This window comes from Vicia villosa, linkage group LG2, assembly GCF_029867415.1.
Source record: "Vicia villosa cultivar HV-30 ecotype Madison, WI linkage group LG2, Vvil1.0, whole genome shotgun sequence".
In the NCBI taxonomy this organism is placed as follows: Eukaryota; Viridiplantae; Streptophyta; class Magnoliopsida; order Fabales; family Fabaceae; genus Vicia; species Vicia villosa.
In genome coordinates, this window is record NC_081181.1 from 147,259,900 (window position 1) to 147,322,682 (window position 62,783).

The window sequence follows — 62,783 nt, forward strand, 5'->3', positions numbered from 1 at the left end:
ATCATTGCTAAGCTGCAAATCCTAATTTAGGGTGAGAGAGGTTATTTGTTATTCTTGTAAACTTGTAATCTTGTTCTAAGAGAAAGTGAAAGAATAGCAGTTATAACCAATTCTTGTGTTCTTATTCTCTTCCCTAATTCCCTATTATACTTTGTTATTGGTATCGTTTTTCACAACATCTCGCTTAGCGGACTACACGTATTACAAAAATATCAAGAACAGTAAACAGGCCTCCGCTTAGCGGCCAGAGTCACCGCTTAGCGGCCAGAAAAATTTGGTTCGCCCCTGGAAAGCGCGCTTACACGCCGCTCAGCGGCGCTCTCTGCACAAAATTTGCTTATTTGATCCAAAATCGCACAATCGGAGCCTTGCCTTCGACACTTTATTCCTCGAGGCTCCAATAAGCATGAATACCTATAAAAACAAAGGAAAAACTATTAAACGGTATATAAAACATATGAAAACTAAATAATGTGAATATATACACAAAAGTGGGGATTTTATTACAAAATCGGAATGAATATAATCGATAAGTGCCACAATTATATACTCAAAATAACAACATTTTGGCACTTATCAAACTCTCCCCAACTTAAAACTTTGTTTGTCCTCAAACAATGTCAAATAAATCAAAGAATCAAAAGTAATAAACCAAAGAATTGTGAATCAACAAGTTTTGAAAAACCAAAAACAAATGTATGGCTCAATACAAAAACGTATAAACAAAGTAAATACTTACCACTATCCTACAACGACAACATGTAAACGAAACGAATCCTAAGTACAAAAAGCATACAAAACATTCTAACACAATACATGCTATCTCATGAATCACACCTAGCAAAATTTCATCAATGAATGAAGAACACACAAAGGTGAAGGACTTTTAACACTCATCCAACAATCTTGCAAACAAAAGATTAAATTATGCATTCATCCAAAAATCACATTGAAGATACAAAAGCAAGAATCACAAAGACTTTTCAAGGTTGTAATGTGGCTTGGTTAACAAACAAGGGATATGTCCTAAGGCTAATCGAAACAAAAACTTGCCTAAACCTAAGGGAGTGATCAATCCACCAAAGATTCAAACAACAAAACCTCGATTAAACTTCTTCCATAACCACAAGTTTCTCAAACCAATCACAATACTTATTAGCACAATTATTCACTTCTCTTTTCTTTTTCTTTTTCAAAACTTTTTCTCTTTTTCTCTTTCTTTTCTTTTCACATTTTTTTCTTTTTTTTTTCTTTCTTTTCAACCTCATAGCAACAACCACATAAGTAGCAACCATTTCTCTCCCCAACTTGAATTCAACCACATCATCATATGAATACTCCCTACTTCTAAGGCAAGGTAAAAATTCATACAAAAAAATCATGGTTGAGGGTTCAAGAAAACAAAGAATCAATCATCCATGCAAAAATGAGAACTAAACACTCAAAGATAAGCATTTAGCAAAAACAACATGGACATTGACAAAAAGGCTCAAAAGGGTTAACAAATGATCACACACTCACAAGGTGAATTGACTATTTGGTTTTGGTAGTTGTGCTCAAAATGAAACAAAATGCCTTGATCCTTTTCATGCTTTCATAAAATCAACATAAACAAAAGATTAAGCATAATAAAATCTAGTTAAAACAAAGATTATGGCCTCCAGCATATATGAACAATGGAAAGCTTCCTCACATTTATGGTTTGGGAACTAAAGTGATTCAATCAATAAGCAAGTAATGCAAAAGAATGAATGGTATGGTAATTGTACAAATGAAAAGTTTCCTAGACATGTTATGCTATAGAAAGCGATAAATGAGTACCTTGAATGATACAACTTCAAAAACAATATTCTACCATACATCCGCAGGTTGAAACACTCAAGCTTTGGAAAATCACCTCAAAAATCTTCGAATTACCGAACAAAATTTGAATACAAACAACCAAAAAAAGAATTAGAAAAACAAAATTAATATATACTATTAATTAGCCTTGGTGAGAGTGGGAAAAAGGAGTGAACCAAGTGGAATAGGAACCCCACTGGTACAGAGCAGAAAAACAAAATTCTGCTATGCTCGCTTAGCGAGCTCTGCTCCGCTTAGCGGACATAGCAGAAACCAGAAAAATCAGAACAGGATCTGTTGTTCCAATCACTCACCACTTCACCTAAATACCTCATAAGTAAACTATAAACAATATTTACAACTGTTGGGGTGCCTCCCAACAAGCGCTTGTTTTACGTCGTTAGCTCGACGCCTTTATTGTTTCGGTGTTTGGAAAGTAGCTTCCTCTCGTCATGCCATGGTGACGTCTCACCGCACAAGCCTAAAGAAAGTGTCCTAACCAACCAATCAACAAACGTTAAGAGTACAAATATATACAACGATTTTACGAACATAAAAACGAAAGTCTACACCTATATACACAAACAAACACATATATACAAGTATGGAACAAATATAATTATTATCATACAAAAAGAGAAAATTGGTGAATGTTGGATTCACAATTTGAAAAGTGAAGATTTGTTATTAAAGAGCTCATCCGAGATCAACATGTTTCACCAACATTCACCAATAAAAGTATACTTATATGTAACATATACAAGTAAACTTATATGGTGAACATAAACAAGTAAACATGTACAAGTAAATATATATATACAAGTGAAACTATACAATATATACGATATATACAAAGCTCAAAACCACGAAAACTATTGCGATGCAATCACAACCATCCCCGGCAACGGCGCCATTTTGTTGAATACAGTATAGGGCAAGCAACAAAAAGAATTTGGAAATATTGATCCGGGAATTATCGTCCTCAGAGATGGAGAGATGCCATTCAACAGTTTCTACGGTTTCGAGCTTAGGTTTGAATGAGCAAAAAGTAAAAAAAGATATAGACAGGAAAAGAATAAACACATTCCTAGAAGAGAAATAACTTATCAGGAATGTAAATATATTCACTCTTCACAAACATACACTTACCAACCCGCTATACTTAACCTACGATACTCATCTATGTCATCACGTATCTCTCACATAAGTGTCCATCTCTGGAGCACAAACGAGATCATCTCACAACTAAGGTTATCTCTAACGCGAAGTCACGAGAACATCCGTGTTCTCGCGTCGGCGATCTCTCGCGCGCCGCTCAAACACGAAAGCATTACGTACAGATACAAACGGTGAATGCTAGCTCTAAATCTATCTCTAGAGTTCAGAACCAACAGATAATCATCCTAGATAAGGATTCAAGAAGTTTATCTCTAAAGCACCCCAAATCCCCAGCATAGAGCAAAAATCCAGAATAACATCAACACAGATTCGTAAAGCAAGTTAAGCATAACATTATAATCGGTAAATATATATAAGATTCGAGTAACTTTACAAACAAAACCCAACCAAAGAGAAATACACAAAGAAGACGAGAAATGAACCGAAAATCTCCCGGTTTGTCAGCTCCGTTCGATGAGAAATCCACCTCCGATCTTCCAAGTGCATGACCCAGTGTTGTTTTCTAAGCTAATCCTAATCTAAGAATGAAAATGATGGAGTTGGAACTAAAACTTTCCCAAAACCATAACCCTAAAATGGTTCAAATGAAAGAATATAAACATAATTTCTGCTACGGCCGCTTAGCGGCCAAATCTCGCTTAGCGGACTACACGTATTACAAAAATATCAAGAACAGTAAACAGGCCTCCGCTTAGCGGCCAGAGTCACCGCTTAGCGGCCAGAAAAATTTGGTTCGCCCCTGGAAAGCGCGCTTACACGCCGCTCAGCGGCGCTCTCTGCACAAAACTTGCTTATTTGATCCAAAATCGCGCAATCGGAGCCGTGCCTTCGACACTTTATTCCTCGAGGCTCCAATAAGCATGAATACCTATAAAAACAAAGGAAAAACTATTAAACGGTATATAAAACATATGAAAACTAAATAATGTGAATATATACACAAAAGTGGGGATTTTATTACAAAATCGGAATGAATAGAATCGATAAGTGCCACCATTATATACTCAAAATAACAACATTTTGGCACTTATCAAACTCTCCCCAACTTAAAACTTTGTTTGTCCTCAAACAATGTCAAATAAATCAAAGAATCAAAAGTAATAAACCAAAGAATTGTGAATCAACAAGTTTTGAAAAACCAAAAACAAATGTATGGCTCAATACAAAAACGTATAAACAAAGTAAATACTTACCACTATCCTACAACGACAACATGTAAACGAAACGAATCCTAAGTACAAAAAGCATACAAAACATTCTAACACAATACATGCTATCTCATGAATCACACCTAGCAAAATTTCATCAATGAATGAAGAACACACAAAGGTGAAGGACTTTTAACACTCATCCAACAATCTTGCAAACAAAAGATTAAATTATGCATTCATCCAAAAATCACATTGAAGATACAAAAGCAAGAATCACAAGGACTTTTCAAGGTTGTAATGTGGCTTGGTTAACAAACAAGGGATATGTCCTAAGGCTAATCGAAACAAAAACTTGCCTAAACCTAAGGGAGTGATCAATCCACCAAAGATTCAAACAACAAAACCTCGATTAAACTTCTTCCATAACCACAAGTTTCTCAAACCAATCACAATACTTATTAGCACAATTATTCACTTCTCTTTTCTTTTTCTTTTTCAAAACTTTTTCTCTTTTTCTCTTTCTTTTCTTTTCACATTTTTTTCTTTTTTTTTTCTTTCTTTTCAACCTCATAGCAACAACCACATAAGTAGCAACCATTTCTCTCCCCAACTTGAATTCAACCACATCATCATATGAATACTCCCTACTTCTAAGGCAAGGTAAAAATTCATACAAAAAAATCATGGTTGAGGGTTCAAGAAAACAAAGAATCAATCATCCATGCAAAAATGAGAACTAAACACTCAAAGATAAGCATTTAGCAAAAACAACATGGACATTGACAAAAAGGCTCAAAAGGGTTAACAAATGATCACACACTCACAAGGTGAATTGACTATTTGGTTTTGGTAGTTGTGCTCAAAATGAAACAAAATGCCTTGATCCTTTTCATGCTTTCATAAAATCAACATAAACAAAAGATTAAGCATAATAAAATCTAGTTAAAACAAAGATTATGGCCTCCAGCATATATGAACAATGGAAAGCTTCCTCACATTTATGGTTTGGGAACTAAAGTGATTCAATCAATAAGCAAGTAATGCAAAAGAATGAATGGTATGGTAATTGTACAAATGAAAAGTTTCCTAGACATGTTATGCTATAGAAAGCGATAAATGAGTACCTTGAATGATACAACTTCAAAAACAATATTCTACCATACATCCGCAGGTTGAAACACTCAAGCTTTGGAAAATCACCTCAAAAATCTTCGAATTACCGAACAAAATTTGAATACAAACAACCAACAAAAGAATTAGAAAAACAAAATTAATATATACTATTAATTAGCCTTGGTGAGAGTGGGAAAAAGGAGTGAACCAAGTGGAATAGGAACCCCACTGGTACAGAGCAGAAAAACAAAATTCTGCTATGCTCGCTTAGCGAGCTCTGCTCCGCTTAGCGGACATAGCAGAAACCAGAAAAATCAGAACAGGATCTGTTGTTCCAATCACTCACCACTTCACCTAAATACCTCATAAGTAAACTATAAACAATATTTACAACCGTTGGGGTGCCTCCCAACAAGCGCTTGTTTTACGTCGTTAGCTCGACGCCTTTATTGTTTCGGTGTTTGGAAAGTAGCTTCCTCTCGTCATGCCATGGTGACGTCTCACCGCACAAGCCTAAAGAAAGTGTCCTAACCAACCAATCAACAAACGTTAAGAGTACAAATATATACAACGATTTTACGAACATAAAAACGAAAGTCTACACCTATATACACAAACAAACACATATATACAAGTATGGAACAAATATAATTATTATCATACAAAAAGAGAAAATTGGTGAATGTTGGATTCACAATTTGAAAAGTGAAGATTTGTTATTAAAGAGCTCATCCGAGATCAACATGTTTCACCAACATTCACCAATAAAAGTATACTTATATGTAACATATACAAGTAAACTTATATGGTGAACATAAACAAGTAAACATGTACAAGTAAATATATATACAAGTGAAACTATACAATATATACACGATATATACAAAGCTCAAAACCACGAAAACTATTGCGATGCAATCACAACCATCCCCGGCAACGGCGCCATTTTGTTGAATACAGTATAGGGCAAGCAACAAAAAGAATTTGGAAATATTGATCCGGGAATTATCGTCCTCAGAGATGGAGAGATGCCATTCAACAGTTTCTACGGTTTCGAGCTTAGGTTTGAATGAGCAAAAAGTAAAAAAAGATATAGACAGGAAAAGAATAAACACATTCCTAGAAGAGAAATAACTTATCAGGAATGTAAATATATTCACTCTTCACAAACATACACTTACCAACCCGCTATACTTAACCTACGATACTCATCTATGTCATCACGTATCTCTCACATAAGTGTCCATCTCTGGAGCACAAACGAGATCATCTCACAACTAAGGTTATCTCTAACGCGAAGTCACGAGAACATCCGTGTTCTCGCGTCGGCGATCTCTCGCGCGCCGCTCAAACACGAAAGCATTACGTACAGATACAAACGGTGAATGCTAGCTCTAAATCTATCTCTAGAGTTCAGAACCAACAGATAATCATCCTAGATAAGGATTCAAGAAGTTTATCTCTAAAGCACCCCAAATCCCCAGCATAGAGCAAAAATCCAGAATAACATCAACACAGATTCGTAAAGCAAGTTAAGCATAACATTATAATCGGTAAATATATATAAGATTCGAGTAACTATACAAACAAAACCCAACCAAAGAGAAATACACAAAGAAGACGAGAAATGAACCGAAAATCTCCCGGTTTGTCAGCTCCGTTCGATGAGAAATCCACCTCCGATCTTCCAAGTGCATGACCCAGTGTTGTTTTCTAAGCTAATCCTAATCTAAGAATGAAAATGATGGAGTTGGAACTAAAACTTTCCCAAAACCATAACCCTAAAATGGTTCAAATGAAAGAATATAAACATAATTTCTGCTACGGCCGCTTAGCGGCCAAATCTCGCTTAGCGGACTACACGTATTACAAAAATATCAAGAACAGTAAACAGGCCTCCGCTTAGCGGCCAGAGTCACCGCTTAGCGGCCAGAAAAATTTGGTTCGCCCCTGGAAAGCGCGCTTACACGCCGCTCAGCGGCGCTCTCTGCACAAAACTTGCTTATTTGATCCAAAATCGCGCAATCGGAGCCGTGCCTTCGACACTTTATTCCTCGAGGCTCCAATAAGCATGAATACCTATAAAAACAAAGGAAAAACTATTAAACGGTATATAAAACATATGAAAACTAAATAATGTGAATATATACACAAAAGTGGGGATTTTATTACAAAATCGGAATGAATAGAATCGATAAGTGCCACAATTATATACTCAAAATAACAACATTTTGGCACTTATCAATGAACACGAAGTTATTGATCAAAATATTGAATATTAACGGAAACATGAAGTTACTGATCAAAATATTTTGAAATTAACGGAAACGAAGTTACTGAGCAAAATATTAAATATTAACGGGAACATGAAGTTACTGATCAAAATATTGATTATTAACGGGAACGTGAAGTTACAAAAGGCTATTTAGACACAATTTAATTTTGGTGATTTCAATTTTGTTCCTGATTTTTTTTACACACAATTTAATGTAAATTGTTCTTATTTTTTCCACAAAATGTTAATTACTTTTAATATAATTTTTTTCTATTAAAAAATATACATCTGAAACAAATGCGCGTCCGGTACCAGAACCCGTGCGAACGCATGGGTTTGTTACTAGTTCTATATAAGGACTGAAGAAGGTGCTACTAGTGTTGTGAAGCTAGCACTAGTTCTCAATCGTAGTTCATCTGGCCAATTCTATAGCAGGACTGAAGTATCTTCCTTTTGATTAATATTAGACCTTTTGTTAAGAACAAAATGTATCTTCCTTTTGATTAATATTAGACCTTTTGTTAAGAACAAAATCCATTGTTACTTTGTTGTTATTTTTGCATTTGATAACGACAATACTATTGTTGTTGTTGTTGTTTCTGTTGCATCAAGTTGTCTACACAATACTAACAATAATTCTGATATTATTGATGAATAACAAGTTTTCTATATAATAGTTTAAAATATGATATAGTCAAATTGAACAGGGCGATACATTACATAAATATATACATAGTAGTAATATTTTAATATATTATTATGTGTTGTGTTTCATTGTCTATATTTTCATTGTTAGAAGCAACACTACTCACATTTCAAATTAATGTTGTTAAATGTAGGTTAGCAATGCAGGGATTATTGGAACTATAATTAATGACGAAGAGTTATTTAATCTCGCTATCATCAACCGTGAGGTAAGAATTCTTCGAGTATTTGAGAAAAGCCTACATGTTGCAAAAAAATTTAAAGAGTAATTATTTTTTATTTATCATTAGACAATAGCTGTGGAAATTATTCTTTTTTTCGCATTGTTCTTGTCTTAGTATATTATATCGTCAACAAAAAAACATTTTACATATGGTTAAGATGTTGAAAACAAATTTATTGGGTTTGACTATTCTTGAGTTTTTTGTTGTTAGTTGAATTTAACTATTTTGTGAAATGTTTTTCATTGTTTTGGTGTATTATCTAGGGACTGCTATACCTCTCAATGTGCGAATGTGATGAATCTTGGTGTTGAAATTAAATATTTGATCAGTGAGGGCTCATGGATTTTTATACACAATTGTCTGGCTAGTTAGATGCATAATTACAAGTGGAGTAGTTTTTATCTTTCTTTTAGTATAGTGGGTTAGTTTCCTTATAAATGGAGTATTTTGATATCCATGTAATTCTATTTGTTTACTCTATCGTACTTATGTGAATATATTTTAATAATATGATATCCATGTAATCTTATATTGTTTACTCTATAGTACTTATGTGAATATATTTTAGTAATATAATTATTCAGTTCTTTTTTATAAAAAAGTTTAATTAATATTAATTTTTTTTTACATATTTTTAACATTTTGTGGGAGTTACTGACCTTCACAAACTAACCGCCCCATATTATTCCAGCTAATACCACGGGTCACCAGAACTCCCGCAAATAAGTTGTAGAAATCGCATAAGCGATAGTTTTTAAAACTCTTGTAAAATAATTTGCGGAGGTCAAAAATTCCCTCAAATACCAAAAATAACTCCCGCAATTCATGCGCGTTTTTTATAGTCATGACCATTAATACTTTTTTTTATAGATGTGAAAATTAGAATTTAGTTGACCAGAAATATTATTAATTAATACAACACGCTATCAGTTTGAGAGTTTAACGAGTATATAAAAATGTGTAACACATATTCGAGCAGAATATTTTAAAATATTAAATAATATAAAAATGTCACGCAATTTAGATATTAAGAGCAGAATATAAAAATGTCACTTTTCTTTTAGTTTCATTCTAAAAATTTCTACTAGTTTAGAGTCAACTATGATGTTGATTGTTTTGCCACGTTTTATTTTCTTTTCTTGCTTATTGGATTTTGTCGTTTTCTTTTCACAGTCATTAACATTTTATATTGTCGAATGAATTGTTATATGTTTTTCATCCAACAATCAACAGAAATCTTGAAAATTACTATACTTTTCTCAAATGTCACATTTAAATTGTTTGTGTCTTTAAAATATAATTAATTGAATAATTTAAATAGTAAGATTGTTACATCTTTCCGTACTATTACTATAACTAAATATTTTTTAAATTTGTTTAATTATGAGACAAAATAAGTACTTATATAACAAGGGTTTGATTAACTTTAAATTGACCGATGACAAACCATTATTTTATTATTTTTTTATCAGTACTGACAAACCATTGACCAGCCGTCGCCAACTAAGCTAGAAAGAAAGAGAGAAATGTAGGCATGAAGGAAAGGAGTAACTAATGAGAAAAGACTAGGTTTTGTTTTGAATAAATTCTATTATACTTTGCTTAAGAGGCCAAATCTTAATTATCGTGCTAAATGAAAATTAGCATCAAATCTCAAAGACTTTACTAAAAGGAAATCTTTAGATATTCATATTTAAAAAGACTTAAAATTCACGCAATTTAGATATTAAGAGTTGATCATGCTCAAATGTTTTAAATATACAATTTCTTTTATTTTATAATTTAACTATCAAATTTTAATATAAATTATTCAATATTGATTGAGTATCAATATTCTAAATGTTTGAATGCGTGGAATTTTTGTCTCTAAAGAATTGAATCTTTAACTTTTAAATATGCTTGAAAAGGTTTATTTTGCACTTTAAAAAAATATTATTGAAATTCTTTCTTTTAATAGAAAAAAAGTATAATTCTTTCTTCTATTTAATTTAAACTTTTTTATATTATTTTAAAAAATTTAAAAATAATATTATAAATAACACTCATCTATCAATCATTCATAAAGACAAATAGATATACAAAATTCAAAGATGTCAACATCTTAAAATTAATGTGGTGTTGACTTGAAGTTTGAAAAAAAATTTTAAATTATTCAAATACTACTTATTACAATTTATAAAGCTCATAAGAGTATAAGAGTGATATTTAAGAAGAATTTTTCAATGCATCTTAGTTTGTAGATGTATCCTAACCTAACATCTAAACTGTGACCTTCACCGACTTTGTATTTTAAGTGAATGTTATGGTAGATGTTATGCACAAAATATTCTCTTCTCATATCAACAGCTTAATTGTAACTTTTGATCATTTTATTGTTAGTCTTCTTTTTTTAAGTTTTATTTTATTAGAGTTTGATCTAACTCATCCTTACAAAATCGGTTGATAAGATGATGAATGTCCCTCTATATATACTATTTTAATGCTTTTAAAATCTTTCTAATACATCCTCTCATGCCTAGTACTCTTTTGAGCTTGGTGTGTGGATATTAATGGTGGGCGGTCCATGGTCTGATCGATATGCATATTAGAGTTTGACCTAACTCATTCTTATAAAACCGGTGGTAAGGTAAGGAGTGTCCCTTTATATATATACTATTTTAATGCTCTATCTCTAACCAATGTGAAACTTTAGAATCTTTCTAATATATTTCACTATTCTAATATTCGGTTTTATTGATTTCTCTAGTCTAATTTTTTAGATAATTTACTCTTTTATTTTCATTTAAGTCTTATTTTTGATTTTGATGATGTGACAATTGCATTGACGAGGTGAAGGAGAATATGTGGCATAATTGAAATTTCACTTCATTTATAATTATTTTTATTTTAATAATATATATATATATATATATATATATATATATATATATATATATATATATATTATATTTACTAAAAAATAAAAATTTAAATTAAATCATAATAAGTTTTAAATTAATTTATTTTTGTAAAGAATAAATTATTTAAATTATTATATATATAAACCTTTTTTTGAAATTAAATAATTGTATGTTGTACTTGTCAAAAAGTATAAAATGCGTGACACACCTATGTTGGTAGGGGTGGTCAGAGGCCTTTGAGATTTTCGGTGGTTTAAGACTTGCTCACGGTGGTGAGAAATTCTATTTAGTGGTGTTTTTGGCTATGAAGAGAGCAATATCACATAGCTGAGAAGTTCTGTATTCCTAGTGGTATTTCATGTGCATATGAGTTGTTCTTCCTCGTGCTAATGATGTGGTATTTATATAGGCTCATGGACCTAGATTTAAGGGATTCCTACGAAGTGATAACCGCTCCACCTTTACTAGGGGAGCTATTGACTACTTAATTTTTAAGAAGTCACGAGCATGATTTCGCACAGGCAGTTATGGACTAAGTAAATAGCATTGTCCATGTTTCCCCCTAGGGCGAGACCCTGTTACGTGAGGGTTATGCTTTAGGCATCGTATTGTAGGGTGGGCGCCTGGTGAAGGCAACATATTGTAGGCAACGTATTGTAGAGTTATGCTTAAGACACGTGTCACTCCATATATGGGTCCTCACAAAAATATCACTACACTGGCCCTTAAGCATGTGGGCTTGTAAAGGGCAAAATGTTTTAAGCTTATCATTTATTTTAGTTGAACCTTGTAGTTAGGGGCGAGTCCCCCATTTCGAGGCGAGTCCCTCAATTAGAGGCGAATCCCTCAGTTTAGAGGTGAATCCCTTAGTTTAGAAGCAAACCCCTTAGTTAGAGATGAGTTCCTTAGTTTAGAGGCGAGACCCTCAGTTGGGGGTGAGTCATCATCCCCATGCCAAATGACTCTTGAGCAGCTTATGTGTTAGTTGGAGATGTCAAACATCAATCACACAAATGGAAAACACTTGATTTTATTTAGTGTAAGTAATGATGGTTTATCCTTAAGACGCTAAACAATCTTGATCTTCACACATGTAAGGAACGTGCTAAGCACTTTCAAAGCTTCTAGGGGAATCCAAAATGGTTTTTAAACACTTGTAGTTTCAATACCTTTATAAAGGCTTCCCCTATTCCCCCTTTTCATTTCTTTACTCATTTTCTTACATAAATTTCTACAAGATTCTACTAGTTTTTTTGCTCGCACAGTCTTCTACAAGCTTTCTCCAGCTCTTTCCCCATTTGCAACTCTTTCAGCTATTGATTCCTTATATCGTCCCCCTTCATAATAACTATGGTTGAAGATTGTAGACAAAAGTTCTTTAGTAGGGTTTTAGGTTGGCGTAGAATTTTAGTTATGTGGGATCGAGGGCTTTAGTAGTCCTGTTAGCAATGGTGATGTAGTGATTTCTTTTTGTTCTTTTGTGTTCCTAGGAACACAAAGATAACGATTTCCCCCTCTGCTATGTCTAAATAGGTTGAAGATATTGGATCCTTTTATATCACTGAGGAGAAGATCATCTCCTTTCACATGGAGATGGGCGTCTCTTCCTCAAAGGACGAAGAAATGGTTGTCTTGGAAGCCTGTTCAAAAAGGTAACCATGGTTGTCCCTCCCAACTTTCCCTCTCCCCACTTCTACTTTTAGCTCCTTTCATTAAGGACATGGTGGTTCTTTTTCCCTTTTCCCTCTTTTGAGGCGGAAGTCCTGAGAGTCCTCAACCTTCACAGTTAGTCCCTAACAACATGGTCTTAATTTGGGCATTCGAAATGGTATACCAAGGGATGGAAGTTCCCCCTCTACTGGGGTGTTCTTTTAGATGGCCACGTGGAATGTATTTTAGTGCCAAAGACAAAGGGTGAAATGATGTCAATGATCTATAACTGCCTAGCTTTTGAGGTATTGCATTCGTTTCAGTAATATAATTATACAAGATCATTCTCTTTTGAATTTCATTGTTGAAATTGGAAATAACTCTTTAGCTTTCATTTTTCCCATCTAATCCCTATAACACATTGTTCAAGATTATGAACAATTGAATCATTTGAATTTTCTAATTCTTATGCAAAATAAAGTAAATTTCCACTCCCTTGAGTAATAAAAAGAAAATCTATTGACCTGAGGGACCAAATGAGACTCAAATGAAATGAGGGACCAAATTCTTGAAAAAATTAAAATAGATGGACAAATAAAATCGAATTTTAAAATGGGAAATCAAAATTGAAAAATTTTAAAATAAAAGGATCAAAGTTGCAATTAAACTTATTTGTTTATATTTTTGAGTTTTGTCATACATTATCAACATTTTTATTAGAACTTTGATCATGACACGCCTTCAATCCATTTTTTATTGGTGATTTAAATCAAGAAAGTGAAGTAGAAAGAAAAGAGATACTCAAATATGATACGAAGAGAATATTCCAGTTCTATTTGAAGACGGGAATCAATGAAGTGAAGAAGAAAGAAAAAAAATATTCATATCTAATATGAAGTGTGTGTGACGTACGTTTCTGATAGACAATTCAAACCAAATAAGAAGAAAAAGAAGGAGTGTAATTCAAATCTAATACGAAGAAAATATTATGATGTGTTCTGTTAGTTAGAGACTTGAGAATGTCAATTTTTGATAGATTTTTCATTTAAATTTGAGAGTAAAAATATTATGTATTTCATATTAGTCTTATGATGAAAGAACAACATTTCGTGAACTTATAATTTTTGCCTTCAAATTTATAGAAGAAATTGATTCCTTAAACTTTGATTCATACATTTTTTTACTATAAACTTTTTTACTATTGGTTTTGTATCTCTGTAAATTAAGGAAATTTAAGAGAAACAACTCATTTACAAAGGTAAAAAAATCTAAATCAAAGAACTAGAGAAGAAAGGATATTTACATTCACGTGTAATATAAATTAAGTGCTATAATGTTACATGACCAATTCAACCGTAAAGTCTTAAAACCCTACTTGAAAAAGAGAATCATGGAAAATAAGCACATTATTGGAATTGACGTAAAATTTGAAAGCTCGATCATTGTCGCTGGAGTCAATGAAATCTTTGTTTTGGTACATAATATAATTGACATCACGATTAATACTTATGCAGAGGTAAAACTATAACATTGAATCAAGATTTGAGATCGAGGACAAAATAGTTAAGTTTGAGTCCCATAATGACCATCACAGATAAATGTGTCAACCTCCTGGAGGGTCTTTCTTTCTTTTTCAACTCCAACAATGGTTTGTGTTGTTGTTGAAGTGTAAGTTTTGTTGAAGAAATGCAGATCATGTGTAGATAATTCAATGTATAATGATTGAAGATTATGATGAAGTAGGTCAATTTATAATTGTACTAGTACATCTTGAAATTATAGCGATAAAAAAAAAGATATTTGGACTACGGTAAGAGCATCATTATCCATCAAATTTATTTAAGTTCTTTAAGGATTTGTTTGAGAGTTTGGAGTAGGGGTGGCAAACAGGCATATCCTCCCCATTTAAACCCTCCCCATAAAAGCCCACAAAAATACGGGGCGGAGCGGACATAATTGAGGGTGCGGGCTTAAAACCTGAGCCCATCTCGCACTAAAGTGCAGGCGGGACGGGCTCACGGGCACTGCACCTTTTAAGCCTAAAAGTACATAAAATCATGTTAATGCTCGTGCCCACAAAAGCCTGCAAAAAATAGGATGGAGCGGAGTGGGAACATTAGAGGGTGAAGGTCTAAACCCTTGGCCCGCATGCACTAAAGTGTAGGTAAAACGGGCATGTCCAACGGTCCGGACCTGTTTTGCCACTCCTACTTTGGAAGGGAGGGGAGGACTTTGAAAAAAGGGAAGGATTGAGTGAAAAGAATAGAAGAATTTAGGTGTGGATGATTTTATGAGATTTATTTTTATTCAAAACTCAAAACTCCTCTAATTTGAGAAACTAAAAAGTTGTATTGAATGAGGGGTTTGGAGGGCTTAGACAAATTGTTTAAATATAATTTTTATTGTTATAGTATTTCAAAAAATTAAAAATATGTTAACAATAAGCACTGGTTTTTTTTTATAAGAAATGATATTATACCAAAAAAAATCGAGCACAAGGGGTACTCTAACCTTCGACAAAACAAGAGAGATAGTCATATATCCTAGTACAATCCAAAGGAGATGTAAATCAATCGTAGTAACTACAAAAATTATAGGAATTACTACTCAACCCCATCAATTTCCAGGACTTGAAGATAATGGAAGAAAAACACTCCTCAAAGCTAAAAACTCTCTCTTTGAATAAAATAGCATTTCTCATCACCTAAATATCTAAATGGTGGCTAACCAAATTACACTAATAGAATTTCTAAACATTCATCACTTGTTGACATGTCAACAAAAAAGTAGGTAACCCATGGATGTTAACAGCAAGTCCATTACCCATCCACTTCTTCCCAGCCTCCCAAATTTTCTACGAAAACACGGAGGACTCAAAAGATGAGTAATGTCTTCCGCCTCCCGAAAACTAAACACACAACAGGAATCAGTGTTACCATTGAGAATTTCTCTCTTGATAAGCTGTTGTCTTGTCGGTAATCTGCCAAGGATCAACCTCCATCCAAAGACATGGATTTTTGGTGGAACCGTAACCTTCCACAACAAAGTCAGAATATTTTCCGCCTCAACTGACAAATCTGAACTGCTAAAATCCAGCTTGTCACAACATGATTTCACCGGAAAATCTTCATGATCTTCAGCCGACCATACGAACTCATCTTTGCCAATCTACAAAGGTTCAAATTCGTTCAACAAGAGTTGAATTTCCTCCTCTTGGTAAGCTGCTACAATTTTCACATTAATGATATTGCATAACCTCTTCCATTGCCAATAACCATCTTCCCATGATCCCGCATTTGCAACGTTGTCATACTTGTCAACAGTGGCGGAGCCAGAAAAATTATAAAGCCTGGGCAAAAACTTAAAGACCACAAATTCACAAGTTATAATTAGGGAAGGTCCACTTAGTTTCTCAACTCAAATCAAACACATATTATAAAGTCAACAATGCTCAAGAAAATACATTTGAAATATAGTAAATGTTACCTGGTTCATGCCATAGTAGTCAATTGCTGCCATAATAGTCAATTTGTTACTATAATAGTCCACTTACACGAATTAAACATAAAACAATGTAATGGAAGAACATGTGACTTGAACTAGAGTAAGCAAAAGTAGAACAATTGTTGCAACAAAAGATGTTATCTTCAAAGGACAGTTGAAGTAGTCATGTATAAACAATGAAATGACACAACATGTGGCTTGAACTAGAGTAAGCAAAAGTAGAACAATTGCTGCAATAAAAGATGCTATCTTTTGCATAACGAAACATTATCGTTGTTGATATTTTCCTGAACAACATTAAGACAAAGAGTGTTAATCATTTAAGCAATTGCATTGCTATAACCCAATGTGTTAATCATTATTCCCTTGTCAACAAGATTACCAACATCCTGACTTATATCCATCAGAAAATTCAAGAGGATTGTGTAATCTGTTACATAAGTCCAAAACAGATAATGACATTGCTCGAATGCAACTATGTTCCTTAAAAGAGTCGCAGTCCAGTGGCAAACCTCGAATCTAGGTATCGTAAGCACACCCTTTGAGAGTGAAACAGATACTTCGTCTCCTGAAGTTGGTTCAATTATAAAAAAAATCCAGCAAAGCAAAAACAAGATAAAGGAAGAAGAATCTCTGTTCAGAACTTTTACCGAACACTTGGTGGGATTAGCGCGAAACGACAAATTCAGCAGCAATTTTATATTAATTCGACAACCACAACCTGCAACAACAACAACAAATAACAACACAACAACGACGTTGTAGCGAGAATTGAACTGAAACAGAAGCAAAAAGAAAAAAGAATCGGAGGAGGCATTTTATCTATGAGGCTCAAAGGAAGGTGAGACTCAAATACACATAAAAATGGAGAGAAAAAATTAAAACATAAAGAAAGGTGAGGCTCACCGGTGGTTGATTGAACGAAAACCCGAACGGCAAGAGTAGATCTGCGGTGTGTGACTGTTTGCGGTATGGTTTGGTGGAGGATAACCATCGTAGATCTCCGACGCGAATTGGTGAAGCGGAGCGGCGGAGCCTGGGCAGCTGCCCTACCTGGCCGGACGCTGGCTCCGCCACTGCTTGTCAATGGCTTCCTCAAAAGTTTCTGGAAAAACCTCTTTAAGAGTTTGGGTGCCAAGCCATTTGTTATGCCAAAAAGAAATCCCGCAACCATTCTTCAACCTACACAAAATATTGTTAGTAAAAATATTCAGATTGACTCCATTCATGATATCCACTTTCAACAAGTTCCTCCACCAAATTGAATCCCCTTTTCAAATTGTTTATATTATTTTACCTTCTTCATCTATATAAATAATATAATTATATTTTTTAAATATTCATAGAATTTATCAAAAAAAATTGAATTAATCTCACTAAATTCCACATTTATATTATATGTATTGAATCTTTATTCATTTTAAATAAAATAAAGTTTAGTTAAACAACTAAATGTGGGTGAGAAACGTTCATTTGTTGATTAACAATGATAAGTTAAAGAACGTTATTCACTAATGAAATATCCATATGCCTCTTCCATGACTGGTATCTTACTTATTGAATTACTGTTGAAATAAAATTAGTTTAAATTGCTTAAATATTTTTTAAAGGAGAATGCTCTTTTCACCTTTATGTGCATCTCACACTCTTGAAAATTAGAAAAATACCTTTTATGAGTTCAGATATGTATTCGTGAACGCATTCAAATCACACTAAAATGTGATATTCTGAGATTCACTTCATTTTAAATGATTCGAAAATCTATCTTCATATGATATTTAGGCATGCTAGAAAAAACATCTCCGAAATACTATGTACTCATTTATGTTGTTTTTCCATCTCCGAAGTACTCATTTATGAATTTTTTCTTCATACTCAAACAACACTTCATTCTAAAAACCTTTTAAAAAGTTTCTTTTATTCTCAATCAACTTTACAACACTAAAATAATAATATTGTATTTCATCACTTTATTTCTAATTTAACCTTTCATGCAAGTAGAGAACATTTCCAAACTAAAATTTAATAGATTAAGAGTTTCTCAACAATTTTGTTTGAAATGTATGTGAAAAAGATGCATCCAAATATGAATTTTCGAATGCTATAAATATTTGAAATATTTCACAATGTTGTAGAATAACATATAAAAGTGAAAAGAGAAATAAAATGCTATATGATAATTTTTTTTTGGTATAAAGGAGGGCCTAAGCCCGAACAAAAAGAAACTAAACCGGATCCAAGAAAAAGCTACTGATTCCTAACGAATCCGCCGCAATAATCGGCCAAAGGAACTCTGGAGCCATGTTATGAACCAAATCAAACTTCTCCATACATCCTCTGTTAGCTAAAGCATCTGCACACATGTTAGTATTTCTATGGGCATACGAGATGACCACAATCTCATGAGACGCAATATGGTCCTTAATCTGACGCAGCAAGGGAACACAATCCAAATGTCCGGTTACACCATCTTCAATAGCTTTAATTACTACCACTGAGTCGATATTGAGTTCCACCTTCTTATAGCCCATGGAAAGGATAATTTAATCCTACTCAAAATAGCTTCAACAATCAAAATTAATTATAAACTTAATTCTCCCATTCCTATTGAATGAAGATGCTATGAGAAAACACCTCTAAAACACACTTATGTGGGTGCTCTAAATTCTCGTACTCATTAAACATCTCATTTTATCTCTATTCTCACAACATCACTAATATATCATATCATTTCTTACAAAAAAAAACCGCTTTTAATATGCTATTTGGGTATACAGAACTAGGGGTATCTATGAAGTATTTTTCTATAAATTAACTCATATATTGAAATGATACAAATAAACTGATACATTATTTACTATTATGATTTAAGTAGAGATGAAAACATTGCTTTCAAACAAAAAGTAAAGAAGATAACATCATCCTAATATGCGCCCGCCACCAGCAACAAAACAATAGTAACTTAAATCATACATTACATACTCTCTCCTTTATATACAACAATCTCTCTTCCCTCCATCCTGCCTTCTACTTCTCTTACCACAACTCAATTCAAATCATCTCTCTTCTTTTCTCTCTTCCTCTTAATAACAAACAATCAATGTCTTCTCCCATGTTGCTACTATTACTACCACTACTCTGTTTCATACTCTGTTTTTCACCTTCATCTCAAACCATTCTATTACCCTTAACACACTTAATCTCCAAAACCCAATTCAACACTACCCACCACCTCCTCAAATCAACCTCAACCCGTTCCACAAAACGCTTCCACCACCAACACAACAACCACCACAAAACTCAACCCCAACTTTCTCTCCCACTTTCTCCCGGTAGCGATTACACCCTCTCCTTCAACCTAGGCTCACACCCTCCACAGCTCATAACTCTCTACATGGACACAGGCAGCGACCTCGTCTGGTTCCCTTGCTCCCCCTTCGAATGCATCCTCTGTGAAGGAAAACCACAAACCACAAAACCCGCTAACATCACAAAAGCACACTCTGTCTCATGTCAATCCCCTGCATGTTCCGCTTCACACGCAACCCTCTCTTCTAGCAATCTCTGTGCTATCTCTCGTTGCCCTTTGGACTTCATTGAAACTTCCGATTGTTCTTCTTTCTCTTGTCCACCTTTTTACTACGCTTACGGCGACGGAAGCTTCGTCGCTAATCTCTATCGTCACACACTTTCCCTCTCTTCTCTTCTTCTTCATAACTTCACGTTTGGTTGTGCTCATACCGCCCTCGCTGAACCCACCGGCGTCGCGGGTTTCGGCCGTGGGATTCTCTCTCTCCCTGCTCAGCTCTCCACTCTCTCACCTCATCTCGGTAATCGTTTTTCTTATTGTTTGGTTTCTCATTCCTTCGACGGTGACCGAGTTAAACAGCCGAGTCCACTCATTCTCGGTCGTCATGATACTACCACCGGAGAAGAAGAAGATATTGAGTTTGCCTACACTTCCATGCTTTCGAATCCTAAGCATCCTTATTACTACTGCGTTGGGCTCGCCGGGATATCCGTCGGGAAGAAAAATGTCCCGGCGCCGGAGATTCTCAAAAGCGTTGACGAGAAAGGTAACGGCGGGATGGTTGTTGATTCCGGAACGACGTTTACGATGTTGCCGGAGAGTTTTTACAACGCGGTGGTTGCTGAGTTCGATAAACGAGTTGGACGAGTTCACAAACGAGCGAGTGAGGTTGAAACGAAAACGGGTCTTTCACCGTGTTATTATTTAAACGGGTTATCGAAAATACCAACGATGACGTTGCATTTTGTTGGGAATGGTTCGGGTGTGGTGTTGCCTAGGAAGAATTATTTTTATGAGTTTTTGGACGGTGGAGATGGGGTGAGAGGGAAAGGGAAAGTGGGGTGTATGATGCTGATGAACGGTGGTGATGAAACTGAGTTAGATGGTGGACCTGGAGCGACACTTGGGAATTATCAACAGCAAGGATTTGAAGTAGTGTATGATTTGGAGAAAGAGCGCGTGGGTTTTGCAAAGAAAGAGTGCGCGTTGCTTTGGGATAGTCTCAACAGTGAGAAAAACTAACGTCCATGGTGTTCTGAGTAGCACTCGATTATTTTGCCTTTGACTGGAGTTCCATTCATGGGTCGGGTCGGGTCTAATGTAAAATAAGGTGGCGAGGATTGGGGTCCGTTTTTATTGTGTACATGAACCAAGTTGATAGAATAGAATTAATTTAATTTAATGCTTGTTTATACTGTAATCGTTATTATTAATTCATTATGTAATTAACACTTGGTAAAATGTCGAATCTAATTAGAGTAATATCATAATTTGTTTGTGTTCTTAATACTTTTGTGATAAATCATTTGTAACTTTTTTTAATGCCATTGTTTCTTTCGAAATTAAAGTTTATTATTATGAGCAATTCTCAAGGCTCAAAGCAAAAAAATTTAAGTGTGTGTTTGGATTAGTAATGAGCAAAATTAATTAGAGTAGAATTGATTTTAATAGAATTGAGTTTAGTATAACTGATTTATGTTTAGATAAATTTATGTAAAACTGAGTTGAATAACAAATTTAAATGTAAAAATCATGTTTAAATTTAAAAGCTACAAATTCTAGTTTCAAGCAGAATCAATTCTGAAGACAGAATCATTTCTACTTTAGAAGAGCAAAACACCTCAAAATCACTTAAGAATCAATTCTACAACTCTAGGGAGTAGGTGGTCATTCATTTTACCAAGGGCAGATGATTCCGCCCTTCAGATGCGCAAATCACTGTTTGATTAGATTAAACGACCATCTGCACAATGCGTCTCATTGCATGTAGATGATTTTAACCGCTAGCACTATATAAAGAGGAAAACACACCGTTTTAGATATTCAAATTCATTCTCACTATCACCTTATTCTTTATTCTCTTATTGACTTGTGCATTGGAATGCTAACCTTTTAGGTCAACCCCTATTTGCCGCATTAGAAGTACAAAACTTTCAATTATAATGTTGCCCCAGCTTGCCTCCGGGGTTATGATTGGATCTTCTCGGGGTCAAAAGAACGGTCGGATGAAGGTGAAGTTCCTTGAGAGACTTGTCCTATGATCCTTACAAAAGTAGCTCGACCTTCTCTTTTCATCGGGTAATCTTTCTAAGGAGTAGAAGTGTCGAGCGAATGACTAGAGATAATTGACGACCATAAGTGCCTTTGGAGGGGACTTAGTTTTCTTGCTACCACAATCCAAGGTTCGTTCCTCTGAGTGTAGTTGACGAGTCCCATTCACTTTTGCTAGTTAGACCATGGGGGTTTGGGGATCGACTACTCTGAGTAGGGAGATGGCACTCGGAGAACGTTGCTTTCACCCGGAGTTCGGACCCGATAAAAACTGTTGCATTTCCTAGGCGGCTTAAAGCTGAAGTTTGTTCAACGCTCTCGTTCTTCGAACAGTTATATAAAATTTGTTGCATACTAGGCAGTTTATGAGTATCAAGCTTGGTCATTTGGGTTCGCAGATCCTTCCGTAAATGAATTGTGTTTTGGGCTCATTATGATTTGTTGGTTTTCAAAATTAATAAATATTTATCTCTATCATTCTTGTCTTAATAACCTTAAGAACTTTAGAATTGAAAACAAAGAGAGTAGTTAGAAATTCTATTAGGAAACTTAGAAAGACATGGATAGAAATTATTTGGAGTTATTGAAATATGAGAAACTCTCGGAAGTATCTAAGGAGATTGATAAACACTTCTAAACACATTGATCTTGTGTGATTCATATATACATAGTTGAAGTGACATTGGAAAACACTTGGTTTGAAAATATTTTTTATAGAAACTTGGGTAATTGTTTTCTTGTAACTCTTTTGCAATCTATTGTAACAACTTTCGAAAGCATAGTGAATTAGAGAGTCGTTCACTCTCCTAGAATATATTTGTTTAATAAAAATGGGTAAATAAGTTTCTTTATGTTCTCGTATTATATCTTCTTCTACTTGTTATGGATTTGATTTCGCTCTAGAAAAATTACCAGGTTATATTGTTGCTTGTGGCCATTTATTTTGTTTGCCATTATTTTTTAACCAACACATCAAATTTCTTGGTGTGTTTGAAGCTATCAACAAATTTACTAGAATTGTTAGAGTTTTCACAACAAGTGACATCCACTGTGGAAAAAAGGGATTTAGTTTAAAAGTGGGCATCATGGGTTCTAAATGGTAGATCAAGAAGTTTTCTAGAGAAACCAATTTTGAATATGAAGATATAAGAAATCTCAACTCAAAAGAAGTCTATTGAATCATTAAAGGGGGAGGCATCGGTGTCTACGCGTCTAGCACATGCAGAAAAGGCCGAGATGATGGATAAGTTTAAGAGTGTTATTATCTTGTGCGTTAGGGATAAAGTTCTAAGAGAAGTTTCCAAGGAGAAGATTGTGACTTCGATGTGGGAAAAAGTTGGATCATTTTATATGACCAAGTCTTTGACTCCCAAATTATATTTGAAACGATAACTCTACTCATTTCAAATGGTAGAGAATAAATCCATAATGGATGATTTGATAGAATTTCACGAGATCATTGATGATACGGGGAATATTAATGTGATGATTGATGATGAAGACATGGCTATACTCTTGTTAATCTCATTACTTAAATTATTTGAGCACTTCAAGGATGCCCTTCTTTATGTTAAGGAATGTATTATTACTTTGGATGAAGTCCAGACGTAATTGAGATCCAAGGAATTTTAAAGTTTAAAATGCTCTACTTGTAAAAAAATCAGTCACTTCATGAGGGATTTTTCCTAGATGAGGGACAATAATGATTCTGCTCAAATTATTGTTGCCTTGGATGAGGGTAGTTATGAGAGTGTTGGTGCACTGATGGTGTCAATTTTGGAGACTGAAGAGAGTTGGGTCATGAACTCAGGTTTCTCTTGTCACATGTGTCAAAGAAAATAATACTCTGAGACTTTGAAATAGAAGTAATGTGGAGTATTTATCCTTGGGGACAATAAGGCTTGTAAGGTTAATGGTATTAGAACGATCTGACTTAAAATGTTCGATGATCGTGAGTTTCTTCTTCACATTGTGAGGTATATTACAGAGCTGAGGTAAAATTTGTTATCCATAATCATGTTTGATGATCTATAGGCTATTGCACTATATTTTAACATGGTATGTTGAAGATTTTTCATGGTGAAATGATCGCGCAAAAATGGTTTATAATATCTGGCTTATATATTTAAGAAGTTTTCAATGTTATCTTGTATTCATCATCAACTCGTGAAGACTTTTATGAAAAAAAACAAACTATGAGTTTTAATTTCAATGCATGGTAGATGATTAGAGCTTGTTTCATAGAAATTTAATGAGTTTAGTAGAAAATAATGGATAAACACACATTTAACCGTTGAGTTGTCATTGAGTTTCTGGGGTAAGGTTGGTGTCAAAGTAGCTTACCTAATTGATAGATGATCATTTACCAGAATAAACTTCCAAACACTATGGAGGTTTGGAGTAGGAAAATTGTAACTTACTATGTTTTGAAGGTCGGCAAAGTTTTTCCTATTGCGCAAATCAAGCTTATCTAGGTTGATGATAAGGTTGTGATTATGAATTGGGTCTTCAATTGATATCGCAAATGTATTACTTTTAATGAGTCTTGTAAGGGGAGGAAGAGTAAAGACTTGAAGATGAAGGTTTTAAAGACTATGGAGGAGAAGAATTAATTTGAGGTTGATGTTTCTGCTATGGATACTAATAGTGGTGAAAGAAAAATTACAAAGACCTATGATATTCATTTGACTCGTGATAAGTTAAGAAGGTAAATTGCATCATCTCAAAGGTATAGTTATGCTGGTCTTGAGTGTTATGCTTTGAATATAGCTAAAAAGTTGTAAAAATAAAAAACATATACCTTTAAGAAGGAATTCGCAAGCAGGTGGAGTCAATATATGGTTGAAGAAATGTGCATTTGGGTTTATTAGATTACCTAAGTAGACAAAATTAATTGGAAGAAAGTGGCATGAACAAGATTCAAACGTGTCTTGAGCTTGATCAAAGTTATTGAATGATGATTCAAATCGGAGAGAGCAACAATGTGGTTTATGAAAAAATTGACATCATCATGGTTTAAATTCAAAGTGAACAATTGTAGAAATAAGCCTTAAAAACTCAAGTGATGAAGAGAAACAAAACATGTTTTTAGATTGCTAGAAAGTTGAACACCAGAAAAGTAGGCGGAGGGTGCCAAAGGTCGCCTCGACCTACGACAGGAGGTGGAATTCGGTTGGTTAGTGGTGTTGGTCGTCCAATTGGGCAACATGTTTAGTTCATGGGTATCGGACTTGGTTGTTTTGGTTCGCTGATCTGTTCATTAATGAGTTCATGAGATTTCATAAACCCTTTGAGGTATTTTAAAGGATTGTGAAACACTTATGAACACCATAGTCTTGTTTGATTCATATATAGAGATTTGAAGAGAGAATGAGAAATATTTGAATAGAATATAGAGTTTGCTCATGAAAATTTGGCTGACTATTTTCTTGTAACTTTTTTTGTAAACTTTTGGAAATATAGTGAATAAAAGAGTTATTTTCTTCCTAGGATAGATCTGTTTAATTGAGTTGGGTAAACAAGTTTCTCTGTGTTTTTATCTTTTATCTTATTCTGAATTGTTGTGGATTTTTTTCTTCACCCTTGAAAAGTTATTAGGTTATGGTGTTGCTTGTGACCATTTATTTTAGTTGACATTGTTCTTTGTCCTACATATCAAATTTTTCAGTGTGTTAGAAATTATCAACAAATTCTCTAAAATTGTAGTTTTCACAACAAAATATCATGCTCTTTTAAAACCCTCATTCAAATGAGTGTTGGAGTCCTTACATATACACAATCTCTTTTGAGGAGCAACTTCAACTATTGTTTTTAATTCCACTCTTAATCACTGGCACTGTTTCTTGAAAACAAGATCGTAAGCCACATATTATGGATGAAAAACTCTTTACTCTCTTAGAGCAATAATATCAATATTTTTTCACCATTCTTTCTTAATTTTCAAAGAAACAGTGTCAGAGAACAATTGATATTCACTTCACTGTGTCGTTCTTTAGTTTGTCATAGTTCATCTGCAAAGGGACATTGTTTTATTTGAATTGGATTATATATATATATATATATATATATATATATATATATATATATATATATATATATATATATATATATATATATATATATATATATAGGGAGCGTATCCGGTGAGAACTGATATCTTTTATGAGAAACGAGAACTATTAATATCAACCATCAAATTTAATTAACGCTTAAGATTTAATAAGTCCACATTAGGAGCACTTTATTGAATCTTTTCTATTATTTTTAATATTTTCATAAAAATATAATCTTACCAAAAATATTTTTCAATATGCTTTTTGATTTTACCATTAATATATAAAATTTTATTTTTCCATGATATCTCGTTCAATTTTTTTAACTCTCTTGATCCTTTATATCTATTGCAAAATAAAATCATATTTTTTTTATTATTATGGAATTTTAATATTATTTATTTTACTAAAATATAAATGTATGAAATATACAATTTTTTTAATATTATTATTTATTATATTAATAGGGGGTTCCAGATATTATTATTTATACCAAAAATCATATTTTATATTTTTGTATTGTTAAAGATTTTTTTGGATATTTTAATTCGGTTGATTTATTTAGTTTCAATTTTTTTTAACTATTTTACCATGGTGACTATTTTAAATAAATTTTACTATTATTATAATATTTTAATAATTGTGAACTCTGTTTGATATTGGCAAATTAGAAATTGTAATCTTATTATTTATTTAATTTTTTCGGATATAAAGTTATCATTCTTGCAAGTAGCATATTGAAAAATATTTTCATTCTTGCAAGAAGGATAATTTTATATTGAAAATAAATAAATAATAAGATCAAATTTTATAATTTGCGAATAATTAAGAGGGGACATGATTATTAAAATATTATAACAATAGTATAAATTATTAAAATAATCACAATGGTAAAATTTGTAAAAATAAAAATTTCCAAACATGCAAATAAATAAATCAACCAAATTAAAATACTGGTAATACTTACATTTTTTTTTAATATTTTTAATGAAACACAACGAATAAATTAAATGAAAATATTTTTTCTTATAATAGAAATATTTTTAATCAAATAAAAATATAGATGATAAATCAATAATGTTTTTTTTATTTAGTAGAACTTGCTAAAATAATAATTTTCTAATTAGTAAATAAATAAATCATCCAAAGTAAAATATAGGTTATAATTTCAAATTCTTCAACATTTTTAATAAATGAATATATAGGTGAGAGATAAATAAAATTCTTAGTCAACAAAAACTAAATAAAGTTCTACACCTTAGACATGTCTATTTTACAGTAATGGTTATTTTAATAAAATAAATAATATCAAAACTCCCTAACAATAAAAAAATATAGAAGATGATTTTTTTTTAACAGATTTAAAAAATCAAGAGAGTTTGAAAATAAAATGTACTATAAAATTAAATAGCATATAGAATAATATTTTTGGTAAGATTCAATTTTTATGAAAATTTTAAATATTAACGATAATAGAAAAAGATTCTATAAAGTGCTCTTTATATGGAATTATTCAATCTTGAGCATTAATCAAATCAAATGGTTGATATCGATAGTTCTCGTTTCTCATAAAAGATATCAGTTCTCACTGGATACGCTCCCTATATATATATATATATATATATATATATATATATATATATATATATATATATATATATATATATATATATATATATCAGGTATATTGTAGTATTCAATATTAGGGATGACAAAAATATCTGTATCCACGAATATCTGCGGATAAATCTGTCACGGGTATGAGGCGTATACTTTAATAGATATTCGAGAATAAAATAAATAGATATTTAAATACCCGTTTATTAATGGATATGAATACGGGTTTAATGTTACCCGTGTCCATGAATATCCGTATCTGTCAATAAATTATAAATTTACTTAAGTATTATTAGTTTATTATATTCTATCTTTTCATCTTCTAAAAAACTAGTCTCCTCATTTATTTTTTTTGAAATTTTCTTTGAAGAAAATCTTTATATTTTATACAAATTTTATTGTCTATTTCATATTTAAGTTTCTTCTATACTCCATATATCATTTCAACAATTTCACCGTCCAACCAATCAATATATCTCTTTCCACTTCTAACCAGTGTCATCCTTTCTACTTCTCTGTCGTCCGCTCTTCCATCATAACTCACCATCACAATTTCATTATTTTTTTGTCAATCACAATTTCATTATTTTTTTTTGTTAAAAATGTAATGTATGAATATTATTCTTTGGTGAAAATTAAGGAAATTGATGTGATGAAAATTTATTGTTAAAATAAGTGAGATTTGTATGAATGGTTATGTGATAATAACGTCTTGTGTCTTTAAAAGGACCTGAAAATATTTATTTTAAAACATAATTTTAAAAAAATAGTCATATCCATGGATATCTGTAAATATTCGCGGATACCTTAAATTCGTAAATTACGCGTTTAGCAGATATCCGCACGGACATAGAACGGATATGATTATCATATTTATCCAACACAGTAGACACAAATATCATACTATCTAATATACATCCTTATTTAAAATATTTATAACATTTCAACAATATTTATAATATGACTCATTTTAAATTTTTTTATACTATAATATTTCAAAAATATTTATAATATGACCCATTTTAATTTTTTTTGATGAATTTTATAAATATTTTAGAAATATAAATGAGTTGTTTAAATAATTGTAAAAATATAGTGAATTTATTTAAAGAATTAAAGTGATTTTTTTTAGATGTGGATGATTTTAACCGTCTACTCAAGGACTACTATTCCGAATTCCGATATACCAAAAATAGTTTATAACACAACACATACATCCATCAATCCAGCAAAAATACTTTTGAAAAATGACAAAAGTTGTGAAAGTTCATTCAAAAAGTATTGATTAACCTAGTGGCGGAGCCAAAAATTTTAGAGAGTCTGGGCAAAAAATTTACACCTTTGTTTTTACTAATTTTACACTCGGTTTCTATTAATTTTGTCCTTGATTTTGTCTTAAAATTTTGTCCTTGATTTTGTCCAAAAATTTCACACTATTTTTACTAATTTTGCCCTTAATTTTATCTAAAAATTACTAGTTTTGCCCCTGATCTTGTCTAAAAATCAACTATTAAGTGGGAAGTATACAACAAGTTTGATGTATAAAGAGATACATATAAATATAAAGTTTAATCAAATCAAATAGTTTAATGTTTAAAATAAATACTTATATGTCTAAGAAATGTCAATCTAGAGATAAAAGTCTGAGTTTATAACTTTAATGAATTATGGTTCAAAATATGTTGGCTGATTAAAAACTATATAATATTAGGAAAAGGAAACACTACCCAAAATAAGTTTGGTGAAGTTTGGTTGGAGCATTACAATCAAGATTGTTCATTTTTGTCACGGAAGCTATAGACATATAGGACATGGAATTCCTGATGTTTTCGTTCATGGACTCTTCCTAGCGTCCCTTCACTAGTGGTTAAGGGTGTTCACATGTATGAGTCCATCAATAGACCTGGTCCTTTAAACTAATTCAATATAATTATGAATGTGTTAATTCAAATCAATAAGATTGGGACCAAAAATTGTTTAGTTTGAAATATTAGAGTAAGAGTGTCACATCAAATGTGATATAAGATAAACATATATTTATAAGTGTTAACATATGTTTATAAATTGAATAATATTTATTGATTTTGTAGTTTATTTGAGTTTAACCATAATTCTAAAATGATATTAGAGTATGTGTAATATTTGATGGGTTACTGTATCATGTTTTTGCTAGTCACTAAGTTCAATAGTGTTAAGCGAAGTGTACTAAAACATATATTTTTAGTGAAATTCATAATTCACTCGATTCATTTATAAATAACCTTTTAAATTGTCAATTTTGTCCTTTAACGAAAGGATTAAGATGAACACTATTTTGTTCTAAAAAGATCTTTGTGAAGTATATACATACACAATACTTTCTCTGCCAGCTTTCAGCTTTACAAATTTTAAAACTCTGAAATATTTCTTCAAAACTAAGTGTAAAAGACTAAAATTTATTTCTAATCATTAAATATTTTATTCGGTGTCTTTAAATTTATCCCGTATTTGTCATTTACATAGTATTATAGGATCTTAGATTATGGATACCTTTGAAACCATGATGAGTACTCTCTGGATGAATCCTTCTAGAATGATACTAAACATTCATGTTTTACATCTATTTGGATAAACTGTAATCTTATTTTTATTTCTCACCTTTATTTAAAATTACAGATAAATGAGGGACATACAATAACATTTATGACACGGTAGCATAGTCCAACATGAATATGTTTAGAGAGAGAAAGTATCTCATGTTGACTAAGGTCAGTCGTCACATGCTCGAGGTTTGTAGTACAAGTCAAGGAAGACATCATAGGCCCAGGGTTTGCAGTATGAGTAAAGGAAAATGTCATAGGTTCTGGTTCCACATTATGACTCAGGGCAGACTTCTGAGGCTCAAGGTTTGCAGTATGAGTCAAGGAAAATGTCTCACGTTAAAGGTTCTTAGTATTTGGATAATTCATGTTCTCATGCTAAGTCTAAAGCTAAGCAATAGACACCAACTCAAGTTTCAGCTCCCGCACCTTTATGATTTCCTGGGGCTACCAGACGTATCATTGCTTTTGTTTTATTATGGCCATTTAATTTAATTTTGATTTATCAATTATTTAATTAAAAATAACATGTTGTGAAAACTATGCCAAGAACAAAGTATTATAGGGAACACAATAGGAAAGCAAGAAGAACAACAAGGATTGGTTATAACTGCTATTCTTTACTTTCTCTTTATTCAAGATTACAAGTGTTACAAGAATAACAAATAACCCTCTCACCCTAAATTAGAATTTTTCAGTATGCAACGATGAGAGACTAGTATGCTATTTATAATAAACCTAACATACTAAACTAATGTGTTTTTTTACAAATACCCATTACAAGCCAACTTAGGGTACAAGCTAACTTAAACAATTAGACATAACAAACATGCCTACTTCGAAATACTACCAACCCTAGCATTTCGACTAATACGTGTTAGAACACTTTTGACTACAACACACACTACTTCGACAGCAGCATGCGAATAAGATTTGACCTCATGCATAAATCATGTCGAACCAGAAGCTACTCCTCGATCCACTCCTTACTCGAGATTAAGGCATACGCTATAAGATCTGCATACCCAAGTCTTTGAGGTGGCTTGATGACTCTTCTCCACCTATCTCTTGACAATAGGTAGTCATCGACAGTTTCCTCAACTTCCTCAGCATCTTCTGCTTCTTCCTCAACTTCGTCTGGGATATGTAATTCATCATCAACATGTTCCACCTCAACAGGAATCTCTACCTGTTCCAGCTCTTCGTAAGATATTTCTGCACTTCGACCAACATCATCAGTTTTCTTAAAAGTCATTTCAACTTCATTGAAAACTACATCTTGACTGATGATACTCTTCTTGTGACCTGGCTCTAGGCACCATAGCCTATAAGCTTTGACTCCTTTAGGGTATCCCATTAACATGCATTTCAGAGCTCTAGGTTCGACCTTGTCTTGCCTAATGTGAGCATAGGCTACGCAGCAAAATACTCTCTGTTTGTCGAGATCTGGTGGATGTCCCGACCAAACTTATTCAGGTGTTTTCATATCTAACGCAGTCGAAGGACATCTGTTTATCAGATATGTTACTGTCGAAATAGCCTCAGCCCAAAACACCTTCTTTAACCCAACACTAGTCAACATGCATCTGACCCTTTCCAAAATAGTTCAATTAAACCTTTCAGTCAAACCATTTTGCTGTGGAGTACTTGCAGTAGTTATGTGTCTTGCAATACTAGATGCAGCACAAAACTGTTGAACGCCTCATTGCAAAATTCAATTCCATTATTGGTTCTTAACCTCTTGACCTTTTTGCCAGTATGATTTTCGACTAGAGCCTTCTAACTTTTGATATTCTCAAAAGTTTCATCCTTAGTCTTCTAGATGAATACCCATAATTTTCTGAAATAATCATCTACTATGGATAGAAAATACCTCGCTTCTGAATGTGATGGACACCTTGCAGGCCCCCAAAGATCAACATGGATGTAATCAAAGGATCCATGTGTACTTTGTTTTCCTTTGTTGAACTTTATTCTGCAAGATTTTCCAAGTACATATGGTTCACAAAACTTCAGCTTTTAACTTTGTCTCCATCAAGCAGATTTTATTTTCCCAATTCGACCAGACCCCTTTCACTGACATGGCCCAATCTCATGTGCAAATTTTTGTCCTTGACAAAGGTTTTGTGGATGCAATATTTGTCGAACCACTTACAACTTCATCCTCAAGGGTATACATGCCTTGTTTCTTCACGCCTCTCAAGACTTCCTTCGAGCCCTTCATGACTCTTAGGATACTTTTCTCTCCTTGGAAAACTTATCCTTTCTTGTCGAATTCACCAAGAGAAATCAAATTTCTGTTCAAATCTGGAACATACCTGACTTCAGTCAACAACCTTATTGACTCATCATGGAGCTTGAATCTCACATATCCAACACCTGCAATCTTGCAAGCTTTGTTGTTTCCTAGCAATAAGGATCCACCATCTTGATCACATAATTCCTCGAACAAGTCTTTGTTTGGAGTCATGTGCCAAGTGCAACCTGAATCAATAATACACTCCTTACTCGAGTCACTGCTTGAAACCACAAGAACATCAAATGATTCAAAATAATCTTGAACAATGGTTGCGTTGCCATTATCCTTACCTCCATGATCTTTCAGGCGTCCAAGATACACCTTTCTTGTGTGACCTTCCTTCTTACAATGAAAACATTGAATACCAGATGCTTCGCCACTATAAGACTTCTGCTGACTTTTAGCCTTCTTCTCGCCAAACTTACCATCCTTTCGCAAGAATTTTCCCTTAACGGCCAAACCTTCACCAACAGTCGAAGGTTTATGCTCATTTAGTTCGTTCAAGTACTTAGAATATAGGGCTGATTGAACTTCTTCAAAGGTCAGGGACTCCCTTCCATACAAGAGAGTTTCTTTAAATTGAGGATGTGATCGAGGCAAAGCGCACAACAATAATAGCGCTTGATCTTCATCATCGATCTTCACATCAATAATTTCAAGGTCAAGAATTACCGTGTTGAACATATCCAACTGCTTAGCCAACACTATGTCTTCAATCATCTTAAATGACTACAAAGCTTGCTTCAGGTAGAATCAGTTTACCAGCGATTTAGTCATGTACAAACTTTCAACTTTTACCCATAACCCTGATGTCGTCGTCTCCTTTGATACTTGTCGAAGAACCTTATCACCAAGGCTCAATAAAATTGCGTTGTGGGCTATCATCTTCAAGCGCTACAGATCGAAATCATTCACTCCAGTGAATTTTTCAATCTCATACTTTGTTGAAGGCAACTTCTCCACGCTCACCGCACCAATTTGTTGTGAAAACTATGCCAAGAACAATGTATTATAAGGAACACAATAGAAAAGCAAGAAGAACAACAAGGATTGGTTATAAATTCTATTCTTACTTTCTCTTGATTAAAGATTACAAGTGTTACAAGAATAACAAATAACCCTCTCACCCTAAATTAGAATTTTGCAGTATGCAATGATGAGAGACTAGTATGCTATTTATAATAAACCTAACATACTAAACTAATGATCTTTTTTTACAATTACCCATTACAAGCCAACTTAGGGTACAAGCTAACTTAAATGATTGGACATAACAAACAGGCCCAATTCGAAATACTAACGATCCTAGTATTTTGACTAATATGTGTTAGAACACCTTCGACTACAACATGCACTACTTCGACAGCAGCATGCGAACAAGCTTCGACCTCATGCATAAATTCTATCGAACCAGAAGATACTCTTCGATCCACTAGAATTCGATCCAATTCTCACGTAACATATTTGTTTATTACGTACATAATTTTTTTGCAGTACCATGCGTAAGACACTAAAGACATTGAAGTGTGTCACCTATGGTCGAAAGATATTCGATCTGGTGCATCCTAATGTGTCATGATTTTATTATATATTGGTAACATTTAGGCTGAAAGATGTCACACAAATTTGGTATACATATATTGATCACAAACTGTTGCCACCATTTGGTGACAAATGTCTATCTAAGACATTGTGATTTCATTCCTCTATTGGTGAGATGACCCCGTCCTGAACGATGTGTCATGTCTACTCCACCTACGTATCCAAATCTAACTATATGATCATTCTACGATTGATATGTTTAAACCAATAGACATGATGGTTTAAAAGTTGAGAGTTGATCATGAGGATGCCGAATTGGAGATTAATCAAACACAAGAATTCCATGAAAGATTTAAATGAATTGAATCTTGCACATAATATGTATGTACCTTACCATCCATATCAATCGTGTCTTATAGGTATGCATCTTACCATCAATGTCGTGCTTTATAGGTATGTCCCTTACCATTCATACCAGTCTTCTTTTTTCGCGTGCAAGTTTTAATGGATTGAATCTCGCGCTTTTAGCATTTGTTTCCTAGTCAAAGATTTGATTTAAAGCGCGTTCTCGTTTGGGAAAAAATTATTTTGAATTCTTTCTTGAAATATTAGAACTTCTATTCATATGAAATTCAAATTTAATTAGATATATTTTAATCATGATTCATAATCATCATTACGAAGATTGATATTTTGTGTGCTTTTTGGAATCCATCCGCGTTCATGCCAAAATCTATTTGGCTTTTATGATGGGAAACAATTGCTATTTAAGGAGGTGTTCTACTTATGTGATGACTAAGACCTTGCATTGTGAAGCTTGGTGTTCTAGTTGTTATTGATTTTGTGTTTTGGGTTGTAAATCTCTATTCTAAGATTATCTTTGTAAGTTAGGAGAACAAAGTATTTGTGTTGTAATTGTGATTCATCACTTCATATACTTTTGTAATTGTACAACACTTGGGAGAATATTTGAGTGAAAGGGAGAGAGATCTCAGATTCAAGAGGAGTCTAAATCGAAGTTCACTGGTAATATTAAGAAAATAACACTGAACTGGAAGGATTCAAATGAGATTGTCGTGTACTATTAACTACTAAGAGAAAATTTTCTTTCATTGAACTAATACCCTCCAAATATATGCGACTTTGCACTTAACTGAATTAAAAATTAATTATTTTATTTATTTTAAGCACTTTTTACTTTGTTATGGAATCTTATTATCATACACATTGTTACACCATTATCTCTAACATCTTGTCATCAGTTTGATAACATTTTAATTGGTATGAGAGCATACCTCTATTTTATTTGAGTGTTTTCTCAACATTTTGTTCTAGATGGACAATGAACAAAAAAAGAAAAATAAAGCAATATGGAAGCCTAAATTTATTTTTTTTAAAAAGTTGTGTAATAAAATTTGGGAAATTATCCCGCCAAGAAAAACAAACACCTATCCAGTATCCCAAAATTAACAAGTTTATATACACAATAATTCTCTTGTTGAAAGACATGAAAAACCCAAAATCAAATAAAAGAAGTAAAACAAACACAACTATGGCTGCTTTTTCTAAAGCAGAAGGAAACAAAACGTGGAGATTAAAAAAGGAAGGACCGCCAAAGAAGAGATACACTTCAAACAAAAGGTTATGCCAAATTGCCAATGTTTATTTGTCTTTTATATTGATGAAGTTCTGTAGTGTAGAATGTGGAGATTCGCGAGGACAAAGTGAAAAAAATTGAGATTATCGACTTGGAGGGTGGAAGTACAAACGGCCCCATCTCGTTCACATCCCTTCTGTCTATTCGTCATTGTAGACGTGCACTGATGGTGCATGTATGTACGTCGGTAATAGATTTGATTGATTTCAGAGCTTTTACCAAGCTGGGACAAGCAAATCCAGGACCACATTTTTGTCTCCTAACAATATAAAGTTTCCTTTGACTCAAAGAATCGCAATGTTATCGAAATACTAATACTAGTAGTAGTTTTCAACTTCAAGGCGTGCATTATTTGTTCTCAACCTCATGGTATGTATATAAAAAGCTACAAATTATTCTCAAATCTACATATCTGTTATCATTACTGAATTCCCTTTGAGTGTCATGATAACTTATGAGATGAATATAAATGTTAAGTACAGATAACTGAGTCATGTTTTCAACACCAAATCACATAGGAGTATTCGACATGTGGATTTTTCAACAGATGTGATTGGATGACTTGAAGACGTTTTCAACAACAATAACATTTTGAAGCTGTTTGAAAGTCAAAGACACGTGAAAATAAATTAGAAGGCAAAAGTCCACGTAACGAGATACGTGTCAGATTCTGAAGAGATAATTGTTGTTGACAGTTGATAATATGCATAATATATAAGTAGATTTCATTTCTGTAATGGGGATTTGCATTTCATTATGTTTTCTTTAAAATTCACGCATCTGAATCAAATAGATAAAAAATTTGTGAGAAATATATGAATCTACGCTCCATTCTTAATTCAAGTATTTTTTACCCAAATACTTCATTATTGTATATTTCTTTATTTACTTTATCCATTTAAGCGCTTCTTCATTTACTTTTTTGAATCTTTGCATCAAAAAACCTTTTAACACTAATACATTTTCTCAAACGTTAAACACAAAGTGTCCTTTAAGAATTTTCAAATTTGATCTTACAAGTGAATTAAAACTCGTAATTGTTTACTTAAAAACACCACCAAACAGGTTCATAACAACTACTGGTATCTTAATGCCAAATTTTTAGAAGTGGGTTGACTTAACCCCGTTTATAGCCATAACCCAACTTATTATAATTTCCCAGGATGTACATACTACATTAGTTATTTGTCACAAAAATACATTGATTTTCTCTAGATTACCACTTAATTAGAAACAATATTGTGAAAACATTCCAGTGTCGATGTTCACATGATTAGCACATGATTAGAAACAATCACACAAACATAAATAGCTCACTTCATTTTTCACTAGACCTTTCCTCAAGCAATATTCAACCCCTTCAATTTTCAAATTACAGTCTTGAGGTGTATTAAAATCTAGTCATACATATTAATTCAAACAACATAGTGTTTTTCTTTCGACCATTTAGAGACTATGATTTTCAGATTATATCTCAAAACCATTTAGAAATGAGAAAGTGGAAGGAAAAATTTGTTGAAAAGAAGTCCAATCGTGATAAGGAATACAGTTTACTCGGCTGCAGGTGCAGGAGCATCCTTGACTGATTCACGCCATGCATACTCTCTTGCACCATCCTTATCAACAATCTTGATAACAAAGTTTGGAGGTGCGACAACCAACCTTAATCTGATTTCCATAATGCACTTATCAACAAGATCAATTGCTTCTTCCACAGACATTCCACTATGGAAGTGTCTGTCCATCATTGACAGTGAGAAATAGGAACCATAACCAAAAGCTCCCTTTTCAAGCTTGTGAAGGGTTGCAATGTAGTCAATGTAGTATAGTGACGGGCCTATGTCTTTGTCATAACCAGCAAGAAGGATGTTCACAGAGTAAGGGTTCTGGAAAAAATATCAAATTCCCGTATAAATAGACTCGTCGTCCATAACACCAATGCAACATGGCAAATGAATAGCAGCAAAACAACATAATTCTAAGCACATCAATAGCTGAATTTATAAAAGCTTTCTTTTCCCAATTGACATAAGCCCAGTTTGGATAAATAGCTTTATTAATCACTTAAAGCATAAATATAGCTTGATTTACCACTTAAAGCACAAGTGCTTATGTATAAGCTAATTCCATAACAAAGATAAATTAAAGTCAAAACATTTTAATATATGCTAAAAGATATTTACATATACTAGCCTAGAGAGTTTATAGAATAGCTAAAAACAGCTTTTGGTCAGCTTTAAATTGATTTCATAAACTCTTCTCTCCCAAACGTCTTAGAAATATTAGTGCCAAAAGATAGTCTTAAATAAGTCACTTGCAACCTCTTCCCTTTAGGACATGGTTGGTGACACATAAACTCTGTGATCACCCTATGTTTGGTGCTAGTAAAGAGACTTTCTTCCACTCAATTATAATTTTCTAATAAGTTTACTGTACTATACAGTAATTTGGGCCGGGTCTAAACCTGAATTGGGAAGAGCCTGCCCGATTTCTAACTTGTCCAACAGGGTGTGGCTGAGCTAAGCCAACTAACGGGACAAGTCGATTAGGCCGGCCCAAAACCAACATGGAGGGACTATTCAAATCAGGGACCGAGGGACAATGTGTTTATGGGCGAATAGGGACATTATGGCTGGAAAATCACCATTAAGATCCATCAAAAGGAGACAATCATTTAAATGGCCTTTATTGGTCTTAAATATGGAGCAGACAAGACCACTATATAAAGGACGCAATCATAGATGAAAGGATAGATACATTTTCCATACGAGTAATACTCAAGGTGATATAAGCGATTCTGACTGGTTTAACACGGGTAGAGTTATCAATTAGTGTACCCAAGATGTACATTTACAAATAGACAAGTCAACAATTGTTGATTACTTATACTTTAACACGATAGCTACTAGCCACAACTTATGTTAGTTCTTTTGTTTTTCAGAAAATGCCAACTTGCAATTGCCAACATTATTCTTGATGAAATCAAACTTAAGTCATGTTTGGATAAACAACTTAAGTACTTTAAAACATTAGCATTTATCACATGCTATTTATATAACAAAAACAAACAGTAAAGTGAAGTCAACCCGCCATTTTTATGTATGCTATAAGTTATTTTAGTAAAGTAGTATTTCGGAGAGTTAACAGAAATAAGCTAGAAAGTAGAAACAGCTTTTGGAGAATCATAAGTTGTTTTTATTAGCTCTCACAAACCATCTCAAGAGTGTTAATGCCAATAGGTTAAGTTTAACAAGTCAATCCAAACAGACCTATGAAAAACATTCAATTATTGATAGCTTATGGTATCAAAATGGTACTAATTATTAGGGTTTCAAAGGAAAAAAAAAAGAAGAAGAGAGTATTCGGATACCTTGCGGAGAGCGGTGGCGAGCTCGCCACGAGTGAAATTAGCGGCAGCGGCAGTCGTGAGAGGGATTCCATTACGGAACTGATACAAAGCAACGTTCTTTTGAACATACTCAGTAAACTGAACCCTAAAAGTGAAACCCAATTAATCAAAATCAAAATCAAAACTTCTAGTTACTCAGTTAGAAACAGAAAAAGAAGAAGAAGTTGAACCTGTCACCGGGTTCTCCACTAGCAGCAATGAGTTTGTGAGAATCTAGAAACATGATCTTGTCTTCATTGGATTTGTGAACGAGGATGCTGTGTACTGCTGACGAATCAGCTACCACAACAGCGAAATCATTTCCTACTAATCCGAATACACACTCCATAATCGATTTCTGAGTTTTTCTGATTTTCGTTTCCAATTTCAGTCACCTGAAACTGTTTATGCTAGAAAAATATAACCCCTTTTCGTGTTGAAAACGAAAAAGCCATGTCAACTAATTACACCCCTTAATCTTAATTACACCCCCTCAGAAAGAAAAAGAATATAAAAAAGAAAAGATACCGAACTTGAATTATTAGTTTTCGCGCTTTTTCTTGGAACGCAAGCAATTCCAATTCCATTCCCATCAATCAACATCATGTGCTTCACAATAATTCTTGTTTTCTTCATTCTCCTTCAGACCGGAATTCCTTCTTTTAAGTACTGCTTTTGTTTTATATTGCTTCTCATTTCAATTTTTTCAAATTGTTTCGAAGGTAAATCATATTCAAATACTCGGCAAAATTTGTATGAATGAGTACTCCTACGAAGACGAGCCGTGAAAGAGACAGAGATATTACTATAACGAGAAGTGATAGAAAAGATGAATCGTCTTCTAGTGTTAAGCGGTCGAAGTTTAAGTCTGGTGGTAGTGGCGGAATAACAAAATCAATTCATCCTCCGATTGAATCGCATTGGGATCTTCCTACACCAAAAGGGAAGAAAAGAGCTTCCTTCTCCATCAAGTCAATGCTGTCTTACCCTCTTACGAAATTTGGAAGGAGTAAAAGTATGGAAATGGTTCTAGGAGGAACTCATGATCCAAAGGATGAGCAAATCGTTGAGAATTTTCGCGAAATGCTTTCACGCGATGGCCTATTACCGCCTAAACACAACGATTATCATACTCTTCTAAGGTAAAAGATTCTGAGTCTGAGTCTGAAGCAAGTTTTTATGGATTTCGTTTCTTAATTGTGTTAATTCCCTTTGATGTTAAGGTTTCTGCGCATGAACGATTTTGATATGACAATATCCAAAGATATGTTTCTCAATTATCTGAAATGGCGAAAGGAATTTCGAGTCGATATGATTCATGAGGTGAATTTTTATACGAAAACTTTTTAGAAACTTATCAAGTAATTTTAAAGTTCTTTACATATGTTGTGTTCATGCTAAGATTCGGTTTAACATACTCACAATATTATTTTTATGTGATTCATTTTTTCGGGTACATAATCAGGAATTCAAATTCACAGAATACACAGAAGTGAAGAAATGCTACCCTCATGGATACCATGGAGTTGATAAATGTGGCAGACCTGTGTATATTGAAAGACTTGGGATGATTGATGTTAACAAACTGTGGCAAGTAACAACACATGAAAGATTTATAAAGCATCATGTGTTAGAACAAGAGAAAACGCTACGATTACGATACCCTGCATGTTCATTAGCAGCTAAAAGACACATAGCTTCCACCACAAGTATCTTGGATGTCAGCGGAATAGTAAGCAATTTCTTCCATATAGTTTAATTTTTGTTTGCCACTTTAAATCTTTAGTGCTTCATAAACAACTGTATCGAATAGCAGCGCTGATTCAGTTATCTGATTGTATTATTCTTCAAGGGAATGTCTAATTTCTCAAAGCCCGCAAGGTACTTGTTTATGGAAATTCAGAAGATCGATAGCAGTTACTATCCTGAGGTACTTTTTGTATTGATGTGTGAAAAAGTTAGATTATTATAATAGAGGTTGTTGATTAGTATTCATCTTTAATCTTGCAGACTCTAAATAAACTCTTCATTGTTAATGCTGGTTCTGGATTTAAGATATTGTGGAAAGCAGTGAAGGCATTCCTAAGCGAACGGACAGTAATGAAAATTCAAGTACGTGTGGTTTCTATATTGCAAATTTTTTCATCTGGCACATCAGTATTTGGTTGTATCACTCTCTAGTAGACAAGCTTGTGTTTATGATGAATCTCCAATTTTTCTGTTTCAGGTTTTGGGTTTTGATTATGCTAGTGTGTTGCTAGAGGCTATTGATCCAAGGTAAAACAACTTTTATATAGTTATAAAGGCCGTTTTGAAGGCGGGCAAGGTGTGTTACCGCAGAGTCTAAAACCGTGGCTAAATAGGATCTCATAAAATATTATCACAGTTACATCGTGGTTAATATACGGCCCTTATTTGTTTTGTCATGGTTAAACTTCAGGGCCTCCAATAACTTAAGACAACTGTGATAGTTAAGCCATGATTTTTTGTGATGCAGGAACTTTGGGAAGTTGAAACTTTTTGATGAATTGTTATTACTTACAATTAGATGTACTGTTTGTGAAGTTTTGCGTTTAATGAAGCTCTTATGTTTAACTGTTTAATTTTACAGTAACTTGCCAACTTTTTTGGGTGGTAATTGCATATGTTCTGAGTATGGAGGTTGCTTGATGAGTGATCAAGGTCCATGGAAAAATCAAGAGATCTTAGAAATGATTCAGGTTTGTCAATATCATGAACATATTATTTGCTGGTAGAAATAACTGACAAGGATGTATAATTATTCGTGCAGACAGTTTCTTTAACAGAAGAAACTGACGGTGTGAGTGAAAACAACATTATGGTTTCAGAAGGATCCTTGATGCACAAAAAGGTAACAAAACATTCACAATTTTTTGTACCTATCACACATTGATCCTTGCTTTAACATAGTCAACTGCAGGTTGACATGCAAAACAAAGACGATGTTAGAACAGATCTACCATGTAGGATAGCGTTACAAAAGATTGATTGCCTTGAAAATAGTCTTGGAGACATCAAGAATGTGAGTTTTATTTATTTCTCCATGTTAAACGTAGGTAATTGATTCAATATGCTTAGGGTGATTTGCTGATGTATAATACTTGTAACAGAAAATCAAGACATTGGAAGATGCACTTCAAGAAACTAAGATGGTGAGTTTAGCTGCATTGTTGAATCTTTTCTTTAGTATTGTTAAATCACTGTTTGTTTCATTTTTCTTTTTCAGGCATTGAAAGAACTTGGACAATATATAGAACAGCAAAAAATGTGAATTTATCGAGTGTAAACAAAATTGCAATGAGACAGTGAATTATATTACCATTCTGTTATGTTATGATCGATGAAAGATAGAAAAAATTCTGATAATATTCTATCATAGTGGTTCTGTAGCAACCTAAAATAAAATTTGGTTACAATCACGGCTAGGTGGTGGAAATAGATCAAACCGATGTGGTCTATTGTCTGGTCTATACTATGTTATTATGAAAAAGTTAGTTAGTTCCTTATTTGTGAAGTAACTACTTTTTGGTGTTGCAAGTTAGCCTTAAGCTGTCAAGTTTTAATCCTTGTGATAACAACTCATAAGTACTACATTATCCTACCTAATGAAATTGATCAATCAAGAACTCAATAAGATTCTTTTTTTCTTCTTCTCTCTTTTCCCTCGCAAATTTGTTTCCTTGCAACAGACACAGATTCAAATTTTGTATCACCATCAATACCAAAGTTTGATGACTTTTCAAAGTTGATGGAAAACTTAATGCGTTCAAAGGAATATTGGAGCTTGAAGATGGTGTCATGGCGGCACCTCCGAATACCACACTTGGGCAAGTGAAACTTGCTGCTTAAAGTAAACAGGGAAACTTGAAGGTGAATAATTACATGTTTCAATCAGTTGATTGATATATTCTTGAGACAATCTTGGTGCACGTTAAAAGATATTTAAAACTCCATGCTAAAGAAGTATCAATGCTCTACTAAAGTGAAATGTGCTTAAGTGAAAGCTCATTACAGAGAATTTGAGATTCTTGGTATTATTGAAGGCAAATTTGTCACATTACTTTGTAAGAACTCTCGCAATTGTCGACAAATTGTCGGTTCACGGGGAGATGATGGTTGAAATCGTGGTTCTTAAGAAAATTTTGAGGTCTACTACCGCAAGATTTGACTATGTTGTATGCTCCATAGAATAATTCATGGCTTTGATGAAATATGGTAAAGAAACATGATAACAAGGAGAAGTGTGCTAAAGAAATTTTGGCATGAAGTTGTTCTATGGGCAACATATATGTGCTAAATATAAGTCCAACCTTATCTGTCTAAGATATCAACCATGAAAAAGCTTGGTGTAATGTGAATCCCTTCATCCATCATCTCAGAGTGTTTGGGTTCCTAGCATACACTCAAAGAAATAAGTTAGATTCAAAAGACATCAAATGTGGTCATCTTGGTGTTAGTGAAGAATTCAAAGTATATAAATTACATGATTATGTCAAGAAACAAATTATCTTAAGAAGAGATGTAATGCTCGAAGAGTCCAAAAGTTTGAATTGGAATCAAAACTTCAAAAGTATAAATTGGAAGCATACATGACGGAGGAAGATGGTGAAGGTCTATAACAAAATGAGACAGGGAAGTAAAATTTCATGAAGAACCAACCAATCAAGTTAACAATGACACCATTGCATTTGATTCCATTGATGCAGAAAAAGAAAAATATATTAATGTTTGTTTTGCTAGGGAATCAGAATTGATCGGAGATTGGAGACTACGAAAATTTAGATATCATGGGCCCGAATATTTAGACCCAGAGAGTGGTTATTCTCCCTCTTCCCTTAAATGTGTGGGATACTTGAGAGCCGTTATTTCTCCTATAATCATGGAAGACATGATTTTTTTTCCTTGACCAATCTTTCAATTCCGTTAATATGCAAGGACACGTCACTTCCCACGTTTTATAAGTGGATGAGAGACAAACTGGCTCAAATTTAATTTAGACGGGTTATTGTGGCTAACACCCTATAGAAGTACAACTTTGGCAGCCTATGGCACTACCCTTGTGCTCGCCAAATGCCAATATGTCTGATTTTTGGATTACATACTCTTAGGAATAACAAAATTATCCAATACAATACTCAATACCTAGCTTAACATAAAGAGTATCAAATATGGCCTCAATATAAAGGATGACATGCTACGAGAATAAATATTCTAAAAACATTGACATGTTTCCACCATTCCAGATATCATGAAATACATTCAAATAAGATATATACTATTGTCTATCTTGACATTCAACCGTGTCAGCACATCAAACTTATCATGAGATGATTTCAATGATCAACTAAGTATATATATCAACTAACTAAAGCATATATGATTTCAACAACTTACTTTATAAACAAGAGAGTTCAATTGATATATGAACTCACAATCATCAATTCACTCACTCACTACTTATTCATCCCTTATCTAACTTTAATATTAGAGTGTCGTTGCAGACAAATCCTCTATTTGGATAAGGAGGATAAAAAAAACAACTCAAAAATCACATAACAAAAGATCATACATAATACTCTAATGATAACCTCAAATTTCATTCAAGATATAATGACTAGAATAACTTATAAAGTAAAGTAGACTCGTTTAATTATGTTTGTAATAATAATAATAATAATAATAATAATAATAATAATAATAATAATAATAATAATAATAATAATATTGAGAATTTCTTACCCCACCCCATGGATCACCCACGCACCTGCGAATTGGCAAAATTGTCCTCTGTAGATGCATCTTCGGAAGTATTTTTTTTTTGTTTAACATTGATTTCTTCCGTAGATGCACATACGGAAGCTTCCGTAGATGCATATACGGAAGAATTTGATGTTATAATTTGCACCACATTCTTCTCCTTCCCATTCTTCACTTTTCTCTTCTTCAACTCTTATACTCTCTATCACCACATTCTATCAAGTTCAAAACTCAATTTAATCGGCAAGTTTTTGACTTTTAGAGTTATTTAAGAGTTTGTAATATAGAGTTAGAATTCAATTTTTAGGTGTAGCAATGATTGGATTGTTTTAGAAATATAGTTTAGAGACAATGAATGTGTTGCTTGATGTGTTAAAATGACGTTCAAGCCACCAAAATGAGATTTTTAACCCTCTGCAACAGTGACCCGACGCCATTATTGGATTTTGGAGGTTTCAGAAACTTCCGTAGATGCATCTACAGAAGACATGAACGTTAGGTCATCCCGTAGCTATATCTACGGAATCTAGAAAACTCATTTTGTTTTTCTAATTTAATTATATCTAATTCGACTTTATTTGTATTGCGTAGACATTATGGCCGACCAGGAGGATTGCACATCATGCATCAACATCAACAACAAAACGTAAGTTCCATATTCAAACAAAGTAAGGCCCCCCAAAAAATCCTAGCCAACATCAACAGTAAAACATAACTTCTTTGACGTTATCCAAGATAACTGAACTCTCTCGGAGCATAGTCGCCCAACATTACCATGTGTTGTATGATGAAATTAGATCTAGTGCACATCAGCTACAAAGTTTTACTAATAACTTATATTAAACGTAATTTAAAACAACTAAAACTTTGGAGCTGTTCGACACTGAATCTATTTTCATCATACAACACATGGTAATGTGTTGGTCGACTATGCTCCAGAAGAGTTCAGTTATCTTGGATAACGTCAACGAAGTTATGTTTTATTGTTGATGTTGACTAGGCTTTTTTGGGACCTTATTTTATTTGAATATGGATTAGAACTACTTGTCTCATCGGTCTCAATTTGAGACACTTTTGATGTCTGTATTTTTATTAGGTTTATGTAGTTTTATTTTTATCATGTTTGACACTATTTGTAAGATTTATAAGATGTTTTCTTTTCGTGTACTATATATACCATTATATTTACATTACACTACTATGATATACTGTGGAAAAATCATGATTGTTAACTGTTTCAAGCAAATGAATACACCATAGAAGCGAAAACCACGAACTCGATTCTATAATTTTTTTTTAAAATATATCAACAATGCTTCTGTAGGTACAACTACGGAATACTTTTTTTGAACACATTCCGTAGATGTACCTACGCAATCCCTGAACTGAAATTCATTGTAGTTTAAAATGCTTCCGTAGATACACTTACGAGAAAAAATAATTTTAAAAAAAAATGTATTTCTAAATATACATCTACGAAAACAGAGAAATAATTGAGAAATTTTCTAATATCCCACATATTCACACATTGAGAGACCAAAAAAAATTCTTGAATATATTGTTTTTAAAACTTTGAAGTTTTTTAATTGTTAGTTTATTTATAAGTTTAAAAGCATGTTGAAATGAATGTCCCCACTCTCCACCACAGAGTAAATAGAAAACAAAATGAAAAATTGAATGAGAATCCTTAGTTCCCTGTCATAATCACATTTTTTTTCCACCATTTCCATTTTCAATTCCAATTCCCTTTTCATTCCACTTTCTCCCGTCCACATTGCTTTCGTCACAACCACATTCTGCAGATCGCGCTTCTCTCATTCTCTCCCACCATGATGTCCACTGGTGACCTTCTCAATATCGAACCCGTCGAACTCAAATTCATCTGTACGTTTTTTCGTTTCAATTTTTCATTTTCCGTAGATCTCTTTGTATTTTTTCTAGGGTTTGTTCGTTATTTGATTTTGATTTTGATTTTGCATGATCATTCCCTGTTTCAGTTGAGCTCAAGAAACAGATCTCGTGTTCTCTTATATTATCAAATAAGACAGATAGCTACGTAGCTTTCAAGGTAAATTTCCTTTCACCATTTGTGATTTCTAAGCGCGATTCGATTGCGATATTGATTTTGCCAAACCTACATTCATGATCTGTTTAATTGAGCCTAACTGAGTTTAAGTTTGTGATTTGATGCATTCATGTTTATAGGTAAAAACAACGAATCCAAAGAAATATTGTGTTCGGCCAAACACTGGAATTGTGTTGCCTCGGTCTACATGTGATGTTATAGGTACTGTATGTTATTGTTATTACCTTTTTAGTTTAAGTTATCGTGGGTCAATGGCATTGTGAAATTTGGTTTGTTTATAGTTACGATGCAAGCGCAAAAGGAAGCTCCACCTGATATGCAATGCAAGGATAAGTTTCTTCTTCAAAGTGTAAGAGTAAATGATGGAGCCAATGCAAAGGAGATTACTCCTGAAATGGTATGATACATTATGATATTCGTCATTATAGTTTCATCTGGTGAATTTTTTTGTATTGTTTTGATTGTTTTGTATGTGGGGTTAAATTATGACAAGACTTGTGCCAATTGGGATTTTCTAGTTTAACAAGGAAGCAGGGCATGTGGTTGAGGAGTGCAAATTGAGAGTGGTGTATGTTGCTCCACCTCAACCTCCGTCTCCAGTTCAAGAAGGTTCTGAGGAAGGATCGTCACCTAGAGTTTCGTTTAACGAAAACGGAAATGCAAATGGTGCTGACTCCACAACGGTGGGTTCTTAAATTATTCCTTGTTTAGGACAGTCCTTTATGTTTTTTTCTCTATGGAAATTCTATTGGTATCAACTTGGACACATTTCTTTTTTGGTTGTTTCAGATGATGAGAGGATTTACTGAACGTCACGAGTATCCCGAAAAATCTGCAGAGGTAAACAAAGCACCATTGTTTCTTCTTCCTTATTTTGAAGTAAATGTGTTGTTTGTCAACATGCATTTTTATTTGTGGATAGCTTCTGTTTTATTTAGTTTACTGTTATTACTAATAGTGGTGCTTGTAAGCTTCTGTTTTATTTAATTAACTAGAGTATTCACTAGGGGTGATGACTTCAACGCTATATTTCTTTGCTTTGTCATTTTTAAATGATTGTCTGGATTTCTTCAAGTCATAGCATACAATCCTAAAGAATGACATGATATTGAATACATATAATAATTGAAGTAATCGTGTAATGCATATTGCTTAAACAAATTGCTTCATGAAATAACTTTTTTAGACTTAAAAATAACGAACATGTGGCATTTTTAGATAAATCATATGAGCAGTGCTAAATATTACGAAGGAATATCCATATGAAAAGCAAGAGTGTGAAAGTGGACTACTTTAAACAAACTAAAAACTGATACTTCCATGTTTGACAGAAAACAATATGTGGGTTAGTGTGAAAATCCTTGTGCTTTGTCGTGCATTCTTTCATAACAATGGGTATTATCCAAATCTCATATAGCTGGGGTGTCCCTTTAATATCAATTCCAAGGGGATAAGCTCATATTTTCAAGTAGAAAGTACAAAGACTTCATGTTGTATGACCTATATAATTCTTCTGCTTTTGAGTCACAAAATGTATATATATTTCTTAAAGCCCATAGTACCTTGAGTTTTTTCCCATGTGTGTCACAACTTTATTGTAGGCAAAAGCTCTCATGTCAAGGCTGACTGAAGAAAAGAATAATGCAATTCAACAAAATATCAAGCTTCGTCAAGAACTGGTAAGGATTTACAAAATATATATTGTAGGTAACTTTTATTTCCTAATCTGGCTGGTCAACAGTTCCCTTTTTCTTGAATGGAGAAAGGAGATTCTAATTAAATATAAAAATATGAACTCCCTTGACCAGGAGAATGGAGTTTCTAAATATGAAATATGGCCTCTACTCTGTGATTTATCCTGATGGATGCATTGATTTTCTCTAAAAGGATTTGGTTCTTTATATTTTTTTAAACTTCCATATAATTTAACTCATAAGATTGATTCTGGTTCTTATTATATTTTCACCCATCTCTTGTATTTTTCTTGCGAAAATATAAAATTGTGATTGTGGCAGCATTTGCTTAGGGTATTGTTATTTCATCACCTATAAGTATATGTCTTGTCATCATATACCCTTTCTGAAAATACAATATTTGGAAGCCTAATGCAGTAAAAACACATGATGATCTCTTTTAGATGTGGAACTGTTTAAATATTTATTGGGTTTAGTCACTGGCTGTAGAAGAGACGTTTTCTTTAATAGAATTAATACTCTATGTTTTTCCTATATATACTTTTGGGATGATGAATCAATCTTTTCCTCTTGATATGCTGTATTGTTTATGAGTGTCAATGAGAGACTGCGGCCATGTATATCATCTCCATCATTTAATCTCGAAATAACTTGTGCAAGTGTAGGAGATGGTGATCATTTTTGCTTAATGTGGTTTCATATTAAGTCATTGTTTATATTTTAAATTAACAATTGATATTGCTGTCATCCTATGTTGAACTTGTAAGTTGAAACTACCTAAACGTCTTACTCTATTAGTTGAGTAAAGTTGTGATATTTATTTGAAGCATTCGAGGCCAAATTTTTTTTGTTGTGATATATTTGTATCAAAAGCAACTCCATATACCTTGTAATGCTGTCTGCTTTTGAACTGGGAGGAATCCTGACTTCAATGATCTTATTACTTGCAGGACCTGCTGAAACGTGAAAGCCACAAAAGTCGTGGGAATGCCTCAATGTTCTTTGTCATCTTTTTTGGTTTACTTGGCATAATTACAGGGTATCTCCTGAAGAAGACCTAAGCTCTTTTAGGCATTCGATCTTTCTCCGTGCTTCAATTTCCAGATTGTTCCTGACTATTCAGTTCAAGAAATGATGACGAAAAGCAAAATAGGTTAATTTAACAGGTGTTTTGTTTGCGAGGGCCGCGTAGAAACACTAGTTGAAAGTGTGGGTTGGTTGCTTGAAGAGTATATTATTATGAATTAACCCATTCTTTTTGGTAACAAGCATTCTTTGTGTAACTTATGGGGGAATTTATTTTTTTGTGGTTCATTTCATCGATCAATTATATAGAAATGTTAATGAAGACCGCTAGTAACATGCAAAGGATATAGTTTTTTTTTTTTTGGTTCATGCGAAGAATATTACTTCGTAGTTGTTAGACTACCAAATATATGAGCTCATTCTTTGATCCGTGTCATCATATCATATTATAGAATTGTATACAGTTTTATTTTGGTTCTAGCGGTATAGGGAATTTAAAAAGAAAAGTTTAGAAATTCAAAGGAATATGTTGTTTCATCTTGAAAATGCACCATTTGATTGCATAAAGACTAGTCGAAAATGCAGTAATATAAACTACACAATACAATGTCCAAAAAAAAACTTCACATTCAGAAACTTAGAACACTGAGTGACATCAAACAGAAGATAAACAATAAATGTAATCACTCCATCATACAAAGGGAATAAAGAAACATTTTTTTCCTTCTAACTATAAAAAAAGTGGTGGAGCAGAAAGAGAGATTAGAGAAGAAGTAATTAAGAATCATCATCTCTGTTCTTGGGCTTGGGCTTCCTATAAGCCTGTTCTATTTGGCTAGCCATAGAAAGAGCCATGGAAGCTAGTGTCTTAACGTTGGGTACTTTGTAGTTCTGAGCTATGTACACTCCGAAAGCCGTGCCTGTAATGAACGATAAACTGCTTCTAATAATCGAAACCATCATCAATAAGCTGTTTTTAGATCTGAAAAACGCCAAACAGATCGCTACAACTTTTCTGATCTCTTATTTCTCTATTCTTGGCGTACGCTAATTGACTTTCATATTTATATAGTGTATTTTAGGTTTTTGGTTTAACCCCTTCAACAAGTAATTTTTGTTTCGGATATTTAAAATTAAAATGAAAACAAAACCCCTTCCCCAAGTATTGTTTTTTTGGGGAGAAGAATAAGTCCTTTTTAGCAATTTTACTATATTTGTTGAATTGCCGGAATTATAGTTACATTACATCCCTTTCTTAGTAATTTCATGGATTGGCTTAAAATATGACCAAATAATAATTTAGATTGAAAACTTATTAAATACTCATTTTAATTTTAATACACTTTAATGTAGAAAGTTTTATAATGTGCTAAAAGGAATGCTAGCAATATATAACACGTACTTTTAAAAACTGTATGATTCTAACCTTATCACAACAAGAGATATGAATAGGTCAGGTTAGCCTATAGAGTCTATAACCTAGCCTAATTTATTTAAAGTCAGGTCAGATTATGCCTATTTAATAAAAAGGTCATGCTTAGATTATTTTAAAAATCTATTTAATAAAATAGACCAGACTTAAGTTATTAAAAAAGTCTATGAAGTCTTATAGGTCGACCAATATTTTTATATATATATATATATAAACAATAGTCTAAATAGGCTGACCTATATATGCATATAATCTAAATAGGCTGACCTATGAAGTCTTATAGGCCGGCCAATATATATATATATATATATATATATATATATATATATATATATATATATATATATATATATATATATATATATAAAAATAGTCTAAATAGACTGACCTATATATGCATATATAGTATATATATTAGAAAAATGTTAAATAAGTTGACCTATATATGGATATATATTACAAAAATGCTAAATAGGTTAGACTAGGCTTAGGGCATAGAACAGGCTTCTTAGGCCGACTTATAAGGCTTCTTAAGCAATATGGGTTAATTGAAAATCTTAATAAAAATAGACTTTTAAATAGACTTTCAGGTCATACCATGTTTTTAAAAAGGTTAGACTAGGGGTGTTCATGATGCGGTTTGTGCGGTTTTGACGTAAAAAATCATCCGATCCGTAAGATAAAAAAGTGTGCGGTTCGGTTTGGTTCGGTTTGATTCTGTTGGTTTTTAGAAATAAAACCGAACTAAACCAAACAAATGCAGTTTGGATTGGTTCGATTTATTTTTTTACAAAAATTTATTGAGCCATACACACATATTGATGACAAGATAACTTTGTATTCAATCATTTATGCGTTATCAAATAACAACAAAATTCATCATATTTGGATAACAACTTTCCATTTAATATACAAAAATAATATTAGATAAAAGTGGAATAAAAAATATAAAATAGTACCATAAAATAATATCAAAAACATTATAATGAAATAGAAAAAAAAGAGGCGATGAAATATTAGAGAAGATGAAAAAGAAAGAGCCGAAGAGATGCGATTAGATAAGAAGAGAAACATTAAAAACGTAATTGGAAGAGAGAACAGTAGAATAAAAATAATAAGATGAAAAAGAAAGAACTTAAGAGATGAAAGACCAAAAATGAATATGTGATATGTATTTGGAAAAGAAGATGAGAAGAAGGTGCAATACCGCTAGGAGAGATTTGAGAAGACTTAAACAGAAACCTTAAGGCTATGTTTGGGAGTTTGGAGGGGAGGGGAGGGGAAGCCTTCCGAAAACAAATTTTTAAAAAATATAAAAAAATATTTGATATTTTTTGAAAAACTGATTTTGTTTAGAACGATAAAAGAGTCATTATCATTACAAAAATTTTCAAAATAGTATAACAACCTAAAAGATATTTTGAAAATTTATGTAAGCCCTTCAAAACCCTCCTTCAATACAATTTTTGAGTTCCTCCATTTTTTGAGTTATTATTTTCACCTAATTCTTCCTATTTTCCAAAGCTCTCACCTCTCCTCCCCTTCAAACTCCCAAATATAGCCTAAGAGTCCGTTTGGTTGGAAGTAAATGGAGGAGAGGAGATATTTATAAATATATGTTTGGTTCACTTTTTATGAGGGGAGGGGAGGGGAAAAATTCCCTCATAGACCCATTTTTTGCTCCCCTCCAAATTGGGGGGATTTAGAGGGGAGGGAAGATCATTAATCAAAATTTTATTATTTCCCTATTTTATCCTCAATTATTATTTTTAATTTTAAGGTTGTCCTTATTTTAATTATTAAAGACTAGATTTTTTTGTGTTATTTCACGTTTCATTTTTCTTCTATTGTGCGGTTGCTATTTGTGCATTGTTGCTCTCAGGTGAATTTTTAAATTTCCCTTTTTAATATTATGTTATTTTTTTTATAATAATAACATCTTTATATCAGCTCTTATTTATAATATATAATAGTAATAAGATTTTTTTATTATACTATTAATAATAATAACAATATGCAAAATATATTATGTTTATGTTATAAATAAAGATTTTAAGTTTAATATTATTTGTTCAATTTTTTTAACATTCTAACATTATTTTATTTATTTTTAATTATATAAATTGTTTTATTTGGTTAGATGAATCATCAAGATCAAATAATGGTTTGATTTGCGTTGAAGATCTATAGTTCAACTAATGTGTGTTGTTGTTTACTGTTATAGTATGATTTATAAACGAACAAGTTTTTTTTTGAGAAATTTACTCAATACTATTGTTATTTAGAATTATTTTTACGAAGTACAAATAACAACATTTATAAGGATAAAAAAGTAATTTGATTTTAAAATACATCCCCTCCCCTTGTGAAACAAACATACATGTTGTTAAAAACCTCTCCCCTCCCCTCCCCTCCCCTTCTTGAACCAAACATATATTTAGTTAAATTCCCTCCATTCCCTTCCCCTCCCCTCTATTAAATTCCCTCCCCTCCCCTCCGTTGAACCAAACGGACCCTAAGTGTGAGAAGAGAAAATCATTTGCAATCGTAAGGTTAAGGCATAATAGGTTTGAGTTTGGGTTGGATATAAGTTAATTGAAGTTTGAAGGATTGTACATAATGCGGTTTGATTTGGTTTGTAAAATTCAAACCGCAAACTGAACCGAACCGTGCGGTTTGTTAAAAAATGACCCAAACACATCCGAATCAAATGCATTTTTTTTTGTTTTGGTTTGGTTTGGTTCGATTTTGCAGTTTTCTATTGGGCCGGTTTGGTTTTGAACACTCCTAAGTTAGACCAGACCAAAAAAAAAATCTACAGTAAGCCATATACTATGCTCAGGCCTTATAAATTTATCATAAATCAAGCTCAGACATTCTAAAGCCTAACCTAATCTAACCTATTTTATCTCTATTCACAACTAATCATATATTTTATTTTAGAAGTAATTATTATTAAAGTCAAATGTCATTTTTAATAATTTTATAATTTAATAATTATGATTGATTGTCTAAAAAGTTTTACATCAACTGTATACATGAGTATAATTTTTTATTAACATATTTTACAAACCATGAAAATATCATTTGCACATAATATATAAATAACTAAATTAAATATGGGCAACTAACCGGTGTTTTAGGGACACTTGATAAGACTTATTAATTGCGTGATAAATTCATTAATAAGACCAAAAAGTGTTATTCTATTTTCCATTTCCGTTTACTACTTATTACTTCTGTATTTAATTTTTAACTTTTAAGGCATATCAATTTTTTAATTTCAAAAAACATTACTTTTTCTTTTCATATGTAGTTTAAAAAATATATTGTAGATAAAGTGTTTTCTTTCCATTTTTATTTATTTTATCAAAACATTTAAATATTTAAATTTAATATAAGTTTTTATTTGAGTCTTTTAGTTAATATTTTTTTTCTTGTAATATTTTACTGTTAATTTTTTTCTGAGTTTTTTAATTTTTTGTTTAGTTTATTTTATTTTTAGTAAATCAAGTTCTCATATTTAAATAATAATAATATTGAAATAAAGATACAATATTCGAATTCCTAATTTCATGTGTACATCAATTATGTAGTGTATGAAATAGAAAATAAATGAATAAGTTAATATAAGTCAATTTAATAATTAAATGTATTTAATTACTATTTTTTAAAAGAATAAACATATAGTTAAAGCTTATTTAATGCTCCTTATTCAGTGCTCCAGAGATACTGATTAACAGAACCATTAAATATTTATTTAATCCTTTAACTTATTTTTGAGATTCAAATTGACACCTTAACTCAAAAATATCACTTTGATTTTTTTAGTTTAGTTTAATAATCATAATTTCACTCTTCAAAAGATAAAAAGGTGAAATGTGACGAATTCGAATATACACTCTTACAATTACAATTAGATGTATCAAACTATATCAACTTTTTGTCAAAAAAAAAAAAAAAAAAAAAACTATATCAACTTTATTCTACAAATTCATTTTAGTCATTTCCATCTCATTTCCATCAAAAACATGTAAACAAATGCAAAATATCTTATTGATGATACATTAGTGGAGGGTCTTAACGTTCGATTGAGAGACATTATTTGTTGGAGTAGTTTTGCTGTTTGATAAAAGTAATAAAAAGACGTCCTATTAACTCATTGCTGTTTGATAAAAGTAATAAAAAGACGTCCTATTAACTCAAACTCATTTGATAGCTGCATAAATATTTCTGCACTCAAACTCATTTGATAGCTGCATAAATATTTGATTGCAGAGATGCGAATTCCAACATGAGAGATTTCAATTATTTATCTTTGAGGGATGAAATTCTAATCATTGGATTATTATAAAAAACGATGATAGAGATCAACATTGTCATTTGTTTTAATAGATACAAAATTGACAAATCACATAAACAATAAAAAATATTATTTAGATTTGTTGAGATATTATTGGGATAGATATTATTAATATAATATTAAATCAAATTTAATATAATATTAAATATAATCCAAGTTGTGTAAGCCCAAGTCCATTTTGGGTTGTATATAAATAGTCATAGTCTGTATAATTATTAGTACAATTCAATTCAATAATATAATCTTTATTTCCTTATTCTCTCTATTATCTCCTCACTAGAAGTGCCTCACTCACTAACAAATTGGTATCAGAGCTTCCGGTTATTGTTCTTCAGAACTTCACGTCAGAGATCGTGTTTTTCAGGGAACATAAATCAATCGCTGCAGAGATGAATGATACAAATGGCATTCTGAATTCGCTTCCAATGCTTGACGGCAAAACTTGGATCTGATGGAGAAAATAGATGCAATCCTTGTTTGGCTTTCATGAAACCCTAGAAGTGGTTACCGACGGTGTTCCTGCGCTGGCTGCAAATGCATCACACGCACATAAAACAACCCACGACGAAGCCAAGAAGAAGGATTGCAAGGCTGCGTATTGCATTCAAACGGCGGTTGCTTCTGCAAATTTCAACAGAATCTCTCATGTTGAATCAGCGAATGAGGCATGGGATATTCTTGTCAAATATTAAGAAGGAGGTGAGAAAGTCAAGGTTGTCAAATAGCAGACCTTGCATCGACAATATGAATTGTTGTCGATGGGAGAAGACGAAAAGGTTGCAGAGTATGTATTAAAGGTGCAGAAACTCATCCAACTCATGAAGGCTTGTGGTGAAACCCTAACTGATAAGATGATAGTCGAGAAGGTACTGCGTACGTTGACCTCTCACTTTGATCACGTTATGGTATCTATTTCAGAATCCAACAATCTTGAAACCCTAAAATTGGAAGATTTGGTTGGTTCATTGGAAGCGCATGAGATTAGGACTGTCGAAAGGAAAGGAGTTCAAGATTCGATACAAAATTTGCAGGGAAAGAATGGTGGTTCCAACAAATTTAAAGGCAAAGTTGACAAGACTCAGGGCAAGAAGCCTTGGTCAAACCCTCACAAGCAGCATGCCGAAGATAGAACTTCTGAATCCTCGAAAAGAGGAGGAGGAAACTATCGAAAGGACAAAAAAGATAAGAAAGGTGTGCAGTGCTATCACTGTGAGAACTGGGATCACTTGTCTAAACATTGTTGGTACAGGAAAGACAATGGATCGAAAAAAGGCAAGGACGAAGGAGAGAACTTTGCATGCCTAGGGTCAGATGATTCTGAAGGTATGATGGTTATGGCTGCAGTTGCAGATAACCATGTTGAATCCAAAATATGGTTCCTCGATTTAGGCTGCTTGAATCACATGACTGGTTAAAAGGTGTGGTTGGAAGGTTTCGACGAGTCGAAGAAGAGCAAGGTAAAACTTGTTGATAATAGTTCGTTGCAAGTATAAGGTACTGACAACATAGTTTTTCAAATGAGTCGAAATATTATGGTTGATGAAAATTCTTCCTGGGATTGAAATTCGAGTGATTCAATTAACAAGCCATTGATGAACTCTGTTGGAGCGGTAAAGCGGCAAGCAACAAAAGTTTTGGAAAGTATTTATCCGGGAATTTATCGTGTCCACAGAGATTGGTGCTACTGAACTGCCGTTCGACGGATTCTTAGTTCTTGAGTTTGGGTTAAATGGGTTTTAAGTAAACAGGAAAATATTGTTAGAACAAGATTTGTTCTGATCAATATTCTTAGTTTTGATGACAACAATGTATATGAATTTTGTATGAGATAATGTGGTACTCTAATACTATGAAATTTCCATTTCAGGAATTATATAAAGAGTATGCACAAAATCAGCGCAAGAAGCACTGACTCAGAAGGTTCAGCATGCAACATCAGAACATGGTCTGGCAAGACATCAGAAGATGGTCAAGCAGAATCAGAACATGGTCTAGCTGGCAGGCTACGCTGACTGACAAAAGGAACGTTGAAAGCTATTAAAGGCAACGTCAGTAGACATAGCGAAAGCAAGGCTCGAGGTAGTTGACAAAAGAGTGAAACATTAAATGTAATGCTGTACGGAATACGCAAAGCATTAAATGCTCCCAACGGTCATCTTCTCAAACGCCTATAAATATGAAGTTCTGATGAGAAGCTACGTTATGAATTACGAATCACGAACTCTGAACCAACTTGCTGAAACGCTGTTCAATTCAAAAGCTCTCAAACTTCATCAAACTCACTATATTGCTGTTGTAATACTTTAGTGAGATTAAGCTTAAACTTAAGAGAAAATCACAGTTGTGATAATAGCTTTATTAGAAGCATTGTAACTCTTATAATTTGTTTACATTAAGTTGTAAGAACTAGAGTGATCAGGTTGTTGATCAGTATACTCTAGAAAGTCTTAGAGGGTATCTAAGCAGATTGTTCCTAGAGTGATCAGGTTGTGATCAGTATACTCTAGAAGACTTAGAAGTTGTCTAAGTGGAAAACCATTGTAATCTCGTGTGATTAGTGGATTAAATCCTCAGGTGAGGTAAATCACTCCAAGGGGGTGGACTGGAGTAGTTTAGTTAACAACGAACCAGGATAAAAATCATTGTGCAAACTATTTTTATCTTACAAGTTTTAAAGCTACACTTATTCAAACCCCCCCATTCTAAGTGTTTTTCTATCCTTCAATTGGCATCAGAGCGCCGGTTCTAAGGTGCAAGCACTTAACCGTGTTTAGAAAAGATTCAAGAAGAGAAAAACGCTTAAGTCAAGATGGCTGGTGAAGATCCATCAAACATATCTACATCTGGCTCTGCTGAGCAATACAATGGAAATGGTAACAATGGTTATACTAGACCACCAGTATTTGATGGTGAAAACTTTGAATACTGGAAAGATAAACTTGAAAGTTACTTCCTTGGTCTAGATGGTGACTTATGGGATCTTCTGATGGATGGTTACAAACATCCAGTGAAAGCTACTGGCGTAAGGCTTACAAGACAAGAAATGAATGATGATCAAAAGAAGCTTTTCAAAAATCATCATAAATGTAGGACTGTTTTGCTGAATGCTATCTCTCATGCTGAATATGAGAAGATATCTAACAGGGAAACTGCCTATGATATATATGAGTCATTGAAAATGACCCATGAAGGAAATGCTCAAGTCAAGGAGGCCAAAGCTCTTGCTCTAATCCAGAAATATGAAGCCTTCAAGATGGAGGACGATGAAAATATTAAGAAGATGTTTTCAAGATTTCAAACGCTAACTGCTGGATTAAGAGTTCTGGACAAAGGCTACAACAAGGCTGATCATGTAAAGAAGATCATCAGAAGCTTGCCCAGAAGATGGGGTCCAATGGTGACTGCATTCAAGATAGCAAAGAATCTGAATGAAGTCTCTTTGGAAGAGCTAATCAGTGCCTTAAGAAGCCATGAGATAGAGCTGGATGCAAATGAGCCTCAGAAGAAAGGTAAGTCTATTGCATTAAAATCTAATTATAAAAAATGCACTAACGCTTTTCAGGCTGAAGAAGTAGATTCTGAAGAATCAGAATCAGAAGAATCCATTCCTAGTCTCAATCATATTCTGAAAGAATATGACTCGAGCTTCAGAAAGTTCCTATCTAGAAGTATTGGCAGAAGTCATCTCGCTTCTATGATATATGGTGTTTCTGGAAAAAAAAGGTTTGGTTTTGGCTATGAGGGTGATACATCACACAAATTTGAACCTGTTGATGATTTGAAAATCACATACAAGCCATTGTATGATCAGTTCAAATATGGCCACTCACATGATATTAGGCTCACTTCACATGCCAAAAGCTTTAACACTACACACACCAAAAAGCAAGTGACACAACCTAAAAAATATCATGCTGCCAAACCTAAAGAATATCATGTTGTTCCTCCTGTTACTTATAATGCTAAACCCATGTTCAATCAGAACTTGAGGAAAACTAACAAGAAAGGACCCAAGAAATTGTGGGTACCTAAGGAGAAGATAATTTCTGTTGCAGATATCCTTAGCAGCAAAGAAGACAAGGCACAAAATGTCATGGTACCTGGACTCTGGGTGCTCGCGACACATGACGGGAAGAAGGTCTATGTTCCAAGACCTGGTGCTTAAGTCTGGTGGAGAAGTCAAGTTTGGAGGAGATCAGAAGGGCAAGATTATTGGCTCTGGAACCATAAGTATTGGTAACTCTCCTTCTATAACTAATGTACTTCTTGTAGAAGGATTAGCGCATAACTTATTGTCCATAAGTCAATTAAGTGACAATGGTCATGACATAATCTTCAATCAAAAGTCTTGCAAGGCTGTAAGTCAGAAGGATGGCTCAATCCTATTTTCAGGCAAGAGAAAGAACAACATTTATAAGATTGATCTTTCAGATCTTGAGAAGCAGAAGGTGACTTGCCTTATGTCTGTTTCTGAAGAGCAATGGGTCTGGCACAGAAGATTAGGACATGCTAGTTTGAGAAATATTTCTCAGATTAACAAACTAAATCTGGTCAGAGGACTCCCAAATCTGAAATACAAATTAGATGCTCTTTGTGAAGCATGTCAGAAGGGAAAGTTCTCCAGACCTACATTCAAATCTAAGAATGTTGTCTCTTCCTCAAGGCCGTTAGAACTTCTACACATTGATCTGTTTGGACCAGTCAAAACAGCATCTGTCAGAGGGAAGAAATATGGATTAGTCATCGTAGATGATTATAGCCGCTGGACGTGGGTAAAGTTCTTAAAACACAAGGATGAGTCTCATTCAGTGTTCTTTGAATTCTGCACTCAGATTCAATCTGAGAAGGAGTGCAAAATCATTAAGGTCAGAAGTGATCATGGTGGTGAATTTGAGAACAGATTATTTGAGGAGTTCTTCAAAGAAAATGGTATTGCCCATGATTTCTCTTGCCCTAGAACTCCATAACAAAATGGAGTTGTAGAGCGAAAGAATAGGACTCTACAAGAAATGGCCAGAACCATGATCAATGAAACCAATATGGCTAAGCACTTCTGGGCAGATGCAATAAACACTGCATGTTATATTCAGAATAGAATCTCTATAAGACCTATTCTAAATAAGACTCCTTATGAATTGTGGAAGAACAGAAAGCCCAACATTTCATATTTTCATCCTTTTGGATGTGTTTGTTTCATTCTGAATACTAAAGATCATCTTGGTAAGTTTGATTCTAAGGCACAAAAATGTTTCCTTCTCGGATATTCTGAACGCTCTAAAGGCTACAGAGTATACAATACTGAAACATTGGTTGTAGAAGAATCAATCAATATCAGATTTGATGATAAGCTTGGTCTTGAAAAGCCAAATTAGTTTGAGAATTTTGCAGATATATATATTGATATATCAGAAGCTGTAGAACCAAGAAGCAAAGTTTCAGAAGCTGAAAATCTCAGAAGCAAAGAATCAGAAGATCAAGTTGCTGCATCTTTAGAGAATCTCAGAATTTCTGAAGAGCCAACAGTCAGAAGATCTTCTAGACTCACCTCAGCTCACTCAGAAGATGTGATCCTTGGAAAGAAGGATGATCCTATCAGAACCAGAGCATTCCTTAAGAACAATGCGGAATGTCAATTAGGTCTTGTTTCTTTGATCGAGCCAACTTCTGTTGATCAAGCTCTAGAAGATCCAGACTGGATAATTGCCATGCAAGAAGAACTAAATCAGTTTACAAGGAATGATGTATGGGATTTGGTTCCAAGACCAAAAGGATTCAACATCATTGGTACAAAGTGGGTGTTTAGAAACAAGCTTAGTAAGAAGGGAGAAGTGGTAAGAAACAAAGCCAGACTGGTGGCTCAGGGATATAGTCAGCAAGAAGGGATTGACTATACAGAAACCTTTGCACCAGTGGCCAGGTTAGAATCTATTCGCTTATTAATTTCATTTGCCACTCAGCATAACATCACTCTGTATCAGATGGATGTTAAGAGTGCCTTCTTAAATGGTTATATAGATGAGGAAGTCTATGTCCACCAACCTCCTGGTTTTGAAGACTCTAAGTCTCCAGAACATGTTTTCAAACTTAAGAAATCATTGTATGGTTTGAAGCAAGCTCCTAGAGCTTGGTACGAAAGATTAAGTTCTTTCCTTCTGGACAATGGTTTCACTAGAGGACAAGTGGATACGACTCTCTTCTGTAAAACATCTAAGAAGGACATTTTAATTTGTCAAATTTATGTTGATGATATTATTTTTGGAACTTCTAATGCTTCACTTGGAAAGGAGTTTGCTAAGTCTATGCAGGCTGAATTTGAAATGAGTATGATGGGTGAACTCAAGTACTTTCTTGGGATTCAAATCAATCAAACTTCTGATAGAACTTATGTTCATCAAACGAAGTATGTGAAAGAACTTCTGAAGAAGTTTAATCTTTCTGAAAGCAAAGAAGCCAAAACTCCTATGCATCCAACGTGTGTTCTAGGTAAGGATGAGGTAAATAAGAAGGTAGATCATAAGTTGTACAGAGGTATGATTGGATCTCTTTTATATCTTACTGCTTCTAGACCTGGCATTCTATTCAGTGTTTGTCTGTGTGCTAGATTCCAATCAGATCCTAGAGAATCTCACTTAACTACTGTTAAGAGAATTCTGAGGTATCTGAAAGGTACTACTAATGTTGGTTTAGTCTACAGAAGATCTAAAGAATACAACTTAGTAGGATTTTGTGATGCTGACTACGCTGGAGATAGAATTGAAAGGAAGAGTACTTCTGGAAGTTGTCAATTTCTAGGAAGTCATCTGATCTCCTGGTATAGCAAGAAGCAAGCTACCATTGCCCTCTCAACAACAGAAGCAGAATATGTTGTTGCTGCTGGTTGCAGCATACAAATGCTCTAGATGAAGAGTCAGCTAGAAGATTATCAAATATATGAGAGTAACATTCCTATCTTCTGTGATAATACCTCTGCCATATGTTTATCTAAGAATCCTATCTTACATTCCAAAGCTAAACATATTGAGATTAAACATCATTTCATTAGGGACTATGTTCAGAAGGGTGTTATCTCTTTAAACTTTGTGGATACAGACCACCAATGGGCTAATATCTTTACAAAACCCCTTGCTGAATATAGGTTTAAGTTCA

General features: G+C 33.2%; 6 protein-coding genes across 6 annotated transcripts; 4 read left to right on the forward strand and 2 right to left on the reverse strand.

Annotated features, from left to right (window-relative positions):
* Positions 1–19,531: 19,531 nt before the first annotated feature.
* On the forward strand, positions 19,532–21,304 carry LOC131652375 (probable aspartyl protease At4g16563). Its single transcript, XM_058922220.1, has one exon. The coding sequence runs from the start codon at positions 19,644–19,646 to the stop codon at positions 21,093–21,095; it is 1,452 nt and encodes a 483-aa protein (XP_058778203.1). The 5' UTR covers positions 19,532–19,643; the 3' UTR covers positions 21,096–21,304.
* A 15,664-nt stretch (positions 21,305–36,968) lies between these two features.
* Positions 36,969–39,716, reverse strand: LOC131652377 (proteasome subunit beta type-2-B-like). Its single transcript, XM_058922223.1, has 3 exons — positions 39,450–39,716; positions 39,241–39,364; positions 36,969–37,756 (listed from the first exon to the last, which is right to left on the reverse strand). Exons 1-3 carry the CDS (start codon positions 39,605–39,607, stop codon positions 37,421–37,423), a joined length of 618 nt encoding a protein of 205 aa, XP_058778206.1. The 5' UTR covers positions 39,608–39,716; the 3' UTR covers positions 36,969–37,420.
* Positions 39,592–43,509, forward strand: LOC131652376 (phosphatidylinositol/phosphatidylcholine transfer protein SFH11). The gene is made up of 11 exons (XM_058922221.1): positions 39,592–40,400; positions 40,482–40,581; positions 40,724–40,990; positions 41,111–41,188; positions 41,269–41,370; positions 41,486–41,535; positions 41,870–41,978; positions 42,050–42,130; positions 42,200–42,301; positions 42,390–42,431; positions 42,506–43,509. The coding sequence occupies exons 1-11, from the start codon at positions 40,018–40,020 to the stop codon at positions 42,548–42,550; spliced, it is 1,359 nt and encodes a 452-aa protein (XP_058778204.1). The 5' UTR covers positions 39,592–40,017; the 3' UTR covers positions 42,551–43,509.
* Positions 43,510–46,672: 3,163 nt separating this feature from the next.
* On the forward strand, positions 46,673–50,164 carry LOC131652378 (vesicle-associated protein 1-2-like). The gene is made up of 8 exons (XM_058922224.1): positions 46,673–46,920; positions 47,034–47,104; positions 47,242–47,323; positions 47,404–47,519; positions 47,641–47,805; positions 47,912–47,962; positions 48,724–48,801; positions 49,767–50,164. Exons 1-8 carry the CDS (start codon positions 46,866–46,868, stop codon positions 49,875–49,877), a joined length of 729 nt encoding a protein of 242 aa, XP_058778207.1. The 5' UTR covers positions 46,673–46,865; the 3' UTR covers positions 49,878–50,164.
* Positions 50,165–50,269: 105 nt separating this feature from the next.
* On the reverse strand, positions 50,270–50,951 carry LOC131652379 (uncharacterized). The gene has a single exon (XM_058922225.1). It carries the CDS (start codon positions 50,803–50,805, stop codon positions 50,620–50,622), a length of 186 nt encoding a protein of 61 aa, XP_058778208.1. The 5' UTR covers positions 50,806–50,951; the 3' UTR covers positions 50,270–50,619.
* Positions 50,952–56,395: 5,444 nt separating this feature from the next.
* Positions 56,396–57,052, forward strand: LOC131650264 (uncharacterized). Its single transcript, XM_058919983.1, has one exon. The coding sequence runs from the start codon at positions 56,396–56,398 to the stop codon at positions 57,050–57,052; it is 657 nt and encodes a 218-aa protein (XP_058775966.1).
* The last annotated feature ends 5,731 nt before the right edge of the window (positions 57,053–62,783 follow it).

Coding starts and splice junctions, on each gene's coding strand:
- LOC131652375 (XM_058922220.1), top strand. CDS start 19,644: ATGTCTTCTCCCATGTTGCTACTATTACTACCACTACTCTGTTTCATA.
- LOC131652377 (XM_058922223.1), bottom strand. CDS start 39,607: ATGGAGTGTGTATTCGGATTAGTAGGAAATGATTTCGCTGTTGTGGTA. Junction 39,365..39,449: donor AGTGGAGAACCCGGTGACAG/GTTCAACTTCTT, acceptor TTTCACTTTTAG/GGTTCAGTTTACTGAGTATG. Junction 37,757..39,240: donor TCGCCACCGCTCTCCGCAAG/GTATCCGAATAC, acceptor TATTTTTTCCAG/AACCCTTACTCTGTGAACAT.
- LOC131652376 (XM_058922221.1), top strand. CDS start 40,018: ATGAGTACTCCTACGAAGACGAGCCGTGAAAGAGACAGAGATATTACT. Junction 40,401..40,481: donor GATTATCATACTCTTCTAAG/GTAAAAGATTCT, acceptor TTTGATGTTAAG/GTTTCTGCGCATGAACGATT. Junction 41,189..41,268: donor ATAGCAGTTACTATCCTGAG/GTACTTTTTGTA, acceptor TTAATCTTGCAG/ACTCTAAATAAACTCTTCAT.
- LOC131652378 (XM_058922224.1), top strand. CDS start 46,866: ATGATGTCCACTGGTGACCTTCTCAATATCGAACCCGTCGAACTCAAA. Junction 47,806..47,911: donor ATGGTGCTGACTCCACAACG/GTGGGTTCTTAA, acceptor TGGTTGTTTCAG/ATGATGAGAGGATTTACTGA. Junction 47,963..48,723: donor ATCCCGAAAAATCTGCAGAG/GTAAACAAAGCA, acceptor ACTTTATTGTAG/GCAAAAGCTCTCATGTCAAG.
- LOC131652379 (XM_058922225.1), bottom strand. CDS start 50,805: ATGATGGTTTCGATTATTAGAAGCAGTTTATCGTTCATTACAGGCACG.
- LOC131650264 (XM_058919983.1), top strand. CDS start 56,396: ATGGGAGAAGACGAAAAGGTTGCAGAGTATGTATTAAAGGTGCAGAAA.